The following is a 62494-nucleotide window of genomic DNA, read 5'->3' on the forward strand; positions in this document are numbered from 1 at the left end:
GAGTTAGAGAAGGTAGTGTGATACAAAGCAAAGAGATATTTGAAGATACTACTCTTCAGGCTCTGAAAATGGAGAAGGGGTCCACGGCCCAGAAATGAAGGCAAGCTCGAGAAGTTGGACAAGGCAAGAGCACAGATTCTCCCCTAGAGCTGCACTTAGGAACCCAACCGTACCAAAATCTTGACTGTAGACTAGTGAGACTGATTGTGGACTTGAGACTTCTAGAATGTTAGATCATAAATTTGGGTTAAGTCACTAAGTTTGTGGTAATTTGTCACAGCAACAATAGGAAATCAATACACAAGGATTATCCACTCCCCTAATTTGTATAATCATTTCTCACCATTTTATCAACCTCTTGTAATACATATGACACAAACATTCATTGGAGAATGTAAAAACTGAACTGACCATATAGAAAGTTTTTCTGATTGTCTCATCTAAAATACCAGAAAGCTAAATATATCATTTAAATTTGGCAAGTTAAGTAATATAAGTTTATGTATATTTAACAGTATGAAGATAAAGAGTAGAAAAGATAATCAAACGTTGGAAGAGAGAGAAAAATGTACTGATTTATTATCATGGGGATGCCTGGATGGCTCAGTTGGTTTAGCATCTGCCCTCAGCTCAGGTCATGATCCCAGAGTCCTGGGATCTGGCACCACATCAGGCTCCCTGCTCTCCCTCTGCCCCTCCCCCTCGGCTCATGCTCTGTCTCTCTTTCTTTCTCCTAAATAAATAAATGAAACCCTTAAAAATTTAAAAACATAATAATAATTTTATTACTATAGGAAGCTACTGGACACTGTCTAAATCAATAAAAAGGGTCTCAAAATTACAATTATAGCAATAGGAATAAACTCTAAATATTCCTAAACATTAAATATATGTGCAAGCACACACCATTTACATACACATCCCATCAATATACCAAAATGAAAGAGACCACGTGGTGAAAATATACTTTCAGAAGAGAAGAGAAAAGAATAGAAACACAGCAAGATAATAAGAAAATTTCAAGATGTCCAAGATTGTAGCATGCAAATGCCAATCAAAAGAAGCAGACTTTATTATAAAAGCAGACTTTATTATAAAGAGGCATGACTTTATTATCAACTACGATGGAACTCATAGTGAAAACATGAAGTGATACAAAAGGGGGAACTTTACAATCATGTAAGGTACAGTTCACAATGAAGGTGTAATAGATATGAATATCCATACCCTAACTAGCATAACGTCATTATTCAGAGGGCAGAAATCATAGAATATTCAAGCATAAATGTACTAAACACACTAGCAGTTAGGCACACAGTTATTCACAATTTAATTCAATCCAGCAAATTTTTTTTTTTTTCAGCAAATTTTGATTGAACCCCTACCAAGCACTGAGGATATAGTAGTTAAAGAAATAGACAAAGACTCCTTCTTCTGTGTGTCTCGTTTTCTAGCATAGAGAGATAAACAAAGTGGAAGAAGGAAAATATATAATATGGTGGAAAATGATTGGCTATGGAGATATTTGAGAAGAGTGCTGGGGTATGGCCTCCTCCTGTAAGCAGAGGAGATAAGAGAAACCTCAATGAGAAGGTGATTTTGAGCATTGTTTTGAAGGAGGTCACCGGGTTAAGGTAGTGTTCAGAGAGGGGTTGATGGGAAGCTGGTAAAATAGTCAAGGAGTGAAAAATATACTTCTCATTCTGCCTTTTATAAGTTTTGAACAATGCAGGTTTAGTACCTTTTCAAAAAATGAAGACATAACAGAGAACTAGAATAATTTGGAAAAACAAAACAAACTAGGGGATAGAAGATACGGGTTTTTGTTCAGGTTCAGTTCCTAACTTGTCTTTGGCTGTGGATGAGCCACTTAATCCTCCGGGCTTTCTTTCCACATGTGGAAAAAAAGGTGGCCCTAGATCAGGTGATCTTCAAATTCCTCCCTCCTCTAATATTCTGTGGATCTATGATTTAATACAGTATTTATCAAACTGTGGCTTGGGAAAATAGTTTTGGAGTCTAGCCATTAGTCAACCTGTTTATCAGTACCCTGTCTTCAGCTTCCCTGCAACACGCAAATAACGAATAGCTGTTTCTCCAATTCTAGAATTACGTAATTCAATTCATGTAAAGAATAAATATTAGAAAACTCAAGAAATACCACTTTTTCAAAGGGATTCAAAACTCAATGACAATAGGATAGCTCCCTAAACATAGACACACACAGACACACACACACACGGGACTATCCTTTTAGGCTTCATGATGATAACAAAATCATGACTATATTTTAATATATATATATTTAAATTTACAAAAAGTACCTTTTACTCTTCTGCAGATTGTGATGTGGTCTTTGGTAAGCCCCAGGAAATGTTCTGTTCATTGTAAAGTTTAGCGCAATTAAAACTGTAAGTGAAGTATTTCTTCCTTTAAGTGGTTTGGCAATTCACAATGTAGCATGATTTATGTTAGTCTTATAGCTATGTACCTAAGTTCTGTCTCCTGTCTCTGTAGTCTATGGAATTAACTCCTTAGAGTAAGATCTTACTTCCTTGATGATTTCCAGAACACATACTACAGCCCTCTATACAAAAATGAGCTCAGATATCGTTCTATCTTGACTCCCCATGATATGAGAAAAGATATGAGGTGGAAGGTCAGGGGCAGCCATCTCAGCGAGTGATCCCTTCTAAATTCTCCTGCCTTGATATAAGTGAGCAATTGAGAAAAACGGGCAAAGGATACAAAATCTCTATCTACAAGGTCAATAGCTCTTCCCAAAGAGAATAAATGCCCTATGCATAAGATCATACCACTTATACAAGAAAATATTTCATGGCCAAAAAATATAATAATAGCATTTTTTTTCTGTCTAAGCAAGATTTGATACCTGGGTATTTTTCCCTTAATAGCAAGAGAAGGATGACTGTGATTTTTATAGATAGCTTTTGTCTCAAAATGTAGATTGAATGAGGTTTCTTGAGAATTAGACTACAACCTCAAATACAATCTCTGTATGTCCTCTGGAAACATGGACTATGGCTACTGTGCCATTTTGGTAATGCCTTACTGTGTTTCTTTTATCCATTAAACTAAATGCTTTGTTTTCCATGGGGACCCTCCTGAAACTGTGGTTTTCTTGTCTAGGAAATGAAAAACCAGTTTCAAATCTTGCTCTGAAGTTAATATCTGCATTTCCTAAAGAGGAAAAATGTACTGATTTTCATATTCAATTACAATTACAATATTACAATTACTAGTTGGTATGCTAGTTTTATCCCCATACAGGAAAATATGTTTTTGGTGAATATTTTTCATCAGTATCTCTTATAGAACTGCATAACTTCCTAAAATCTGAGCGGCAGAATTGAACATTTTTTAGCCTGGGAAGGATCAGTCTTAATCAAAACAAGATTAAAAACAAGGGCAATAAAACTGCATCTCACTTCTTTGTAGATCTGACACAGCTGCTTTAATAGGTGAGCCAACAGAAATTTGGGCTACGCTCCGTGGAGGAATTCTGTCCTAATTATCCGCAATTATCATGGATATCACCTGTTTTGAATTTCCTAGTCTTATTCCTTGACTAGCTTTCTATTATAAAACTTACTTGTGTATGTATCATGTAAAAGATACATAAAATGTATCTAAATATTCTCTTTATATTCTCCCCCCCCCCGTTCTTTTTTATTGTGTTGAATTACCATATTGTTCATGTGTAAAAATCTATGACAATTGTATTCCAATAGAATAATGTATCATGTTATTAAAAACATGTCTAAAAAGTAAATACTGCAACAATTATTTGGCAAATTATTTGTCCTTTCAAGTTTGTATAAGATTTTCAGGAAAACAAAAAAGAAAAAAAAGCCACAATTTGTTCAATTACATTTTTCTTTTTCCTGTTCCCAGTATTCAGAGAGGTCAGAAAATTGAACTAGAAAATATCTTTATTTGGATTAATAGCTTTGTAGGAAAAAAAAATGTTTTAAAGATCTTAACTTGAAAAAGTTGTTCTTGGGAAATAGAAATCCCACCAATTCAAAAACACTAGTGTTTTCATTCCTGAGAAATAAGTAAAACTAAAATGTTATTTTACAATGTGGGTAAAACTAGACAGAAGTTGCTATAAGAAACAAAATCAGTCATTTTCCCAAAAAAAGACCAGAAGCAAACACAAGAAAAGTTGATTTGTGTTTTAAATATTGCACATTATATTAGATTCATAAATGAATCATAATGTTAGTCTAAGATAGACACAAACTGAAAAACATATTGCCTTGGATATGTCCTTAATGCTTCCTTATTTTCCATCTCAATAAAAAATTTTCCTGGTTTCATTGATCAAAATATATTTATGCAGGAAATCATAATTTATGTTTTCAAGGAATATTTAGATTAAAGTTGGATACTCCAGTATAACCAGAAGTGATATAACCTTTGATACATTAGTACATCAATATTTTTTTATCACTTAAAACCACTCAGTACTTCCTGGGATCTGGGATTCAGAAATTGATGAGCTGGCTTAGCAAAATCATGGCTGATCCTCAACAAACAGTTCTTACTTCACAGGATGCATGAATTAGCAAAAGTCTTCCAGGGATTCCACACTGTCTGAAAGAGAACACATTTTGCTTGAAGAACTTTGTGCTCATCACTAAGTTCCTAGGGTAGAAGGGAATAAATGCTCGAAATTTCTTTGCCTTTGAATTTGCAGAAGTGATCTCCTGTGGAACCAAGGGGCCCTGACCGGCCAAACCAGAACTGCTTCTGAGACCTACAGAACCTTCTCAGGTCAACGCATTTCCAATTCAACTGTTAAATACAAGACTCTTGATAATGTACAGGAAAGGTATAGAAGGAAAAGCTATAGATCCTACACTGAAGGACCTAATAGTCTATGAACAGAGGTAATAATTCTACATCAAAATCTGGATAAATAGTGAAAACTAAACTCACTCAATCTGGAGCCATCATCTTCTAACTTGGGCCACATCTGTGACTTCTTGTGCATTTCCCATTTTAGTAATGAAACGTCTTAATACAGATTCATAGCAACCTTCCTAATCCCTTCTTCTATCTTTACCTCTCTATCCCTACAACCTATGTTTTAGTTCAAAAACTGATGGCATTTTCCCCTGTAAATAACTGTTTAAATGGTTCCCCTAATCCCATAGCTTCTTCAAAATGACATTTCTTAGAGGCACATCTGACTGTATTCCTCCTCATTCATCAACAAACTGAGCTCCAAACTCTCATGAATAGAAGGTAAGCTTTTTTCATCTCACACCTCACTTCCTGTCCCGTCTTTTCACCTCTTCCCTCCATGCAGCTAAAGTTCTGGTCATTCTGAATTATTTCATTATCCTCAAATATGTGATTAAACATGTGCCTTTGCATGTGTTCATCTGTCTGGACTGCCCTATGCCACCCCATTCTATGCCTGATGTGGATCACTGTGATCTTCTGCTCATCCTTCATTCTCAAACCAATGATTTTTTCATTTGTCATATATTTCATAATGCCTCAGATAATAATATGGCCATTTATTTATACAATAGCATCTCTTGTTCTACAGCTTCACAGTCTTTTCAACATGATATTGTATTTGTTCTCCTGTCTGTCTCACTACTAGATTGCAAATATCTTGAGGCGAGAGGCATTATGAGGGCTTTTTCCACCTTCATATCCCAAGTTCTTGCTGCAACACAATAAATTCTTGATAAATATTGAGTTAAAAACACAATTATAAAGTAGTAACTCAAAATAGCAGATGGAAAATACTATAATAGCTATACCTTAGTTTGGCAGAGGGTAGATCAAGCTGAGAAAATCAGGAAAAACTTCATGGTATAGGATGTAGTTGACACAAAGATTAAAGAATGCATAGAATTTATAAACATGGAAATGGAAGGGAGGAAATACTTAGGTTAGTGAACTTTGTGATCAATAACAAGAAGCTGAAAATCCATCTCCTTTGTGTGAGGATCTGATCTGCAGAGAAAACGGGTACGAGGTAAAGAACTGTAATAAGCTAGAAAAGTCAGCTTGGAGAATACATTGGTAAACATCATGAGTATCTGGCTAATGAGTATAAATTCAGATTTTTTCCCTAGGAAATAAAATATAGATATATTTAAGGATTGATGTCCTCACATCCACACACAAACACTCATATATTCTATCAGGAAAAGGAATTTTAACAAATTAAGTAGAAAAGTTAGTTCAGGGAAGATATTATGGAACTTCAGATACAATTGTTTTTCTCTTGAAAATAAATACATAAATATTTTAAAGGGCACTGCCATAGCCACAGCTCTAGATATAGATGCAGATACAGACATTCACATAGATGGACAAATTTAAAGCCAAGAAAAGAAATAGTGGGATGTTGACAAAATGTAGAAGGGTTTTGACAACCTGAATTTGGGTGACTATAATTCAGAGTATATAGGGGCGCCTGGGTGGCTCAGTGGGTTAAGCCGCTGCCTTCGGCTCGGGTCATGATCTCAGGGTCCTGGGATCGAGTCCCGCATCGGGCTCTCTGCTCGGCAGGGAGCCTGCTTCCCTCTCTCTCTCTCTTTCTCTGCCTGCCTCTCCATCTACTTGTGATTTCTCTCTGTCAAATAAATAAATAAAATCTTAAAAAAAAATTCAGAGTATATAAAATTCTAGGGGAAGCTATCTGCATAATTCAGTATTTGGAGAAAATGGAGGTAAGGGAAAGGGAAAATTCAGAGATCAGTCGAAATTCCCACTGAGTAGGCATTGTTTATTTCTTATCTAGTACAATTAATTTCCTTTCTTTGCATCAGCCAGACAAGCTTATTGGAGGTAGTGTCATTCATTATCTCTTTTGAAACCCACCACTCAACAGAGAGTGTGGTCAATTTTGGGTAATCAACAAAATTGAATTGATCTGACCACAGATGGAGACTTAATGCAACCTCTTCCCTACAGCTGCTGCCATCTATGACATTTGACTGTTTTCTTTGAAATTTGCTCGGCTGGGCCATGGAAGGGGCATGGCTCTGTTAGAGTTATCTGTCTGTGGTTTTCCTGGGAGTGCTGGTCATATATCCAATATCTACACTGTGCCTTCTGAAGACCTAAGACTGTAGCCCTTAGCTTCAATGTTCTTACATAGTTCAATGGCCCCCGCTGCTTAATCTTACTGCACATGAAAAAAAAAAAAAATTAAAAAACTGTGCCAGCTTGAGGAAGCACTGTCTTATTGTCACAGTAAATACACTGGTTTATACTAAACTTAGCGAGAGGTACCATGTTTGCCAACAAATTATTCTTAGCAAAAATAGTAACACTTGTGCAACCATCTAAAGCTCCAAGAAAGTACTGTATTTATCTTCCGAATAGTGAAATGTAAATTTAGAAAACCAAGGGGATTAAGACACTGAATCTTTGATGCCCCCTTTATTATGTTTTCTCTTTGTGGAAAACAAGCTGTGCGGTATAAAGTATCACCTCGAGAAAAAAGGGATGCCAAAAATATGTGTGGCTACCACTTTACAAAATGCAAGTTCGCTCCCTTTTCTTTCCAAACGATTTATATTATAATTTAGACATATAGAGAATTACCTCCCCGACTATTCCAGTCCTGAATACTGCCTGTTATACCTAGAATAGCTATTACAAATCTTTCTAAAAATCCTTGTAAGAATTTCTAAAAATCCTTGTAATGGAGATATGGGGGCTTGTCTTTTACACCAAGTTTTTTGGCTTTTCTCTCTCTCTTTCCTCTGCAAATTATAAAGCAACTGGAGAGCATTCGGCCAATACGGATCTAGCTTGATTTTAAAAAATCAAAATTGTTAGGCGATCGTCTTTCAGCGACGTAGACATTGAAAAGAAACTTGGGAATTAGTGCTGTTCTTTTCTGTGTCTGCACATGACAGATCTACTGTTCGTATGGTTAATTCGGTCAAAGAAACCATTTCATCCTAATTTTTGACTGAATGACCAGCGGCTTGACTGAGTTAGCAGCCACCGTGCCTGCTCTGGCCACGCATGTCCACCCGGGCTTTGTCTGCGAGCTGGCAGTCTCTGCACAGAGAACACACAGCATATGCCAGGTGGCCATGTGTCTGAGGCAGAGGGAATAGAGAACAAAGCAAAAAAAAAGCTTCCATTTGGACAGAGATACTTTAAGCCATCCGACTGCCAGTAACGTATTAAAGAGAGAAGAAAATACAGTGATGCCTGAATATGCTCAACAGTAAACAACTTCAAGCCTGAGATTCAGGTCACAAATCTTTCTCTGCTGCTGCTGACAAGCTCGGCTTGAGCATGGCTGCAGGAGACAAAGAAACCTGCTTCAAGGGGAAAAGGGGAGAAGAGACCCTCACACTCATTTGAATCTATCTCCAGTGCAGGTTTTAGGAACCCATTATATCATAATCATTGTATTCTCATGGCAGAAGCCTGTTCTGTTGAAGGTGGGAATCGGAGAAGAAGGTTCTAGAATGGCAAAACCAACAACTTCCTGTCCCTGTCTTTCCTCTTTAATTCTACCCTCTTCTTGTTAATTACCATACTGCTCACAACTGTCTTCCCCACAAACTGAGGAACTGAGTGGGCAGATGCTAATGCCATTTCAGAAGTGTTGGGGGCTACAGAATATTACTTTAGAAAAGAGGTAGGATGGCGTGGGTTCCCTAAAGGTCGGAACGGGTAATTTCTCATATAAACACTATATTGCCCTCATCCCCTGAATCATGTTTTAAGATAAATAAAATGTCTTGACTGCATCATTTTCCTATTACTCATTTCTTGAGCACCTGCTATGGGCTAGGCGGTAGGCTCGAAGCCTAACTTTTGGTTCAGTATTTCCCATCTTCCAACTGTAGCTACTAACTGTGCTCTGTTAGATTCACCTTACAAGTACGAATAGTGACATTCAGAGCAGTTCGTTGATGCGCCCAAGCTCACTCAGCTAATTAGTGTGATAGTGATTTAGATGAAAGCTTATCTGATTCTTTTTTTTTTTTTTTTTGAGAGAGAGAGAGTGTGTGTGCACTTGAGAAAGCAGGGGTGGGAAGGGCCAAGGGTAAGGGAGAAACAATCTTAAGCAGGCTCCACGCTCAGCGCAGAGCCCGACAAAAGGATCCGTGTCATGATCCTCAGATCATGACCTGAGCTGAAATCGAGCTGGACACTTAACCAACTGAGCCACCCAGGTGCCCAAGCTTATGTGATTCTAAAACCTCTATTAATCACACTACACCAACCAACAGCTACATAAAAAAGTCAGTTTTGCAAGGGTCTCCCAGATGCCCTGTCTTCTACAATCTGTGTAATTTAATCAAGTCCAGATGAGTCCTTTTTTTTTTTTTTTAGATTTTTATTTATTTATTTGACAGAGAGATCATGAGTAAACAAAGAGGCAGGCAGAGAGAGAGGGGAAAGCAGGCTCCACGCCAAGGAGAGAGCCCGATGTAGGGCTCGATTCCAGGACCCTGAGATCATGACCTGAGCCGAAGGCAGAGGCCTAACCCACTGAGCCACCCAGGTGCCCCCAGATGAGTCTTTAATAGAGTAGTATCCTATTTCAGATATTCGAATACTAAAACAGCCAGTCAAAATTCAAATGTAGATCTACCCCAGTATACATACATCAATGCTAGTCTGAGAGCTCCATTGACCTGAACTCAAGTGAGTGTAAAGGGTTTGTTCCACCTTCGAAGGCGTCATTGTCATCTTGAAATTAACAAAATGGGTGCAAATTGGAATGGATTTTAACACCACGGCGAGTATTTTGTTCCCTCTGCCAGGAATGCATTTCTCTCTACTCCATCTGACAAATTCCTTCCATTTGAGCTCTCCTAATCTAGTTCTGATGTATGTTTTTAGACACACTCTAATTCCGAAAGGGAGAACTCGTTGCGGCCTTGCTGGTGCTCCAAGAAGAACTGCATCTGCACCTGTATTCGAGCATTTTGTCAGGTCACACTGGATTGTCATGTGTCTCTGTGTCTATGTCTCCTCTAGGCAACTCGGGATCTCCCGGAGGATCTGTTCCCTATCCTTGCTGACCTTTAAGCTTCCAATATCCTGCTCAGTGTCCTATCAGGTCTGTGTTCAAAAACGCTTGCTAAGAGTGTCTAATCAAGTGATATTAGAGTGTAAGGCATTAGAAGAAATGCAGGTGTGTATGTGTTTGTGTGTTTAAAAAGCAGTGTGGAAAAGGAAGAAATGCCATTTGGGTTGTAGGGAGAGAGTTTCATGCCATCTTATCTGGCTGTTAAGGGGATTTTGCTGAGCAAAAAATCCTCTATTTGTAGAAAAGCCTTACCTGAGCCACCAATACCATCTAAGATTAGTAAAAGAAGGATTTTAAAGATTTAATTTACTTTTTGTCATGCACTGCTTGCCATTTGCATTCCCCTCTGCTTGAACATTGAAATGAGACGAGCCTTTATCACCTTTGTGTCTGGTCACGTCTGCTTGCTAGTCTCCCTTGCTAGCACAGCGCCGCAGTATCACGCTGTAAACACAGCAGCAAAACGGTTCAAGGAAAGAAAAAGGAAAAGAAAAAGGAAAGCCTGCTTTGGTGCAGAATTGGATGGAAATACAGTTAATGAAAACGTTTCTATTGGTAGCAGGCTTTTTATAAATTCTTTTCCTTATAATTAAATTTTCTAAAATGTAGATGGTTGGCCTTAAGTATCTCCTGGCTATAATACTGGCATGGGATCAGTACAGCTCACTTGCCAAGATTAGCAGGGGAAAATATAATGGGAAAATACCGTAATTTTATAGTTCTTGTAAAAATGAGGAAATCACCACCCACACAAAAACCCCAAATAGTATGTCCTTAAATCTGCCCACAGAGGGACCAAGATACACGTTTTCAGTTTTGAGGATGACCCTAGAAACCTATTTGGGGTTTATTTTCGTTTACCCTAACATAACTGTAGATCCATCTCAGCAAACAGATGTGCCGAACATGAACTTTATGTTCATTGGCTCAGGAAATGGAGCTGAGAATTTAAACTAATTTCCATTTTTATTATGTAGTATGACTTTTGCTTCTTTGTTCTCTCATAATCAACTTCAGTCCCCCTGAAAATACCTTAACTGATAGCTTCTAACAGGGTTAGATTGTGTGAGCTGAATGTAGACTTGTTTATGATGGCCTTACCCACATATGCACCTGACATACTTTCTCTCAGTGGAACAACAAATTGGATTTTTTCAAGAGCAGGAGAAAGGTACAAGCTCCTTCTAATAAAGTAAATATGATACCACTTGTGTGTGGCAGAATCTTTTGAACTGAGTTGAAAGTGCATTTCTGGGTGCCTGGGTGGCTCAGTGGGTTAAGCCGCTGCCTTCAGCTCAGGTCATGATCTCAGGGTCCTGGGATCGAGTCCCGCATCGGGCTCTCTCCTCAGCAGGGAGCCTGCTTCCTCCTCTCTCTCTCTCTGCCTGCCTCTCCGCCTACTTGTGATCTCTCTCTGTCAAATAAATAAATAAAATCTTTAAAAAAAAAAAAAAAAAAAGAAAGTGCATTTCTGAGGCATCAAGCATAGGAAACTCAGCACCTACAAACTTGCTACAGAATAAATGGCGTTGAGCTCCCAGGCGGTGATGAGGAAGACCGCGTCTGAGCACACACACAGATTCTTCTTTTGCCCACAGAACACATTTCTCTCCCCTCTCTGACCTCATTGTGCTTATGTTGGTTAATTGTATGTGTCCACTTGACTGGGGTAAGGGATGTCCAGATAGCTGGTAAAACATTATTTCTGGGTGTATTTATTGGTGATGGTGTTTCCAGAAGAAATTGGCCTTTGGTTCAGTAGACTGAGTAAAGCAGACAAATGGCCCTCCCTAGTGCAGGAGGACATCATCCATCCACTGCATGCCCAAATAGAACAAAAAGGCAGAGGAAGGGTGAATTTACTCTCTCTCCACTTGAGCTGGAACATCTATCACCTCCTGCCCTTGGGCAGCTGTGCTCCTGGTCCGTGGGTATTTGGGCTCAGACTAGGTCATATACTGTTAGGCCTCCCACCCCATTCCAAACTCAAGCCTTCAGATGGGGACTAAATTATTATTCCACCAGCTTTCCTGGGTCTCTGGCTTGTAGATGATAGGTCATAAGACTTCTTAGCCTCCATAGCCATTAGTGCAAATTCCTATAATAAATCTCTCTCTCTCTCTCTCTCTCTCTCTCTCTCTATATATATATATATATATATCCTGTTGGTTCTGTTTTCTGGAGGACCCTTACTAATATAGTGCTCCTACAGATGATAACTATGAACTATATGTCCTCGGCTCTCCTCCAGGATGACCTTCAGTTAGGTTTGGCCACTGAGAGCACATGCAATAGAAGAGGGTAGGAGAAGTGAAAAAACTGCATTTACTTTCCCTCTCCTCCTTCTCTGATGCCTGCCCAAAGGGTGACAGTGGCTGTATCCCTCTACAACTAATGTTGTCATCAGAGTCTTCCTCCATGGTCTTCACCTCACTGGTCCACCATAACTGTGTCCTTCCAGTTCTGGCCTTGGAATGGCCAAGGCTCCCCCGACTATCACTAGTATTTGGGTACCTCACCAACTCTTTCTTGCTCTCTTATTCTTGCTACAGCTCTATGTGTTATTTATTTATTTAAAACTCTTCATATGAGCCATTTGAAGTGAATCCAGTGTACTGTTATGACCCTAAGTGACAAAGAATGCAATCATTCTTTTTTAAGTTAAATAGTCACTCGAATAAAATAACCCACTGAATAGCCATGGACTGATTAAGTGGCTTCCAGTAGGAAGGACGCTATAAACAAAGTCATCTAACTGCCTCCACCTTTGACATTCATAGCAAAAACTGATAGAACATAAAGCAACTAAATTTTGCACCTTCTAAGGAAATTGCAAAGGCTATCCAAACCTTCAAGATTCTTCAAGGGATCTGTTAGATTGAGTGTAAATTATTTCATATCACAAAAGGGGTTGACTCATGATTCTCTTGGCTGGGACGCAGCATCAAATAAAGGAGATAGGCAATAGGGAAGATCCGACAAAACGAAAATCCTTTAACTCAAAGTGGTAAGGACAGGCTGGCTTCCAGGACATCTTAGCAAAAGACAAAGTTTTCTAGGACATCTTTGTGGCCAGAAATATAAGGAAGTGCTCCAAAATGATCAAAAATATTAGAAATACAAAGGATTTAAGGAGCTCCCACTGGCCAAATATGGCCATTCTGAGCTCAAAATACATGATAATCAACATGCTGAATCAAATAATCCTTATTTTTCCTGAGAAGGAAAGAAGGAAAGAAGGAAGGGGAAAAGAAAAGAAAAGGAAAAGAAAAAGGAAAAGGAAAGCAAAGAAAGGAAGAAAAAGAAAAAGAGAGAGGGCAGGCGAGAAGAGAAGAAGTAGGAAGGAAAGATCTTCCTTATAGTAGAAAACAAATAAATATATGATGATGGGTAAATAATCAATAGGTGAACCTTTCAATAAAATGGATGAATCTTTTGCTTTGATGAAAAAGACATGTCCACTTATGGTTTGTCTCCCTCCCAATCCCATCTTCTTTCATTTATTCTTCTCGTACCCACTTAAGCCCTCATGTTGCAACACCACTTCCTCATATCAGGGAGATCATATGATAGTTGGGAGAAGGGGGTGGTATTATGGACATTGGGGAGGGTATGTGCTTTGGTGAGTGCTGTGAAGTGTGTAAACCTGGTGATTCACAGACCTGTACCCCTGGGGATAAAAATATATGTTTATAAAAAATAAAAAATTATAAAAAAAAAGACATGTCCAGCATCTCAAAGAACATCACCACAAATCACTTCCTAATTACTAAGCTATACCTTTCATAGGTTATGGACCTAGAGCCACCAAAATCACACATGATCATATCAATTATTTTTCATTTTCTGTTCTAATATCTTAGCCCACTCCAAGGATTTAGCTAAATATTGAATTTGTGAGTCATCTCTTCAGAGACTAAGGCTTCCATTTTAGAGAAGCTTGAACTTCCCACAAATAATCCAATGAACTGAGTATTTCATAATTCCACCAATTCTTAAGCCAGGATTTAGATGACCCATTTGAAAGAAAAGGTCTCTTTAATATTGGATTCCTTTTAATGACAGCTCTACCTACTCACTATATCCTCTTTTTAATCCCCACATCCTCTAACTGCTTCTTGTTGAGAGGATGGGTCCCTTTGTTTGATTTCCATTTTCCATAAGATACAATTTGAGGGACATTTTCCATCAGATAAAATTTGAGGGTCACCAGACTCTATGGTATTTAACAGCAAGTTAAACCTAAAAGACTTCAAATATTCCCCATAAGTAACTATACATACTATTTGAGCAGTGGACATCAGCTCGCAATTAGTGATTACCACCTCTCTGAGATGCCTCAGGCTAACAACTATATCCTGATAAACAATAGTATCTACATAGGAGACCTAGTGAAAGCTAAGATTCCCCCTCCAGAATGTAACAAAATGAACTTCTGTAAGAACTTTTCTTTCATGTTATAACATTATTTCATAATTTATTATTTTTTCCATTAATTTTCATTCATTTAAAAAAAATCACTCATTTGCAATACTTTAAACTTACTTCTTTTCAGATTGTAAAGGCAAGACAAGTTCACATAATTGTGTACTTTGTCTGCAGAATCCTCTTACCTCGTTCCCATTTCATGTTGCAAAGCCTCATGAAGTCTGTGTGCTTATTTTGCCAATGGTTTCCATCCAGAGCTAGTCAGACAGGGTCACTCAAATAATGGTCAAGACATTTCCCTAACCCTGATTACAGCAGAGTTTCCAGCTCTTCTTTAAACTGTGTATGTACTTCTTCCAAAATTCTGCTTGCTTAACAGGTTCGTGTTTATTCTGTATGGCGAACCTAAGGAAGTAGAAAAGCCAGAATTATATTTCAGACTTTTCCAACTGTCAGTTTTGTACTCAAACAAACTAGTCATTGCTGTCCCTCAGAAGGAAAGCTGCCTCTCACTTATAAAGAACCTTCCTCTTGGAAGATTCTGTATCTTAAAAGGTTGTTTTGAAATGTTGATATACATACAAGTAAAAAAATTCTTCAGGCAGATTAAATGCATATATAAATTTATAATAGCCCACTGACTCCAGTTGGCAGAGTTATAGCTTTAGGATAAGTGGCAAAACACTTTCCAAAGAAGTTTGGAGACTCTTTTTTGTCTTTCTGCCAAGTCTTCTCCACTGAATCTCACGCACTGACTAATGCATATGCTTGTTTGTTTAAGGTTCCAGGGAATGGTCTTTATTAAGCCTGGTAGGTGAGAATATGATCAGCAAAGGCCTATTGGAACTTCTCGACTTGGACAGGTTTTGGCTTCTGCTATATTTCTAGTGGCTGTCCTGCTGTACGCACACCAACATTAACAAAATCAGAGTCCTGCAGCTTTTAATTCATATTCAGTAAGCTCAAATATGAAATATGTTTTATAATTTTAAGTGTTCATTATGAAACAATACACACATACTTATTACTGACCCCCCCACTTCTCTCAGGCAATTTCTTTCTTCTCTAGTATCAACACTCTCTGTAAGAAATTATTATTCATTGCTCCTAAATATATCATTATATAAATATACTTTAATGTACTTATTTTTCTGTTTATGCATAAATGGCTTGTTCCCTGTTTGGGACAACTATAAATAAAGTTAGGGAATGTTACTGTACATGCTTTTTGTCATTCGTGCATTCGTGTCTATTGTGTATAAATTCAGAGAAGTGATAACGTGCATATTTAGCTCTGGTAAATACTACCAAACAACTTTTCAACAAAATGATTATCAACTCAGGCATTAATATGTATAATGTTTGAGGATTCTACTTGACTTATATCTTCTCTAACACTTGATATGTCTAGTCTTTAAAAATTTTAATCATTCTCCTTGGGATACAGTGTTATGTCATTGTGGTTATAACTGGTATTTAGTTGAGGCTCATTAAAAGAATTTTTCTCACTGAGTTGTTGGCATTCTTTAAATATCTTGCATAGAAGTCCTTTGATTTAACATATATGCTGATAAAATTATTTATATGAAGTCATACATTATAACTTATAAACTATAAACATGTATAGTTACAAAATTTCTATAAGTTACATATATAAAACAGATATAGTCATTCTGATTCAGTAATTTGACTTTTTATACTTTTACTACTACTCTCCTTTGTTGAACAGAGTTAACTTATTTAAGTGAATTCCAACTTATTAATCTTTTCTTTTATAGGTAATTATTTTTGTCCCAGTTACAAAATCCTCCTACCACAACATCATGAAGGCATATGATTTTTTTCTACATGTGTTCTTCTTTGGTCTATCACATTTATGTCTAAATTTCATTGCCAATTCAATTTTGTGAATGGTGTGAGGTACAGACTAACTTATTTTTCAGATGGGTTTTCAACTGATTCGGTAATTTCTTAAAACCACCATCATTTTTGCATTAAACTGCTGTGGCATCTTTGTGATAAATCAGGTGACGGTACATGTGAGTCAGGTTCTGGATATCTGATCCTCTTCTATTGGCCAATCTGTTTATTATTTTTACATCAGTGTTATTCAATACCACACTGTTTTGCTTACTGCACCTTTGTAATGAGACCTGACCTCTGTCAGCACCATTCTGCCAGGTTTGTTCTCCTTTAAAGATTGTCTTGCTATTCTAGGTCTTCCACATTTCCAATACACATTTATTTTTGTTTGTTTGTTTTATTTATTTATTTGACAGACAGAGATAACAAGTAGGCAGAGCAGCAGGCTCCCTGCTGAGCAGAGAGCCAGATGCGAGGCTTGATCCCAGGACCCTGGGATCATGACCTGAGCCAAAGGCAGAGGCTTAACCCACTGAGCCACCCAGGCGCCCCTTCCATACACATTTAGAATTAGCAGGCCAATTACCCCTCCTCCACAAAAAACAAACAAGCAAACAAACAAATACAAGAAAAAGAAAATATCCTTCTCTTATTTTGATTGAGAGCCTACTGAATATGTCAGTTTTGGAAGAACTTAAACTTTAATAATACTGAGCTCTACAGTGCAGGAACATGTTCTATCCATCTATTTATCTGGGTTAAAAAAATTTTTTTCTTGGCCCTCATTTTTTGTTGTTGGTCACAGTGCAGACGACTAAGATATTTTTCATGTGAACTATTTCTAAATATCTGAGGGTAATATGTGCTATTATAAATAATATTTACTAATTTCTTTCTTAATATTTGCTGCTAATTTATAGAAGTGCAAACATTTGTTGTGTATTGATTTTACATCCAATGAATTACTAAATTGACATTATTCTAATCATATTTTGTAGATTCTTTTAAATTTTCTAAGCACATACCCACATCATTTGCAAATAATGACAGTTTAAGCTTCTTCAGCTTTTCAATGCTTGTTTTAGAGAGTGTGGAGGGGCAGAGAGAGAGAGAAAATCTTAGGTAGGCTCCATGCCCAGCATGGCACCCAGAGCAGGGCTCCATCTACAACCCTGAAATCATGACCTGAGCCAAAACCAAGAGTTGAACCCTTAATCTACTGAGCCACCCAGGCATTCTACTTCTACTTCTTATTTTCTTAGTTTTTGTCATGACAGTATTGAATTTTATCAAATGGTTTTTTGTATATATATTAAGGTGATCACATTGTTTTTCTCCTTTATAGGGTTAATGTTGTAAATTACACTATTGCTTTTTGAATATTAAAAATAATATTCAATATGCAATCTTCTGGTTAGCCACACTACATTATTATTTACTATATTTTTAAATAGACCTACACAGATTCAATTTGCTAATATTTTGCTTAGAATTTTTTGCAAAGGTGTTCATGGGAGAATCTGGCTTTAATTTTCTTTCCTGGTAATGTCCTAATCAGGGTTTGCTATTAAAGATATGTTGGATTCAAGTAATTTTTGGAGCATTCTTCAAAGAGCATGGTGATTAATAGCACAGTCTCTGAAGTCAGATGGCTGGGTTCTAATTTCAGCTCCATGATTTACTAGTTGTATAATTCTGACCAAATAATTCTAGGAAATGGTATCAGAAGTCTCAGATCACATTAGCTCTGTAAGTCTAGAAAAATTATTCACTATATTAAAATTTTAATTCACTATATTAAAATTTATATTTATATGTTAAACAAACATACTAACAGTACTTACTTTATAGGGTAGATGTGAGAATTAAATGGGATGAACTATGTAATATATTCAATGTGGTGTCTGACATAGAAAGCACTCAAAAACTTAGCTGTGTGTAGATGATAGGTAGAGGATAAGAGATAACCCAGACACAGACACATACACAGTTAACTGTATTAGTTGGACTGTAAGCATATTTTTAATCTATCATTTTGATCACAAAATCTGGACTTTAGTGTCACTGCCCATTCTTATTCTCTACCTGCCAACCCAATACTTCAACACTTTCCAAACTTTAATGAAAAAAAACCAACTCTCACTTTCAATGTACTTGACACTGTGTGTGTTTAAAATAGCTGTTAACACTGCCTTGATTTGTCCATTGTATTAGCCAAGTTTCTCTGGTTTGACAGAACTAATAGTATGTGTATATATAGAGAGAAAGAGATTTATTATAAGAAGTTCATAATAACCAAGTGTGGAAGCTGGCAAATCCAAAATCTGCCCATTGGGCCTATAGGTGGAGATCCAGGAAAGCCAGTGTTCCAATATAAGTCGAAAGATCTTTTACTGTGAATTCTCTCTTGTGTGGGGGAGGCTGGTCTTTTTGTTCTATTTAGGCTTTTGACTGATGGGATGAAGCCCACCCACATTATGAAGGGCAATCTGCATTATTCAGAATATACCAATTTAAGCGCTAATCTCATCCAAAAACACAAACACTCAGAATAATGTTTACCAAGTATCTGGGCACCCTGTGGTCCAGCCAAGTTGACACACAAAATTCACTTTCATACTCATATTTTAAGACCACGCAATTCTGATTTCAGAAAGAATCTGGTACTGAGTTCTGATTTTTTATTTTCAGAAAATATACTTATGATTTTTTAATATTTATTTCTCATTTGGGGGGGTTTAGAAGTGTAAGGGAGTTAGATTTGTATACTGAGTCCACCATTTTGAACTGGAAGCTTCTGTTGTATAACCTTGATTAGGGAGGGATAAAACTGAAAGTATATCACCTAAATGATTATTACAAAGGTGAGAATGATTGATTGATGCCAAAGGGCAAAATTTATTGGGTATTTTTATTTAGGTAAAGGAAAAGAGGTCTTAACTGTGTGAAGCCAGTGGCATATAAGTCCAGCTGAAGTCTCCATGTTGGAAATGCAAGCTCCTTTCTCCTACAAGGTATCTTTCTGTGGATGATGGGTAATTGAGCAAGATGAGAAAACTGATGATCATTTTAGGTCACAGAATGGCCACCTGAGGTCCTGCTCAGGATGACAGTGGAGTGTTCTTTATTTCCTGTATATAGAATTAACTGCCATAAACTATAACTCTCTATCAGGGATCTAGTTTCTCTTATTCTTGTAACAATTGCCTTTATCTCTTTTAGCAAATTGTGGGCTAACATGGATCAGTTCAAGCATACTCATGAGTGAAGTATAAGATTTACATGAATCAAATGTCAATTCCAACCATCTCTGGAATCTCACCATCCCAAGTAAGATAGGAATTCAGGACTACCTAAAGTCCTATCTCTATAGCTTCTGATATTGCTAAGAGAATAAGCACAGATAAGAAAACTACGTTGAGGGCAAATGGGTGTCTCAGTCAGCTAAGTGTCTGACTTCAGCTCAAATCATGAACCCAGAGCACTGGGATCGAGTCCCACATCAGGTGCCCTGCCCAGTGGGGAGCCTGCCTGTGCTCTCTCTCTCTGCCTCCTGTTCCCATGCTTGTGCTCTCTCTCCCTCCCTATCAAATAAATAAATATAATCTTAAAAAAATACTATGTTGAGTTCTGCTTAAATTTATGTAAAAATTGGAGACAATAAATATATGCATATGCATATCAGTGATACCCTCTTGAGATAAGGGAAACATTTTTCTCTCACGAAATACCTCTTTACACATTTGACTTAAATTTTGTCATGTACCTATATTGTGTTTTTCAATTAAAAGTTCCAATGAACCTTAGCAAGTCGTCTCATTATAGAGTTATTTTTTTTTTTTTAAAGAAACTGAGGTGGTTGTTCCTTCGATGAATGAACAGCTGTGGCCTAAGGAGATTATCCCCTTATGTTTCTACCAAGAAAAGCAAGAATATCCTGACTTCAGATACCACTGATTTCCAGCTGGTAACTTTTTACTAAGTATGAAATAGCCATTAAATAATTTTCATGACTCCTGAATGAAATTGAAATTATAGAGTTTTTAATTCCTGAAAAAGTTTCAAAACATATATGCTTCTTTAATGCAACTGAGTTTCTGTGGTTTAAAAAAGGGAAAGTACCTATTGCAAGGTCTAAGTCACATCCCAAATAGATAATTTATTCATCTGGTTGGATCTGGCTTTAGTTATTGAGAAATTACCAAATTTTAGTACTTAATGCTTCCAAACAAGCAGAACTTTGCAAATGAATTCACTTCTAAGTTTTAGTAGATTTGTTTTGCTGGAAAAAATTGTTTTTATTTTTAAATTATTTTCTATGTCTTCTTTATTTTTTTCTGTCTAGCCTATTAGAGTCAATGCCTCTTAAGCGAACCAATGATTTTTCAAAGCAAGACCATTTGTCCTGGTGTTTGTAAGAATTTCACTGGACAAAATTGTCCCTAAAATTTTATTGAAATCTTACCAGAACCAATAGAAACAGAGACTCCTCCTTTTGCCTAGGCTTCCAGGATTCCGGTAGAAAACCGCTGCCATTTGCACTGTACGTTAATGACAAGCTGGATGTTGGCATGAAAGCCAATATGTTCTTACACTGCGTTCTGAGACAAGTAATAATCAGTCTGTCATCCATGTCATGCTGCAATCAGGCTTTGACAAGGTTTGCAAATAACTTGAAAGGAATTGCTTATCCCTGAACACTGCAGATCAAAACCAGACCTGAACAAAAACTAAGAGTCTGCTGTGCGTCAGCTGCATGGTCTCTGGGAACGTGCTGTGCATAAGCAGAGGGGAAAACCAACCCCTCAGCTCCCCCTTTCTCCTCCATTTTTAATTTTTTATTAAGAAGAACTTTCTCTGCTACCAGTCCTGGAAACTCACTCACTATTCAAAACTATGATGGAGCCACCTAGAAGGCCCGACCAGATTGGAAGTACCGGTTGTATAATTCCTGCAAATGTCTGGAAGAGCAAATAACACTCCCATTCTTCGGGTGGTGTGTTTTCTTAACTCATGAGCTGCAGGCCGGATTTCTGATCAAACTGAGTAATGCCATTAGGGAGGGGACTGTGTGCATGTGGGATTGAGGCACCAATTGCTTTCTTTCCCTCTCTTCCCCTGTTCAAACCTTTCTACCCCACAGAGGAAGTGACATATGTATTATTTATTCAACACTGTTCCTGACACTTGTTGATTGATAGATTTTGCAGTCCTAATAAATAAGTGTAATATGTACAACTTTGAGGATACTTATATAAGTTTAACTTTTCAAGATTTGGGGACAAAATCCTTTGGGAGCAAAAAAGATTTTTTGAGACATGTCAGCTGGTCACAGTTCTCCTCAGAACTTCGACATGTTTGTACTTCATGTGTGTATAAATAGCGGCACAGCCACATGACATGTAGACTTAGGCATTCATGAATCATGCCCAAAACATGAGCATAGGATTGAGATGTGAACTAATGTTTTATTTTATTTTAGCGTAAGAGAAGAGTTTAGTTCAGTTATCTTGTTGTTTATAAGGAACGCTGAAAATCAGGTGTTACTGAGGGGGCAAGACATTCAAAGCTAAGTGAAGATGGGAATGAAAAGAAAAAAGCAAATGCATCGTTAGTGAAAAGACAACATTGTAAAAAGAAAGGAGATGCAAAAGACCATAGACCCATATAGCCCTAAAAAACTGTTCACTAAAGTATCATTTAATAAATCTATGCTGAGCACCATAATATTGGCTCAGTATCATGTTAGATATTATGAAATAAGCATGATGTATAAGCATGAATCCCTGTTTTTTTTTCAAGGAGTTTATAATCTGGTTAGAGAAAAGATACCAGTGCACATGAACACGTGGCAGTAATTCAAAGTATGTAATAGAAGCCCTGAAACATGAGACAAGAACCACTCGTGAACTACGCTGAGGACTTATAACAATTATCCGTAAGTAATTTCTTTAAGCCACGTTTGTATACATCCCAATTTTCCCAGTCTTCGAAGCTTACTTGTCACTATTTAACTCTAATCCAAGACCCATCCTCAAGAATACAGGAAGTTCAGACCCCACCTCCGTTTTGTCTGAGGACCCCACAATGTGGGCTGCACTTATACATCTGGACTGTCACTTGTCCCCTCTTGATTCTTACCATAGAGCTGGGATTCCTCAACGATTGTCTCTGTCCATCATTGTATCTCTTTGCTGATCCTGTTCTGTCTTCCCAAGCTCACTCCAAGCCATGAATACAAATATACCCATAATTTGCCTTCCCTAGAGCAGTTTATCTGACACTATATTGGTTTAATGAATAGAACTCAAATTTTAAAGACTGCATCAAGGAACTGTAATTCCGGGGGCGGGGGGACCACTTAAAATTTGTTATGAAGTAGCATGTCTCTTGGACTATACCACCCATGCCCACTTTTTTGCTGACGTCTTGGTACAGTGCCCTTCGGTCTTCCCCTGGAATCAGAGACACTTCTCTCCCAGCTTCCTAGATCTCCAATCTCCCTCTTCTGGTTTTCTCACCACAAATCCCAAAATGGGTTAACATGACAACAGGCCAACACCAGAATGCGGTCAGACTTCTATATAATTGACAAAGCCCTTTAAACCGTTTCTAATGAGGGGCGCCTTGGTGGCTCAGTCAGTTAAGCTAACCAAGTCAGACTTGGTAGCTAAGTCAGCACTCAGCTCAGATCATGATCCTGGGGTCCTGCAGCTGAGCCTTGCATCAGGCTCTGTGCTCAGCAGGGAGTCTGCTTTTCCCTCTGTCTTTGCACCCCCCCACCCCCGCTTATGCTTTCCCTCCCTTTCTCTCAAATAAATAAATAAAATATTTAAAAACAAATAAACCCTTCTTACCAAGTAAGCTTTGGAACCCAGTATTTTAACTGACAATTTTTAAAATTACACATTCCTGAAAACTCTACCTTCTTATTCAGTTACAAAGGTCAATGTAGCAAATTTTGTGTACTATTTAACAGGAAAGTTTTTCAGTTCCCAATATGTAATATTGAGGTCTATAAATAAACACATTTATTCTTTCCTTATTTCCCAGATTCATCTTTGTTTCTCCTTCCATGATAGTAAGAAAAATTAAGTAAGCTAGAATTCTCCTGAGAGAACCTTTTCCCTTATGGAAAACTAAACTGTGATTTCAACTTAATTATTTTTGAAGAAGCCATAAGGAATTCATATTTTAAGATATTAAGTAGGAGTCTCTTTTAAGTATTGTGTTTCTTGTCTATTTCAAATGGTTCAGCATACTTCCAAACTAATCATAAAGGGCACCAATTGTTCTAGGAGACTCAGAGGTAACTAGACACAACATCAAGGTCAGAGATCAGTAGCAACTTACTAGAGACCTTCTGGTGGGCTCACATTCTCTATTAAATATTCACCTACCAAATATTTCCAGAATGTCCGCTAGGGAAGGTGCTGTGTTGTTGCTGATAAGTCAGTGACGAACAAGAAAGTGGAATACTTTCCTTCAAGAAACCTATACAATCATCAAAAAGACAAGTGATGACTAAGGACAGAAATATGAAAATAAAATATTTACACATTGCACTAAGTGCAAGGAAGGAGATAGTGTTAGGATAAACTGAAAATAAATTCTAATGTTCTTAAACATATGAAAACAGTCTAGCCTCCACAAAGAGAAAAAAATATAAATTAAACTATAGTGACTGCATTTTGTACCTACTTATTGACAAAGACTGGAAGTTTGATAGCACATTCTATAAGTAAGAATAAAGGAAGAGGGTGTTTTGATTGTGGATATAAATAAGTTCATCCTATATGGAAAGTAATCTGACAATATCTATTAATATATATAAAAACATAACTTTTGACCCTTACTTCAGGAATAGAAACAAAGTCTATAATTTTTTTTCTCATTTTTATAACATATGCTGCCTTGTACAAGGTTATTCCTTCCAATGCATTTTAATAAGCAATATTTGGAAAATATCAAAATATCCATCAACAAAAGACCAGTTAAAAAACTACACTACATCTATATAAATTAGATTTAATATAACCATAACATAGAATGAGAACACAGGTTTTTGTTTACAGATATGAGCCAATTTGCAAGAGTGTTTTTAAAAAAGCGTTAAGACTGTACAGTTTATATACTAAGCTAAAAGGAATGTACATATTTTTGTTTTATATACCTAAAATGCCTCAGAAAAAGGGAGTGCGAGGAAGCTTTTCCAAGGTACATATTTTCTTTTGTACCTTCTAAATTTTGAATTATGTGAATATATTTTGTCTTTAAAATACTTAGATTTTTTTTGTAAAGATAAAAGTTCATAGTATTGTTGACTATGGGATTTGCATTACCCGCTAGATAAGCTATAGGGTCTGAGAGCAAAGTTCTTGAAAAATTCATTATGTAAGATCCAAGTAAAGAAAATGTACATTAGAACCTATTAGGTTCAAGGTTCTGTGCTCTTAGGATATCAACTTAAAATACAGACCCTGTTCTTAGGAGAATATATTTCAGGGGAGGAACTGGATATTTCTATAAAAGGTGATAAATGTAATTAGTAGGAGTATAAAGGCTTTCCAGTTTTATTAAAATCTTTCAAAATTCTTCAGAGTTACCAGTAAGTATTGGGTTCAAATAAATAATAAAAATTTCTAGCATATGATTTATAAAACACTGTTCATTTGATATAAACCTCCAAGGTATTATAGGGCATACCCTTCAAATATTATTGGCATATATATGATGAAAACCATTCCCTCAAAGAATATAGAAAAGGAATTCTGAAGAACCCTGAGTTAAACACCTATTTAATTATACTTATTGTAAGATCACCCAAAACCTTCCAGTTTTCTGATGAAATCAGAAATCTTTGTTTCTGGTCAGAAGTCTGATGTTTCCCACAGAAATTACATAGAATAAACTCGAAATAGCATGGTTAGGAGATAAATTAACTATTTAAAAATTACTCAATCTGTTTTCTGTTAAGGAGCATTTCATTTTCTACTCATAATTTCTATTAAATGGTTTTGAAAGTACAACAAAGTATGCAAACTACATGTTCTTTGTTATTTTTGTTTAAAAATGTGCAACCTCGAGATTAATGGACGATCTATAATATCCCCCAAAACAAAAAGAAAGTAAAAATAGACAGGAGGATCCAAAACAAAACTATAAGGTTATAAACCTGAAAATCATAAAAAGTTATAAAATAGCAATGATATGTGATCAAATAAATCACCTCAGTTTGCCCTTGTTTTGATAGATGGATCCAGATTCATTGAGGGAGTGGGGAATAATAGTGATATTTTTACACTATATATATATTATATATTATATATTATAATAATATATTATTATAATAATATATTATTATAATATATAATAAAATATATTATATTTTATTTTTTTGGTGGGGAATAATAGTGATATTTTTACAAACCCATATTTAGAGACAGGGTCTTGGAAGGGTCATTGCAAGTGAGAGGCCCTAAGGCCTAAGCTTTTTTTTTTTTTTTTTTGCTTCACAGAAATCCACTCTGCTTCTCTAACCAAAAAGCATTTTTCCTTAAATTTTATTCTTTATATTTAATCTGAATATTTACTTGGGGGGAAGAATATAAATATCAATAAAGTCACTGGTAATTAAAAGTTTTCTATCTCTCTATCTAGATGACACTCCCAATTGTTTTAGGTTTTCTTCATTTAAGAAAGTAAAGTGAAATCTGCCATATCAGAATTCAGAAAAGACGAGAAATTTCCACTTGCAGAACATAGCATCTTGCAATCCAATTTACATACTGTTCTTTTAGCCCACGTGTGGAAATTCAACATTTTTTTTTTATTCCTTACAAGTGATCTGCAGTAGCAGCTCTGACAAATTTTTCACTATCGAGCCTTTATTAGAGTGTGAGAGCACACAGTTCTTTTCCTTCTAAAAGCATGCTTCCTTTCAGTCTTGACTGCAGGAGTATGCTGAATTTCTCCTGATAGTAAGAAAAAGGCAGACATTTCTAAGTTTTCTCTCTTTCATTATGCTGGGCGCGGGGGCTGAGGGAGAGAACCAGCTTCCACTAATTCTGGTAACCACATTATCTAACTCTCAAAACAGGGAGAATGACTGGGAAGAGAGGAGGCAGAAGTTCTGAGAAGCATCCCCTGGTTATTGTTGCTAGGGCAACTGCTACTTGGCATCCTCCAGATAGTCATCGTCTGTCACACTTGGGGTATAATTCACAGACATACAACATATCTGAGTGGATTGTGGGGGGGCGGTGGAGGGGACAAAGATTCATGTAAATAAATGAGAGAATTTTAAATAGGCACATAAACAAAAGTGCATGCCTAATATTTAGAAAGAAGAAAGGCGTAAGAGGAATCCAGTTAAATATTAGTGTTTCTTATTGCACAAATTAGTTAGCCTCTACCCATTTCCCAATAATTGTCTACCCGTCTGCCTCCTTTTATAAAAATCCCTTCTTCCTCCAAATACTAGTCTTCTGTAGAATGACATCAAACCAAATACGTGCAAAGATGTCGAAGTCATTTTCCTGCTCACAACCCTTAAGAGAGCAAAGAAGATTTAAAAATGCTTCTTCCTTGTTTAGTAGAATGTCTGCCTCAGAAGCAGGTCTGGCTTTGTTAGAAGGTAATGCATTTATTACCCAAATAATCATTCACAAAAACAGACCTGAGCCTTGAAACACACCTGCTTAAGTCTAAGCTGTACCTTTCATTTTTCTTAGGTCTTCCTTTCTTAGAGCGAGGGTGTCTTCTTAGTCTTTCAAATCAGTTTCTTCTTCATAACATTATAGGAACATTATCCTACACATTGTAGAAAAAAGAGATGCCAAATTATAAAGCAGAAAAGAAAGTCCGATGATATCTGTCATCAAAGTCACATAAAACCCCAACAGTTTCAACCTCCTATTAGCATTCTCTGGTGTCAGCATCATAAAGATGTGCAGGAAGCTCATAGCAATGTATCACATTTACAAATGAGTGTTTCTTTTTAAGATTTTATTTATTTATTTGACAGAGAGAGAGAGAGAGAGCACAAGCAGGCAGAACAGCAGGCAGAGGGAGAGGAAGAGGGAGGAGCAGACTCTCCGCTGAGCAAGGAGCCCCACATGGGACTTGAACCCAGGACCCTGAGATCATAACCTGAGCCAAAGGCAAGCACTTAAGCGACTGAGCCACCCAGGCACCCCACAAAATGATTTTTGGAAGTAAGTGGGAAGAAGGAGAAAGATTTTAACCAAATACACTGAATGAATTTTTTTAAATGACAGATTAGAGGATGAAATAAAATCAGAAAAAGCAACTGCTGTAACAGCTTCATCAAAAGCTTTTTTTTTTTTTTTTTCCCTTTAGAGAGAACTGCTAAAATTCTCCTATGGAAGCCAAATATATACTTTCATTTAACCAAAATAATAAAATGAGACCCTAAGCAAATAAAGAAAAACAATTAATTAACTATGCTTAACATTGTGCATTGGTTCCACGAAATCAGTCAGGCTTCAGGATTATTTTACATGTTTCATTTAAATGGAGTCACCCAAATTTTGTGAACCGATACACTCACCACTTGGAAGTCTAGGGAAAGGATAATCACATAATGCTAGCCATAATAAAAATGATAGTTTACTTTTGCTAAGCATTTATTATCTGCCAGACATCATCATATAAAGTTTATGAGGATTACTTCATTTAATGCTCACATTACAATTATGAGGTAGACACAGAATTAAATTATTCTTATTGTACAGATTAAGGAATTAAAGCACATAGAAACTATGTAACAGGCTCAAATTTAAATAGTAGGAAATGGTAGTACCAAGATAGAACCTATTTTTTACATTCGTGTCACATCCTGTAGGAACTTGGTTGGATGCCCACCTCTACTTGGGCTCGTGATCTCTTGTCATCTGGAGTATTTCTGTGCATTTGGGCTACAGCTTCCCTATCTAATCCCCACCTTGTATGTGGCAGATGCTCCTGACTGTCCTTCTTTCTGGATCTCTGGCTCCCACCTCAGATCTCTCATGACTTTTACATTTGCCCTGAACATTAATATTGCAGGTTGAGGCAACTAATTCTTCCCCTTCACTGTTGGCATCATTTCACCTAGGTAGATATCTAATCCATGGTAATATCTTCTACCGATGTCTGCCTTGTTTCTTTGGTTTAAACACCTGGGATATTTTATCATTTGAATTTGCATTTCCTCTGCTCTGCACTTAGGGAGTTGCTTGTTGCACCTCCCCAACTCCACCACACACACACACGCACACACACACACACCATGCTACCCCATGAATTCTTATGCTTATTCTCCATCATGCAGAATAGAACTGCCCAGCAGAACATAACCTGTACCCAGATATTAAGGATAAAACTCTCCTTAAAATAAAGTCTGAGCATCTTGAGAGCAATGACTTGAGTTTTACTGATTTCTGTATCTGCATCTCAAATAAATACCTAGTGCTGTTCCTTATGCACAGAAGCTTTCGATAAGTGATTGTAAATTAAATGGGATCATATGCCAAGAAACTAGCTTTTTAATTTACATTAATGAGTATACTAATCAGGATAAGCTAGGCTGTGCACTAACAAGCATACCCAAATCTCAGTGGCTTTTCATAAGAAAAGCTTGCTTTTTACCCACCTAGTCTATGCCTGGCAGGGTAGCATGGAGACTCTGCTCATCATAATCATTCATGTTCCAGGTTGATAGATCATCCCTCTCAACACATGATCCCACGTGGCTGAGACAGGGAAAACAGTAATATAGCAAAACACATAGATTCTTCAAATTTCTACCCATAAATGACATGAAGAATCTCTCCTCTCACGTATTATTCACCAAAGTAAAACAATATGGCCACCCCAACATTCCAAGAGTGTAGGGAAATGGAACCTCTCAACACCACCACATTGAGGATTAGGTTTCAAAATATGCATTTTGGAGAGACACAGACATTCAGATCATAACACTTGGATGTTTCTCATATTTCACATCATAAGACATGGAAAGGGACCATCAGTGAATCAGGAAGCAATGTGCCCTAACTGATATGTCCCTTAGTGAAATAAGAGTATGATATTATCTAAATTTGTTTCTTCTCTGAACACTTAAATTTGTGAACTTTATGAAGTTAAGTGTCCTCTTTGTGCCTAGCCTAAAACCTCTTGATGTGTTTCTATCCATAATGGCCAACAGTATATCTTAGAAAAAAATCCTGTGTACGGATTATGTATATAATGTGTGTATGTGTATGTGCATGTATAAAAGGATACACACATACACAGAGAGAGAGAGAGAATGCATGAACAAGGGCCGGATAAATCCAAACTATAAGGCCATTCATAAAAATATCCCAATAATGAATACAAATTTCACTTACTTAAAAAAAGGTGTTATCAAGATGCAGTATGTTCACATTTTACAGCAAGAAAACCGCTTAATGTAAGACCAGATTCCTATCTAGTGCCATGATTCACACATGGTATAAGGAGTCAGTAGCTCCAAGATTATCTTCCCAAAAAGTGAGCATATACATGGGTAGGAGACAGGGTAAAAGACATCTCCTTCTTTCACCCAATCAGTACTAGCTTTTTTAGAAAGTAGTAAGAAAGTACTGCAGATATTCTACACAGAAGAAAAAACTAAGGTCAGCCTGTGGTTATTTTTATGTGGTCAATCATGGTGATTTGATTTTTTCATGGCATGCAATCTCTTTCCTTTGAGCTTCATGTATGCTTTATAGATTATTTCTGATATGTACACCAAGAAATTCAAGTACTCTAGTAATGATTTCCAAGTATCAGAGATTCTCCCGGAAATGTTACTATATCCTGTGTCCTGCCTTCCAGTGTATATCTATACTGTGCTTACTCCTGCACATCCAGACATAACTGGGGGATTTTGAATGGGAGAAAATTGAGAAGCATCTGGCTGCATGGAGAATAAGAATTCTTCTAGGGGAAAAATAGACTCTTACGGTAATATGGATCATGCAATTTTGAGTTTGACTTAGTTATAAGACCCTAATAATTAAAAGGGAATAGAGATTCTGAGTACAGCCTGATAGTTGTTGTAAAAATCTGATGCTGGTCCAGGCCCTTGAATGCATATCCATATCTTGGGGAGGGAGAAACCTTAAGTTACACTAAAGGGTGGATTTGCTGAACCCCGTCACATACCTGGGCCCAAGAAACACTGTGTTTGAACCTCACATACAGGAGGGAACTTTTCCCTATAATCCTCTCCCATAGTCTCCACACAGTTTTGGAGTCCCCTAAGGCTGAAGGAACTACTAAAAGATAATATCTCTTCCCAGAAAAGCAACAAGAGAGATGACCACACTCTGAAGTGGAAAACAAGTCATGCCAGTAACCGTGACACCAAGGAGAGCAATGAGAGTGGCCACTTTGCTGACAGAATGGCAGCAGCCTTTAGAAAGGAGATGCTGGGATCTGAGTTGTAAAGAGCAATAAAGGTGTTCATCACCCCCACAGAATAGCAAGTACACCCACAGTGGAGGAATCGGAGCTGCTGTCAGAGGGTAAACTCCTCAGTCTAAAACAGAGGCAAGGAGAAGTGGCAGAACATTCCAGATCTGAGGACCCTGAGCTTTGGACAGTGGCCATAGCAGCAAGGAATGGCTATGCCACCCAGAGCAGGCTTTGGCATTGTCCAGTTGTATCTCTAGACATGTATTTACTTTTAAACATTTGACAGATCCTTGGAGACCAACATGTAGAAGTCCACAGTCTTTGCAAGAAGCTAATGTCTCTGTCTCGTTAGTACATGAAGGCAACATCTTTCTTATTAATTTAAATATGTATATGACTTCATGTATACCCATAAACTGTTGAGGTTGGGAAAGTTCAGATTTCTTAGTGTCATCATTTTCAAACTTGGAGGTAATTTTGTATTAAATTATGCTGCATGTTTGTTAATGGCAGTTCAAGAGGCAATGTGGCTCCCCCATACATTTTTCCAAAGCAAACCAGAAGATGGAAAACTTTCAGAAAGGGTACATTTTGAAAACTGCTCTTAAACAGGTGATGTGGATTGTTCTTAGATTAAGTCACAGGGAACAATCCTTCCTCATCTAAGTGTGTCATGCTTTCTATGACTCTGTTTCGATGATCTTTTGTCCTAATAATTTATTTTCTGAAACCTTGACAATGCGTTGAAAATACAATTACTCTAAATTTCTGCAAAGAACAAACCAAGTCAACAGTTATTCTTGAGCTTTCTTTGTTCTTTTCTTTTCTCTGTGTGTGTATGTGTGTGCACATGTGTACATGTGACAGTATGCATCAGACACCTCTCGTAGTAACATTTCTCAAAGGAAGCCACAGCTACAAATAAGGGGATGGGAAAAGAATTTCTGAATCTTCTCTGAAGGGAAAGTTTGAAAGTAAGCCCTCACTTCATATAAAATTTTTTCTTAGAGGGTTTGCACATACTGAGAGCTCAATAAACATTTGTTGAGTGATGAAATCACACTTTTATACATTTAATTAAGGATTAAATGTAAAGCTCACTGATCTGTTATCCAAGATAATAAAAAAAAATTTGTTCCTATGATCCCTAATAGACAAATCCAGTGCCTAGAATCAAGAAAAGTGATAGATCTCACTATATCCTTGAGGTCTTTTATTCAAATTGTATATCTTTATCTGGAGAGTTCTTACTTATATTGAGTTGAGAATTTGACTCTCTAAAACATCGCCCATTAGGCCTAATGATTTTTCTATGATGCTTCACAGAAGAAGTCTACCATACCATCCAAGCTGTATAAGATAATGTCAAATATTTTAAAGCAGTCATATATATGCATTATATATTTATACATCTAAAACAAGCATTATATGCACAAATATTTTAAATTAGTCATTATATGCACATTAATATATTATATAATGCAATATATAATAAATTAGTATTATATGAAGTTTATTTATAAACTTTCAGTTGAATATCTCCAATTTCAACCATTCTTTCATTTCCCTTCACCACCTAGGTCATTCTTCCCTCTATTTCATCCAATTTGTCATGACCTTGTTAAACTGTGATCTTTAGAACTGAATGCAAAGTTCCACATATGAACTAATCAGTATTCATGGTTCACTCTTTCAATAAATACTTAATGAACACCTATTATAAGCCAGTTATTATAGCAAGGACTAGTGGTTAAACAAGACACATAGTCTTTACCTGCCTTTAGAGACTTAAAGTCAAAGAAAGATAGGGGTGGGATTGTGGTAAAGATAATCATATTATTATTAAATTACAACTGTAGTAACTTTACATTAAGAATAGGGTTGATAAAATGTTTTTCTTTGGACATTATAATTATATTAAAAAAATATAAAATTATGTCAGTATTTTTAGAATCCACATAAAAAGTTTAATTGAAACAAAGTCAGTGGTCATTCATTTTTTTCATATAATTTGCTAATAAGGTCAGTCATACAGATAGACACATTCAACATTGAATTTCTTAGAATGTGTGAAAGAAGCAAAACCAGAAAAGAAAGAGCCTAAGGAAAAAAATAATAAAACTTCTCCAGATTTCTGATAAATTACAACTTGTAGAAAGAAAGCATATGCTTAAACAACCAAATAAACATAAAACACAAATAAAGACTCAAAAGTCATTATACTTAAAAAGTAAAGAATTTTAGTTTCCCTTGAGACATCACTGCACAGTGGACAAAGTACCAAAATAAAAATTAGGAAAATGGATACTAATCCAGATGGTTTAGGCTAAAAACACTTATTCTCATTGAGGCTAGTATTCTTATAAGAAATATGAAATTTAAAATTTCCCTTCTTCCCTAATTATCACCTAAATGCTAATTCATTTGATAATTTGAGAATAATATTAGATAATGCATAAAAGTGCTTTAAAAAAGAATAAGCCACAATGCCAAGGTAACTATTTGTTTTTACAGAGGAAGGAGAGAAATGTGATTATAGCCAATAGGGAATAACAGGTATTGACTGACTCTCCAACCATAAACAGCTGTAAAATGGTTTTGTCATGCACAGACAGTGCAGAGAGCTATGATCCTTAAAAAAAAAGAACTCATGTTTAAGTAAACTCCACATTTACCTCAGCTTCCTCTCTGGGGACACTTTCTAAGCTGGGATGTAGGGAAGTAAAGACAAACAATATTGCTGGGCAGACAAAACTTTTTGTGATGATTTGGGGCTGCTGAGGAAGTTGAAAGTTATGAGACACAGTACTGGGGAGGAGAGATATACACAGATAAAGAAATCAAAAATCTGCTGGGGGTCTCTTTTGATTCTTTTATGAAATACTAAGTTGCATTTGCTCAAGGTGACATCTTGGTGTCTGAAAGTGATCTGAATGGGAGCTGAACGAAAATTCTAGTGTCTTGAGTGCTGAGAATACTAAGTAGTCAGAGTAGATAAACCTCCCTGAAAACTAGGGACTTTTATTTCAGACTACAGAAAGAACAAGTTTTAAGAATAGGGCTATTCCAGACATGTCCAAGCCTTGAATTGATCAAGCTGATCTGTGAGCAGATTAATCACTTGCCAAAACTTAATATTCTTTAAAAGAAGCTACATCTTTTGAATTTCAACAATGTAACATCCACTGTACCCAGTATAAAAGCAAAAATACCAGAACAGTATATAAACACAGATACAGAGATGACACAGATGATACAATTATGGAGTCAAAGACGCTGACAGAGCTATGATAAACATGTTCAGATATGTAAAGGAAAAAGTGAACATAATAAACATATGGGAAAATCCTAGGGGAGAAAAGACATCCATAAAAAAAGATGTTCTAAAACTGAAAAATACAGTATCTGAATTTTTTTTAAAAAGCACTGTTGAGCACTGCTGAAGAAAATATCAGGCAATTAAAGAGAGACCACAGAAACTATGCAAACTGAAGCACAAACTGTAAAAGAATAAAAACAAAAAAAGGTCTCAGTTATCTATAGGTCAACATCAAGCAGAGGTAAAAAGGTCTAAAATTTTTTTTTTAAATATCATACTACCATATCAGCAACATGAAAGAAGCACAATTCATATAAACACAAAGAAAGCACACTTATGTACACTATTGTCTAATTGTTAAAACTCAATGACAAAACGAAAATCTTAAAAGCTGCCAAATAAAAAAGACACATTATATGACAGGAAAACTAACAAGAGAAACCACTGACTTTTTAAATAAGAAAGTATACATTTCAGAATACAGTGAAACAACATTTTAAAATGTTGAGATTAAAAAAAATCAGTCTAGGATTCAATATAATGCAAAAAAAATTGAAAATAAAGAGAAAATAGAGACATTTTTGTTAAACAAATGCTGGGAGAATTAGTCACCAACAGACTTAACATTCAATCAATGTTAGAGAAAGTTCTTTTGAAAGAATAGATATCATATAGAAACTCAAATTTATGTGAAGGAATAAAGATTAGGAATGATTAATATATGGTTAATATGAAATATGTTTTTATACCTTCTTAATTTTTAAAAGACCATTGACTGTTTAAATAGTAATAACAATGTATTTTGAAGCTGATAATATATTTAGAAGTAAATGGTATAAAACAATAGGATAAAAATAGAAGCAGGTAAGGAGAAGTATATTGTCAATATATTTTATATTAAATAAGAGGGGATAGAATAGTACTTTGAGGGAGAGGGTGATAAATTAAAAAGATTTACCTTATTTTTAAAATAAAGAATGAGGGAAGTGTACATAGTTATATAATACAGGAGATAAAGTGTATTTCTAAAGGTAGTTAAATAATCCAACAGAAGGCAATTTGCTTAATTTACTTTTTACTTAATTTACTTAATGAAGCAAAATTCTGATACCCCTGATACCACACAATGGGGGAAAAAGAAAGAACAAATTGTACCAAGTAAATCAACAACAAGATGAAAACTTACACCCAATCATAATCATAATTATATTATTGGGTGAGATCTGAATACATATTTATGCCATAAAAGAATTTCAATGTTCTGTTTTCACAAAGGAAAAAGTCTTTGTGATTGAGTTTCACATTAACTGGTACTTTATTTGTTTAAAACTTAAGCATTATTGGCTAAGAAGAGATTTACTCTGGTGTATAGATCTTGACATTTAAATTCTATGTTTTGGGGGTTTTTTGATCCTTGATAAAATTTAATCCAAGAAACAGAATAGATACATATATAGCCAAAAACAGGAACCATTAGAGAATGAAATAGGAAATCAAGAGTGATTTTCTTTTGGGGGCTCCTGGGTGGCTTAGTGGATTGAGCTTCTGACTGGTGGTTTCAGCTAGGTCATGATCTCAGGATTGTGAGATCTAGCCCTGATTTTGGCTCCTTACTCATTGTGGGGGAGGGGGATCTACTTGAGATTTTCTCTCTCTCTCTCCCTCTGCTCCTCCCCCCAGTCACATGTGCATGCTCTCTCTCTCTCTAAAACAAATAAATCCTTTTAAAAAAGAGAGTGACTTAAGTTTTGGTGGCCCTCACTTTTTTTTTTTTTCTTTTTTTAAAAGTTCCTTGTAATGACCTTCACAAAATCACAGAGACGGGAACTACAAAGGTGGTGGCCAAGGGTTGGAGGGGAAGGGAACAGGGAGATTGGGGAGAAGGGAACTGTTCAATGGGAAGAGTTTCCGGCTGGGATGATGAGAAAGTTCAGAAGATAGACAGTTGTGATGGCTGCACAATAATGTGAATGTACTTAATGCCATTGAACTGTGCATTTCAAAATGGTTAAAATGGTGAATTTATCATATGTATATTTTGCCGCCATAAAAAATAAAGCATTCAACATCATAAAAAAAAAACAACTTCCTTAAAGTCCGTAGCAGGATAAAAGGATATGACTCTTTGAGAAAACACACACACACTGAAACAAGGTCAGATAACACCATCCCCTACCCTGCCCCCAAGGTAAAAAATATGAATACTTTTAGTAATAATTTGGAATTCATCTTTATCTCCTACTTTATCTCCTACCTATCTCTCCTACCTTCATCTCCACCCCATCATTGAAAGTTTAATATCATGATTTTTTTTTTACACATCTACACTTGTGTAAGTAGATATATGAACTTGGATTAGATGACAACCGATTTTTTTTTAAGTCCATGTAGAGAAAGAAGCAATCATTTTTAACTAAAATCCTTCTATGTTTTTTTATTGCTGTTCAACTTGTTACCACTTAGAAAAAAGCAAAATTTCCATACTGTTCAACTCAAATCTTACTGTTCTATGACTGTGGTATACCTTCCATTAAAAAGATGAAGCAGTCAATCGAGTGATTATTTTGACATGGCTTTCATTGGGAAGGAGGGGCGGTGAGTGGCAAAGAGAAGACTACAGACAAAAAGATAATTAAACATGCAGTTTTTCTTAAAAAAGAGAGAGATAGAGGGAGGGAGATGTTATTTCCAAGAAAAGGAAAAAAGCATCGAAAGCCCATGAGTCAAGCCATAGCCAAAATCATATTCTATCTTAACAAGTAGATTCTACCCCCCCCCTTTTTTTCTTCTTCTTTTTTTAAATAAAATCTCTCTCTAATCATTTGAATGTCCCAATCTTGGTTTCAGCTCAGGCCATGATCTCAGGGTCGTGAGTTGGAGTGGGCTCCACACTCTACCCATGAGGATGCTTGAGAATTTCTCTCCCTCTCCCTTGGCTCCTCCCACTCGTGCTCTCTCTCTCCCTCTAAAATAAATAAACAAACCTTTAAAAATAAATTTTAAAAAATAAATAAATAAATAAACAGAATAAAATTTCTTCCCAAACCATCATCACTTTTTTAATCCTCCCCAGACTGGGCTTTATCTTCAGACACTACATCCTCTGATTTCTGAGGTGGATGGCTTGCAGAGATTTTCTTTTCTGGGGGGCTAGCTGATTCCTCCTCTTCTTTGAGATGAATCTTATCCTTTGATGTCTCTGAATTTTTGGGGTGACCCTATTTTCTTTTTGTCTTTCATAGGGCTTGGCATCACTGCAGCTTTTAGCCTGCTTTTGGGCATTTTCTTTTCTCTCAGGTTTGGACTTTCTTATTTCATTTATAGGTTATTTTACTCTTACTTTTAAATTTTTGTGTGTGTTATGTTAGTCACCATACCAGAATGTCATTAATTTTTGATGTAGTGTTCCAAGATTCATTGTTTATGTGTAAAACCCAGTGCTCCATGCAATACGTGCCCTCCTTAATAACCATCACCAGGCCAACTTGTCCCCCCCATCCACTCTCCTCTAAAACCCGCAGTTTGGTGAGCCTCTCATGGTTCATCTCCCCCTCCAACTCCCCCGCCTTCATTCTTCTCTTCCTTCTCCTTATGTCATCCATCTTATTCCTTATGTTCCACAAGTAAGTGAAGCCATATGACAATTGACATTCTCTGCTTGACTTATTTCACTCAGCATAATCTCCTCCAGTCCTATCCATGTTGATGCAAAAGTTGGGTATTCATTCTTTCTGATGGCTGAATAATGTTCCATTATATATATGGACCACATCTTCTTTATCCATTCATCTGTTGAAGGGCATCTCTGTTTTTTCCATAGTTCGGTGATTGTGGACATTGCTAATATGAACAATGGGGTGCATGTGGCCCTTCTTTTCACTGCATCTGTATCTTTGGCTAAATACCCAGTAATACAATTACCGGATCATAGGGAAGCTCTATTTTTAATTTTTTGAGGAACATTCACACAGTTTTCCAAAGTGGTTGCACCATTTGCATTTCTACCACTATTGTAAGAGAGTTCCCCTTTCTCCACATCCTCTCCAAACTTGTTTCTTGTCTTGTTAATTTTTGCCATTTTAAATGGCACAAGTTGGTATCTCAATGTGGTTTTGATTTGATTCTCCCTGAAGGCTAATGGTGATGAACATTTTTTTCATGTGTCTGTTGGCCATTTGTATGTCTTCACTGAAGAAGTGTTTGTTCATGTCTTCTGCCCATTTTTTGACTTGATTATTTATTTCTGGGGTGTTGAGTTTGAGAAGTTCTTTATAGATTTTGGATATCAAAAATGGATGAAAGACTTCAATGTGAGAAAGGAATCCATTAAAATCCTAGAGGAGAACATAGGCAATAACCTCTTTGATATCAGCCACAGCAAGACTTCTTTCAAGACACATCTCCAAGGAAAAGGAAACAAAAGCAAAAATGAACTTTTGGAACTTCATCAAGTTAAAAAGCTTCTGCACAGGTTTGGGCTTCTTAACCATCTTTTTTTTTTTTTTCTTTTTTGAGCTGTCACAGTCATTTCCATCATTATCTTCCACTAAGAAATCACCCTTGCTGCCAGAATCTTCCCCCTGGAATGATGTCCCATCCTCCTCTTCTTGTTCTTCTCCACTGCCCACATCTTCCATGAGCATCTCTCAAAAGCTGATTTTGAGGCTGCCTGCCTTGCTGGAGCACATTTTTATGGGCTTCTTTCTCATCTTTGCTCTCTTCTACTGAGTGAGAATCACCCTTGGTTTTCATATATTTTTCTTCTGAGTCCTCACCATCTTCCTGTGAACTCTTTTCCAGATCATCTCTTATTTTTAGCTTCTCTGGGAGATGATTGAATTTTCTTAGCTGGAAGGCCTCAAAATCTGCAATAATTTTCTTGGCATCATTAAATTCCTGACTCCAAATAATCAATGACCTTTTTATTTCTGATAGGCTGAGACACAGTCACTGTTGAAACAGGATTGAATCAAGAAATCAAAGACCAGAAACCACCTCACTCTAACCTCCATACACTCAGTGTACTCTCCTCAACTTTGGCCCGTGGGGTTGCTGCTGAATCTTGACCTGCTGGCTTCTCAAAATCCACATCTTCTTGGTTCAGGGCCCCTTAATCAGATGAGCCCCCTCACAACCCACCCCCATACCCTATTCTCTCATGTCTTCAAAATGGATGACTCAAACTAGCCCTCATAATTATATTAAATGCTAGTGGACTAGACATTCCAATTAATAGATAGATATATCCAATCTACCAGGAACAGAGAAAAATGTTCAATCCCTAAAATGGCACCATTGAAAGAAGAGACCAAACAGCCACTTACTGTCAATTTCACATTAGATTGCCCCCCCTTCACCCTGACAGTGATTCATCGTGACTAGTGTTGACATATATTTGGATTATTTTCTGCTTCATAGGACTTTAACCAGCTCCAATATCCAAGTATTTAGAGAGCATTACATTTTCAAACATAAACAGTGCCCAAAACCAAAGGACTAAATTTATAGCATGGTATGGGTACACAGCAATGGAATCCACTGGTCTTAATGCATGCACAACCCCCAGAAGCTGCCAAACTGATCTTTCAATATAGTGGCTTATTGAGGTTGCAACCTGAGGCACAAGTTCAGCTATGTCACTATGTGCAGATGAGTACCACCCTCAAGGATATAATATACACTCTTTTTTTTTTAAAGATTTTATTTATTTATTTGACAGAAAGAGATCACAAGTAGGCAGAGAGGCAGGCAGAGTGAGAGGGGAGAAGCAGGCTCGCCGCTGAGCAGAGAGCCGGATATGGGACTCCATCCCAGGACCTTGGGATCATGACCCAAGCTGAAGGCAGAGGCTTTAATCCACTGAGCCACCCAGGCGCCCCTAATATACACTTTTTTTTTTCCTAATATACACTTTTAATTGGCACCGAATGTATGTGCTATGTCTTCAGTTAATAGAAATTATGGGTCTAGAAATCAAGATGCAAAAGTGAGAGTGTCTACCTGTTTACCATCACTTTTCTTAACCCATGTTTCTAGTCCTTGCAATACTAACCTCAGTAAAGGTCTTCGGAAATCCTGGTTTTCCAAGTAGTTAACTCTTCTAATTGGTGCCAGCAAGGGTCTTGAAAGGGTTCTATTCAAAGCCCCCTCTCCAGCCAAACTTATAGATAAAACTTTTAGGTGTTTGTACTTGACCCTAACTCTGTTCTTCTAGGTTATGGTGCCCACGTTCTCGGAAAATAGACCACGGCTACAGAATGTACTTTCCTCCAGTTGGACCACAAACCACATTGAGGACAAGCCCTTGACAGAGCACCTCGAGAAACGGGTCACCTCCTTCTCTACCTGGCCAAGAGTTGGCCCCCTACCCCAAGGGTGTAGCTATAACCCTCTCATATCTTTAAAACCCCTTAAAAGGCCCAGCATAACAGAAACTCAGAGCCAACATCTCTCTTGATGTCCAGTCCCTCTCCTCTTTCAGAGAATGAATAAACTCCATCCTGCTTGTTGCTCCAGTCTTGGTGCAATTCTTTACCATCCCTGTCACCCTAACAAGTCTCAATAGATTGTATTCTCTGGCTGTTGCCTGAGAACTTTGAACTCAAGCACCCAAGAGAAGCAGAAACATGGAGGAGTCACAGACCTGAGGGATAGTGTCCCTGATTATCGCAAGAAGCTAGAACTACTGTTACATAATGGAGGAACAAATTTAGCACTCAGATGGCACACCTCAGCATTTTTTGGTGCCCCATTTGTGCAAATAAATAAGCATAGCAGCCACATCCAAAGAATGGAATCGTGATCAGGCTCTCAGTACCCTCAGATATGAATGAGGTTCTTCATCGTGCCACTAAGTAAACTTTCTAAATGAGTTTAATTTCTAGCCAAAGGTGAGGGGAATCTTGAATGGCTAAAAGAGGATGGAGATGATGAGTATCAGTTGTGGCCAAGAGACTGGCTTCAGTGGGAGAGACAATAGCTTATCTCAATAAACTTCCTATGACACATTTGCTCTGGGAAATAAGGTCCAACAGAGTTCTAATGAATCTGTTTCTAGAAACTTTATGAAGTTAAGTGGATTCAAAGGATGAACTACAGTGGATGCAGTCCTGTACAACCCAGAACACCAGCCTTTGGTACTGAAACTCTCCTAGCATTGTTAGGAGATAGCTGTCAACTAGAGAGGGCAAACGTACTCAAGGCTACATGTCCCCCTAGTACAACCTCAAACCAACTGATTGATAATGGCCTTAAAAGTTCAGTCACTTTGCTCCAGTTCAGAACAACTTTGAAGGTCTATCCCAGACTTTGACATTCCCATCAGATGAACAGGTACCTTTGTGGTAACTGCATTTTAACCCAACTGCTCCTTCTAACTAATCCCTATTCCACTGCTTTTACCATAGGTAGGTATTTATCCCAAGAGAATGCTCTTCAATAAACATTCTGCAAGTTAATCTGTCTCAGAGTTTGGATCTGTAACTCCTACATACAGAAAAATACAAAAGTTTTGAAGAAAATAAAATAAAGAATACATAAGTAAGTGAAAATATATATTAAATTGACAGATTGTGAGGATCTATATTGCTAAGGTGTTCCATAGTATCCTTTGGATCAAGTGATTCCATTAAATTTTTCTTGCAGTTTTTCTATAGAACTTGGTAAAAAGATTCTAAATTATATATGTAAATAATAAGTATATAGATGGTCTAAAATGATCCTGACAAAGACGAGTTTGGAGGATTTATATTATATGACTTCAAGACTTAGAATAAGATGCATCAATCAAGACAATTTAGGTTTGTATAAGGATGAACAAATAAATTAAATGAAACTAAAGATACTTAGACCTATTACATATACTCAATTAATTTTCAACAAAGACATTAAATGCAATACAGTGGATAATAAAAATCTTCTTGCCTAAAGATGCTAAAATAGGCAATATTCATAAGGAAAAAAGAGAACATTGATCCCTAACCACTACTTTTAAAAGGATCACTTGAGATGGATTGTAGATCTAAAAATACTCACCCAAATCATAAAGCTTAAGGAAGAAATTGTTGGAGAATTTCCCCAACCCCTTTAACTTTCTTAGAACACAAAATGCATGAACCACCAAAAGAAAAAAAAAAAAAAAGATAAATTGAATTCCATCAAAATTAAAACAGTTGCTCATCCAAAAACACCTGTTTAAAAAAAAAAAAAAAAAAAAGCTAAAAGGTGAGCCACAGCTTAGGGAAGATATTCAGAACACTTTGTATCTGGCAAAAGAATTATATCCAGAATATATAAAGATCTCCTACAATTAATTAACAACAATAAAAGAACCACAAATTTTTAAATGAATATAAGACTTGAATAAACACCATACAAAGGAAAATAGAGAAGATATACAAAAGGCAAATAAGCATTTATAAAGTTCTCTGTATCATTAGCCATCAAAGAAGTGCAATTTCAAAACACAGTGAGTCATCGCCTCACTAACTAGAATGGTTATAATTAGAATGTTTGACAATCTGAAATACTGGTGTTTTGGAAGAACCAACATTCTCATACATTGCTGGTAGAAAACTGGCTATGTCTTAAAAAGTTAAACATAGATCTAGCCTTTAATTTAGCAGTCCCATTCCTTGGTATTTGCTCAAATAAATATATGTCAAACAAAAGATTTATTTAAAAATATTCCCGGGACCTTTATTCATAATGGCTCAAAGCTAGAAACAATACAGATATTCATCAAAAGTAAAATAGATAACCAAATGGTGTATTTGTACAATGGAATACTATTCAGTAATAAAAAGAACAATCGAAGAACTTGAATGATTCCACTTAAGAACTTGGATGATTCCAAAAAATATTCTCCATTTATGTGAATTTTTGTAACAGACAAAACTGATGTCATGATAGCAATTAGACAATACTTGCCTCTGAGTATTTAATTGACTCAGGAAGGAAGGGAAGAAACTTCCTGGAGTGTCGAAAATATTCTATCTTCATAGGGGCATAGGTAGCACAGGCACATGCATTTGTCACATACTCTACACTTAAGATGGGTTTATTTCCTTGCATAAAAATTATACCTCATAAAAATTTAATAGGAGATAGAATTAAATGTCAGGAAGCCACATTGGAATATTTCTGGGAAGGTCAAAGCCAAATTATAAATGGGTTGTTTTTAATGACCTATAACTTAGTGTGGTCTTCTTTTCCTCCTTATAAAATGTTTCATTTCTTCTTGTCAGCCAGTAGATAACTGGTGAGCATCCACTATATACGAAACACCGTAATCTCAGGTTTCCTATGTCTGATAGCTCCTCGCAGATAGCTAGTTAATTAAGTTACATATGGCTTGAACTTAATATGCTTCATTTTCTTTATCATTTGTAAGAACATTATGAAAATTAACATGGAAGAAAAAAATCAACTGTTGAACATAATTCCATCAGTGATACAACAAACAGCTGGGGAGATGTTTTTTGTTTGGGAAATTCCTAGCCCCTCGTGAAATAAGTGAAGTCATATTCTTCAAATTGAATCTTCTTCAATTCTCAAAGAGTTTAATGAAAGCACAAAAACAAAATAAGAGTTGTCGAGGGTAGAGTTTTACTTCGCTATCATGGTGAGTATGCCTTGCTGGAAGTTTAAGCATCGTGGGAAGAGCTTGAAAAATATGTAGATTTTGAGTCCCTAGCTTGAAAACTACTTTAGTATGACTATGCCACCAGGTTCTTAAAATAGGATTACAAAAAACCTAGGTGTTAGACATAAATACAGAAAAAAAAAATGTGGAAAAAAAATGGACTATTTGGAAGATTGTTACAGATTGTGTCCCTGCAAACTTCGTATGTTTAAACTTAACACCAAATGTGGAAGTATTTGGAGGTGAGGCTTCTGGAAGGTGGTTAGGGCTTTAAGGTAGAGTCCTGGTGAACACAATTAATCCTTATAAAAGAGACCATAGTAAGATCCGTTTCCCCCTTCCTACCACACAGGGACACAGATATTGAAAAGACAGCCATAGATGCACCGGGAAGCAGAACCTCACCAGCGAATCTGCCGGTGCCTTGATCTTGGACTTCCCAGCCTCTGGAACTGGGAGAAATAAGTTTCTGTTCTGTTACAGCAGCACGAGTAGGTTAAGAGAGAGATAATCACAGACAAAAACCATGGCTGTGTGAATTTTTCTCCTCCCAGGATTTACACCTCCCTCTTGGTTCTCGTTTGTCTCTATGTCAGTCTCCAGGGACACCATATTGTCTCCTTGCTGCAAGACCCAGAAATGTACAAAAACTCCTTTTCTGTTTTGCTCTTTGGTTAACAAAGAAAAGCTAAAATTTTAAATAACCTTACCAAGAACTAAGGAGAAAGTAAAGGAAACTAAAGAAAGTGCAAAATCAGAAAAGGCTCATTCTAATAAAATACAGATTTCTGACTCAAACATAGTTAAATTGAAGCCACAAGTTAACTGGTCCAATTTACCAACATTCAGAGCAGGGTTTTGTTCACTTCCTCCAACACATTCTACTGATTAGAGATTCATCTAGGTTTGGGGGAAAAAAAAAAAAGAACTCCTTTTAAATTTATGAATTATTACTTATGGAAGTTAAGTCTATTATAGATTTTAATTGGACATTCTTTTTTTGTTGTTATGTACAGTTGTTTTTTTGTTTTTGTTTTCTCTAATACAAAGCTGAGCTAACTGGCGAGGAACAGGGTTAAACAGACAATTTTGCAGCAAAAAAAACACAGTAGGGAAACAGGTCAGAGTCTAAGCTTTTGGCAACTCCTTGCATGCCTATGCTGTAGGCCTGAAGTGCCCTATAAAAAGCAACTCGTCCTTTTTTCACTCAGAGTCTTTCTTTAGTCCCCTGTTTAAAGACTCTCCCTCTCTTCTCCTGGCTTTTAATTCTCTTTGTATGGCTTCTTCGGAACAGTGACTGAGTTGGTCAGTCTGTGACTTGGCTGTAAATTACTCCCCTGTAAGTTTCCTCTCATTTGATTGGCTTCAATCTCTCTAGTCTGGCCTCTTCCCTGATCTTGGCCTAGACTCCAAAAACACTGCACTATAGCTTACTCTGTGCTGAGGGGCTCCTCCTTGTCTGAAAATTGACTCAGATGCATGAGGAGATGAAATACAGAACTCTGTATGAGCAAATCGCTATCAGGGCACAGAGTATGAGGAAGGGTTGTGTGGGGGTGATTCAAAGTTGAAAAGGAATAAAGAAAGGGAAGTGAGAGACTGTTAGAATTTTGTCTGACCCTGGGAGTTACATCAGCTCATGACACACATCAAATCATTTTGGTTTCTCTGATGACGTGAACCGGAAGTTTCTGACCTCGGGGATGTCTGAGTTATCTTGGTTCCCCACACACCTCCCTGCATTTCGTCTATCAACTCTCTCCCCTTCCTGGGATTTAATCCTTGGCTTTCTGCTCTTTTCTCCGAGCTCTATTTAAATCACCCTCCGTGTATACATTTTCAAATTCTGTCCCTATGTTTTCAATTTCTAACACTGTAGTGTATGCTCAGCACACTTCCTCCCACTCTCTATTTTCCTTGAAAACAAATGTCACTTGACCTATGGTTCCCAATAGCTACCTTCCTCCTGCTGATAGAATTATTTGCTGACAAATTTATTGGAAAGACAAGAATTATTTGCTGACAAAATTATTTGAAAGATTTTACATCCAAAGCATATGTTTTCTTTCTGTAGTTTTTTACATACCGCCATCTGGTTTCTATTCCTGCTTTATCTCCCTCTACATTCTCTCTTAGACCTCTTTGCTGCATTAAAAACAAGAAAAGACTGACTGAAGACCATGAAAATCTTTGAGTAAATTTCCTTAAACCAAGTGGAGCTGGGATATATTAGAAAAAACGTAGTACTAATAAAGCTAGGTTTGAACTGGAAAGCTGTCCCCCTCCCAATCCAAGTTAGCATGACTTCACTGAAGTCTTTCCACATCCCAGATGCTTTATTTAAATGCTAGAGAAGTAAAGGTGAGGGGGAAAATGTTTGTTTAATTCTTAGATGATAATTGAATTCTTGAAAAGAATTCAAGAAATTATTATGTGTATTTTATCTGGTTGAACTTGAGCTCTAAAACTCCATTTGCAAGGACCTAATAGAAATATCTTTGCCACAATCTCAGTATGTACAAAACTGAACTCATTAGCCCCCCTTCAACTGTTCCTGAAAATTGCATTTTATGCTTTACTAATGCAACTCCTTATCACATTTTTATCTCTTTCTTACATCCTTTCAAGTATAAGCAGTCACCAGCTACATTTTCTGAGATCTGAGTACTACACTGGTAATGTTTCTCCTGGAATTGATTTATTAAGATTTGCTTTTTAAGCCTACATAAGAATAATGTAGCATCATTAATGTTGGAAAGTTGAAATTTAAGGTTGAGATCCTTGGGAAATACAAAGTGGAATATTTCATGTTAAAAGAGAAATGATCCACCCATGAAAAAGATTTAAAAATTGTGAAACTTCCTGAACCTAACAAAAGAGGAAATTAACATTTTGACAATCATCATGGGAACTATAGCACACTTTTCCAGAAACCAGCATATAAAATAAACCAAAATTTATAAGACAAGGGAGAATTTAAGTAACATAAAAAATAAACACTACTTCATTCAAAAGGCAATACATGTTCAGTTGAAATGCACATACAATATTTACCAAAAAATGACCACATATAAAATCATGAAAGAAGGCTCCAAATGTAAAAATTAAGAAAATTATTTTATGCATGCAAGTTATATTCACTACTAAAGCAAAAAAATAGTTAAAATTCAACAAACTTTCAATAAAAGAAACAAAAAACCAAAAATCTTCTGGCAAACTAGGAAGATAATAGAATTTTTTTCTTTCTGATAATGATTATTTACTGGAAGTCCAAGATGCACATCGTGCCAGAAACAGCTAATGGAAGTTATTTTACACCTTCCTACTAAAATCAGAAACAGGATTATAACTTCAACCACTACTACTCTCTACCATTATATTAAAGGTCTTAGCCAATGCAATAAAATAAGAAAAGAAATGAAATTGAAAAGATAAGTTTTATATATTATTAATATATATGAGAGGGGAAAACTAATATCCTTATAATAGTTAGAACCAATAACTGAGTTTAGTAATAAAGGAGGATTAGAATATAACATATAAATAACAATAGCTTTTCTAAATCCTGCCAATATGATATAAAAATAATCATGTTCACAGTAATAATAAACAGTATAAAGTGCTTAAGAGCATACTTCTTAAAAAAGATTAGTATTCAACTATGACAGCAGAAAAATTTCAGAGTAAATTTTCAGAAAACAAAATTTAAAAAATATTAAAATTTCTGAAATTAAAAATTCAAACATGACCAACAAAAGTAAAACTGGATTAAATTAAAAGATTTCACTTAACAACAAAAATATTAGATAAGAACAGACTCAGGGAAAATAAGAAAAGACTTAGGTAAAATATAAAAAATGAAAAAGAAGTATATTTAGGGATAGAAGAGAGATTGAAAAATTGAAGGAAGATATTTTGACTTCTAAAGAGAAAATTATGAAAGTATACAAAATGGAATAATTACTCCTGAAAAAATAAAGAGCTATAACATCTTCATTGATGGCAAATCTCAACATAGTTTTTTTTTACTAATATAAAAATGTCTTCAAAATACAAATTAATAAAATGAATATCCAACATGATTTAATAGAATTTTGCAGGCTTATTCTAAATTTCATATAAAAAATTAATTTTTAGAAACCTGAAGATGAATAAAAAGGATAATCTATCCTACCATAGTCAAATATACTTTTAAAATAACTGTGGTATTTGTGCACGGATAGTAAAATCTTAAACTAAATAAAACATGCAGTGAGACTCACAATGAAGTATTTTAAAAAGATGGTATTTCATATCAGTGAAGAAACATTGTTCCATAAATGTTCTTGAAAATTAGCTGAATATTTGGGCAAATAAGTTAGCTCTCAACTCAGACTCATCACAAATTTAAATTTTAGGTGGATTCAAGGAAAACATAAAACAAGTTATTATAAAATAGAAGATAATGCTTTCTTGAGTGTTGGCTAGGGTATATAAGACAAAAAAGGAAAAGTTATAAATAAAAATATTGACACATAGAGTAAACCAGAATTAATAGCATGAATTCCACCAATATAGCATTAATAAAGTTAAATAATAAGTAGAGACGAAGGAAGAATATTTGTAATATTTACCATGCTAAAATTTCAAAAATGGCAGCCCTCAAACTATCTGTAACAAAGAGCCTTTTTTCCTATTTTTAATCTTTAAAAAACAATACATTATCGAATACAATACAAATGAATTATCAGGAAAATAAAATTTTAAAAATATATAAAGTGTAAGTCTTTTTCTTAAATGATATTGAGTAGTCATAAAATTACTCAGCCCAATGTCTCAACCTACCAGTTCGTAGACCAGAAATAAATCACTAGTAGAATAGCACAGGTCTAGAGATGGCACTCTAAACTGAGCAGACCTTGTGATGTCCTACTGATTAGAATGAAAATGGAAAAAGACCAACTCAAAAATGATTCAAGAGTATTAACATGGAAGTCACAGAAAACATAAGTATACATAAAAATATACAAATAGTTCTGGTAATCAGGACCTTGAAAATTAAATCAATAAGACCTTTTAAAGTTTTGATAATATCAAGTGTTGAAATCAGGAACTATTTGATACTATCTCTTAAAATTAACCAGATAGTACCAAACCAAAACACAGTAACACACTTAATATTTAATTTATATTATAGTTTGATGGAAAACTTCCATATTTCCTCCAGGAAACATACAAAGATGCCGTTTTGTGATTGTTTATAAAAGCAATAAATTGAAGGGGAAAAAAACACAAAAGTTCTTAATAGGGGACTATGAAATATTTATACATATTTACTATGTATAACAGGTTACATATTAAATATGTAATATTTAATTATATATTAAGTATTAATTCATGGAAAATGGAGTAAAACTTGTTAGATTACATTGACACTTTTATCTTTGAGAATAAAAACAAAATCTCCATATTCTATAGTAAATAGTAGGTATAAATAGAAAAAATACTAGTGGCATACATTTCAAACTCATGAAGGTAGTGATGTCAGGTGGAGATGTGAACTGAGGGGAAAAAAAATCAAGCTTGAGAAGGTAATGATCAAGGGGCAATTCATTTTTATAATAATGTTTTTCTATTCAAAAGAAGAATATTCTTGTGTAGTATTTGTATGGCTGGGTAACTGTACCTTTTAACAAGCTTTCCAGGTATGAAAACCCGTGGTTATTCCAAAGGAACACTGACAAATATTTTAAATACTTTGTTCATCCTGTTCACTGTTCCTCCTCAGGTCAAGGAAGGTTCTTCAGAGAGGTAGCAAACTGGAATTTCTAACTCTTGACCTTATTCTGATACTTGCTGATGGCTTATCTGTCTTTTAAAAATGGACATGCAGGGGCGCCTGGGTGGCTCAGTGGATTAAGCCGCTGCCTTCGGCTCAGGTCATGATCTCGGGGTCTTGGGATCGAGTCCCGCATCGGGCTCTCTGCTCAGCAGGGAGCCTGCTTCCCTCTCTCTCTCTCTCTCTCTCTGGCTTCCTCTCTGTCTACTTGTGATTTAAAAAAAAAAAAAAAAAATGGACATGAGCACCTGATCGTAGAGCATACCACAGGTACAAATTTCTAGCTAAATAATAAATTGATAAGCAAATAATTCCACCAAATATTTTAAATGGGCATATTGAAAAGTGCACAAAATCCATTTCATGGTTTCTGGCAAACTAAGTACACATTATCATACTTGTAGAATGATTTCACAGGTAAGATGGGTAAATCTTCTTACACAAGCAATTTATTATTGTTTAAAAGTAAGAGCACAGTTTCATCTCAGAATGACAATTGCCAAATTAGTAAACTTACAAAGCGACTAACCCAGGATTTCTTTCTTTCTTTTATTTTTAGCTTCATTGAGGTACAATTGAAAAGTAAAAGTTGTATATGCTTATGGTGTAAAACATGATGTTTTCATATATGTATATGTTCTGAAATGATCATCACAATCAAGCTAATTAACATGTCCATCCTATCTATTGATATTTTAACTCCCTGTGTTCTTTGGAGGATTCCTTTACATAACATTCCATAGCTGTCTTTAAAACTGATTGTCATGAAATATGTTATTTTTATCATTAACATGTATTGACTAAGTGCTATGGGAGAGAAAAAAAATTGACAATGTAGAGAAATAATAAAATAGATAAGATAAATTCATGAGCAAATGCTGTAATACTTCACAGAGTAAAGAAAGAAATCAATTCATATGTAAGCAGCAGAGAAGATTTTATGTTGTTTTGAAAGGGAAAAATAAAAACATAAACAAGATAAATGTAATTCTAATAATATAATAAACAAAAAACATGGATTGCAACAAAGGATAGGGAAAATGTAATATTAAATTTGTGGGCAACTTATAATGTGAGGAAATGGGCAGCACAGTAAATAATAAATAATAAATAAATTGTAAGATATAGTATATAATAAAGAAAAGATATAAAAACTTCTTAAAGGAATCATTGTGAAATGAGACCAACTCACTGAGGTACACAGAAATTCATTCAGGTACAGTCACCACCCAGACATTCTTGACAAACATGTAATTGGACCAACTGTAAAGCTGGAGGATTATATTGAAGATGTCATCCTAACTTAAACTAACACTAGAGACATTATACATATTTATTAGTGCTATCACAGCCCTTCACTATTACACTACTAGTTATTTCAATTCCATTCAACAAATAGAAATATTAACAATATTAATAAAAAGCACCATCTATTTTATTTTTTGTATATACCTGACACTGTAATAAATAGTTCAAATGCTCATTTAATTCTCATAAAAAATAAAGGTAGAAATTAATATCCTGAAATCATATGGCTAGTAAGCAATAGAGATATGAATCATTCAGGGTTTTTTTTATCCAAAGCTTATTTTTAATTACATTTGGATACCTCCTAGTTTTATGAATGTTTATACAACACTATATACAGCATTACTGTCTTTAAAGTAATTAGTTATATGGTATGTTCCCAGTCCTGAGTGTACTTACGAATTTTGAGAATTAATAGCCCTACCTTCAATGGTATACACACACTGATACTTCAAATTTATGATTAAAAGAACTTGAAGACAAAAATGCTGGTCTTTGTCTTCTCCCCAATCTCTATCATAAGATGGGATGATAATAATTTTTCATCAATTCAAAGGAGTGCCAGAAAGAGCAGGAAAAATCCTAGGGACTAGAGGAATTCAGAAAGGGAAAAGTTAAAATAATCTTAAATGTTTTGTGAAGGCTATACACAAATGGGAAACCTACAGAAACTATTCACTACCAGCAGTTAGTTGTATTTTGAGAATTCATAACGCTTCTTTCTTCTTTGCTGCATTAGTTTCCTAAAACTTCTATAACAAAGAATCACAAGCTGGTGGCAGGGTTGGGGGTGCTGCTTAAACAACATAAGTTTATTCTTTGGCAGTGCTGGGGGTCAAAATCTAAAATCAAGATGTCAGCAGGGTTGGTTCTTTTTAAAACCTGTAGGAGAGAATCCTTCCTTGTTTCTTCTAGCTTCTGGTGTTTGCCATTCATCCTTGATGTTCCTTACCTTGTACCCATCTCTGCTTCCATCTTCATGTGGTCTTCTCCTCTGTGTTTGTAGCTCTGTCCAAATTTCCCTCTTCTTGTAAGGACACCAGCTGTATTGGATTCAGGGTCCACCCTAATGAATTCATTTTAATGAGGTCACATCAGCAAACACCACATTTCCAAATAAGGTCATATTATGAGGTAGTGGGAGTTGGGGCTTTAACATATTTTTTTGGCGGGACACAATTCAACCCACAATATTCACCCCTTTATATTTAATCTTTATCCTAACCCTATTGATTCTGGCTTTGAAGAGTTCTTTGACCCTTCTTCCCAACTTCAACTCTACCGCATTCTCCTGGTCCACTTAAGCCACTGGAATAACCCCTGACCAGGTCTGCCTCCTTCCACCTCCTTCCACCATCCAGTCCATTCTGATATATTAACCCATCATCTTTCAACATGTCAATATGATGTCTCACCACCATCACCATCATCCCCCAAAACCCCTTCATTGGTTTTCTTTTACACTTAAGCTAAAATCCAAACTCTTTATTGGATCTACAACTCTTTGCATCTCCTGGCCTCCAGCTGCCTCTTTCACATGATCTTTAACCCATTCTTTTCCTTGATTTTAAAAAAATTGACAAGTATAATTTTCCCAAATGTCCCTTTATTACTTTTAGTTTTTAAAATTCAACACAATTTCTCTTTCTTTTCTTCTTTCTTTATTCTTTCCTTCCTTCATAGTCATTTTTTTTCAAAAATCTACTGATTTTTTTGTATTGCTCTGAAATCCAGTTTCTTGAATTTTAACCAGGATAATTCCATTTCATGCTTGAGTCCTTAACTCAAATGTCACTTTCTCAGACTGCTCTCCACTGACTCAGTCTAAATTAGCCTGCTATCCTTCCATTTAAATCCAATTCTTTTCCCACACAGTTTTCATCATAAATAGCACAATATATATTTGCACATTTGTTTTGGTGCTTACTTTTCTTTTAACACCTGTACCCACTCTCCTGAGAGCTATAGAGATATAGAGAGTTACTTTTTTATTTCCAGAACTTAGCACAGTACTCACCAGGAAGCAGGTGTTCAGTAAACATGTATTGACTAATTAGATACTGAATAAAATAAGGATGGAAAATAAGAGAGGACCCCAAAGCAAAAAATGACTATGAAGGAAGGAAAGAATAAAGAAAGAAGGAAAGAAAAATTGTGTTGAATTTTAAAAAATAAAAGTAATAAAGGGACATTTGGAAAAATTATACTTGTCAATTTTTTTTTAAATCAAGGAAAATATTTTGTAGGTACACATGCCAGGTCATCATTCTATAATTACCTTTTTACAGAATTATGAGAACAGATTAGCATTTTAGAATCTTTTTTCTAAGCACATAACTGTCACTATTATATCATATATTAATGCAATTTAATATTCAAATTAAAAAACATGGGTTGCCTTATTTGCATTATACTCTCTCACAATATAACAAATGGTATTTTCTATTCTCCACAAACCTTTCTTGAACCACTGAAAGAATTTCACTTCTCTTGGATGTGAGGTGAGGCCAGTGGTTTCTAGAAAGATTTAAAAAAAACAACAATGACAACAAAAATAAAAGTGAAAATGAACTTTTGAGACTTCATCAAGATCAAAATCTTCTGCTCATCAAAGGAAACAGTTAACAGAACAAAGAGGCAACTCACGGAATGGGAGAAGATGACACTACAGACAAAGGGCTGATGTCCAAGATCCATAAAGAACTCCTCAAACTCAACACCGAAAAAACACATAATCATGTCAAAAAATGGACAGAAGACAGGAACAGACAATTCTCCAAAGAAGACATACAAATGGCTAACCGACACATAAAAAAATGTTCATCATCATGAGCCATCAGGGATATTCAAATCAAAACCACATTGAGATATCACCTTACACCAGTTAGAATGGCCAAAATCAACAAGACAGTAAACAACAATGTTGGAGAGGATGTGGAGAAAGGGGAACCCTCTTACACTGTTGGTGGGAATGCAAGTTGTGCAGCCACTTTGGAAAACAGTGTGGTCATTCCTCAAAAAATTAAATTAGAACTACCCTATGACCCTGCAATTGCACTACTGGGTATTTACCCCAAAGACACAGATGTAGTGAAAAGAAGGGCCATCTGTACCCCAATGTTCATAGCAGCAATGGCCACAATTCCCAAACTGTTCAAAGAGTCAAGATACCCTTCAACAGATGAATGGATAAAGAAGGTATGAGAAGGTATGGTCCATATACATAATGGAATATTATTCAGCCATCAGAAAGGAAGAATACCCAACTTTTGTATCAACATGGACAGGACTAGACGAGATTATGCTGAGTGAAATAAGTCAAGCAGAGAAATTCAATTATCATATGGTTTCACTTACTTGTGAAACAGAAGGAATAAGATGGAGGACATTAGGAGAAGGAAAGGAAAAGTGAATTGGAGGAAATTGGAGGGGGAGACAATCCATGAGAGACTATGGACTCTGAGAAACAAACTGAGGGTTTTAGAGGGGAGAGTCTTGGAGGATGGGTGAGTCTGGTAGTGGGTACTAAGGAGAGCATGTATTGCATGGAGCGCTGGGTGTGGTGCATAATCAATGAACCCAGGAACACTGAAAAAATAAAATAAAATTAAAACAAAACAAAAAACCCCTAGAGAGTAAAAACAGAAAGGAAAGTAGCAACTTGTGTTTGTAATTTCCATGAGATAATATAAATAATGTTAATGTGCTATGTTCTTCCCACAGGCATCATTTCAAGGCTGCGAATGAGGTTCCAAGGTTGAAGAGTCAAATATTGGTTCTCTGTAGGCACATCAAGTGAGTTTTTCTTCCTCACGCTGTCTTTTTGTTATGTCTGTATCAATGTTTAGTTGCAGAGAAAAGAATCTACTCTAGCCAGTGTAACCAGAAGGGATTTACTTGAGAACATTAACTGCCACACAGGTTCATTAGAAGAGCTGGAGACCCAACTCTGGATGGAATCTTCAGGAATCACTCAGAAAGCTACATTGTGACATCAGGTTTTTAAGGGAGCTGCTGTCCCTGCCACCATCCAGAGGTGGTAAGAGCAGGAAACTGCACATGAAATCAGGAGGATGTTGCTACAGTATCTGCCAGCTCCAGGACCACACTGCATCTGCCAATATCTGCACCAGTAAAATGGGTTTCTGATACCCTGACTCCCTAGCAACATGACTTAGTTTGAAATAAAACTTTTTTATTAATTATTTTTATTAACACATAATGTATTATTTGCCCCAGGGTTACAAGTCTGTGAATCATCAGGCTTACACACTTCACAGCACTCACCATTTCACATACCCTCCCCAATGTCCATAACCCAACCACCCTCTCCATCACCCCCTCCCCCCAGTAGCCCTCAGTCTGTTTTGTAAGATTAAGAGTCTCATAGGGCTTATCTCTCTCCCGATCCCATCTTGTTTCATTTTTTCCTTCCCTACCCCCCAAACCCCTCACTCTGCCTCTCAAATTCCTCATATCAGGGAGATCATATGATTGTCTTTCTCTGGTTGACTTATGAAATAAAACTTTCATGCTAGTTCATCTAATCAAAGGACTATACATTACATATAGAAATATACATGCATATATATAACTATACATATATAAATTACTTCTTGAAATATATATACACATACACACACACATGTATGTGTGTATATATATATACACATACACTCACATGCACATATATATATATCTACATATGAAATCACATCTGAAACTACAAGACCATAAATCCTGTTTAGGTCTGTAGCTTGTTGTTTATTTTTGTTTGCTTCATATGCTAAAAGGGGTGGGAATGGAATGCCTGTTGAGCAAACTCATTCACAGCGGTCATCATACAGTATATGCACCTGCTCTTGTCTACCAATGAAGAGGGATTACATAGGTGACTTATGACAAGAACAAATAAGATATGGACATTGTAGGAGATATTTGATATATTTCTGTTTTACTTTCCACAAAGTATAGGCTTTATTTTAGATATTCAAGTTGATACTTTGATATTTATAAACAGCCATTAAATTACATTATTGATTGAAATAGCAATAATTTATTGGCCTTTTAAAGAAAATATGAAGCTTTTAACGAGTTGATTTATTTTTTTTCCAAGATTTCAATTATTTATTTGACAGAGAGAGAGAGAAAGAACAAGCAGGGGGAGCAGCAGAGGGAGAGGGACGAGCAGGGTCCCCACTGAGCAGGGAGCCCGATGCTGGACTCAATGCAGGACTTGATTCCAGGACCCTGAGATCATGACCTGAGCTGAAGGCAGCTGCTTAATGACTAGGCCATGCAGGTGTCCCCGTCAGTTTAAGACAACGACACCTCAGGGGGCGCCTGGGTGGCTCAGTGGATTAAACCGCTGCCTTTGGCTCCTTCGGCTCCGGTCATGATCTCAGGGTCTTGGGATGGAGCCCAGCATGGGGTTCTCTGCTCATCAGGGAGCCTGTCGCCCCTCTCTCTCTGCCTGACTCTCTGCCTACTTGTAATCTCTCTCTCTGTCAAATAGATAAATGGAATCTTAAAAAAAAAAAAAAAAAAAAAAAAAAAAGACAACGAAGCCTCAGTGATCACTTTGGCCAGATCACTGTCTCTTTGGAAAGCTGCCCACACTAGGGGATATTTAGCAGCCCGTGTGGCTTCTACCTACAAAATGCCGGTAGCTCCATGTTCCCTCAGGTGTTATTTAGCAGCCCGTGTGGCTTCTACCTACAAAATGCCGGTAGCTCCATGTTCCCTCAGGTGTGACAATAAAAACTGTCCCTAGGTATTTCCAAATGTCTGCTGGGGAGAGCACAAAATTGTCCCCAGTTTTGAATCTCTGGTATAGAAGGGATCACAGAAGAGAGAGAATGCCAAATCCTGCTGTAAAAAATAGAAGCATAAAGAACATCCAGAATACAGAATTTTTATTTCTTGATCATTTTCTATTTTAAATTTTAGAAATATATTTTTCAATTTAATGTTTTTAGAAAATATTTATAGGGATGGGGCACCTGGGTGGTTTAGCTCAGGTCGTGATCTCAGGGTCCTGGGATTGAGCTCCGAATTGGGCTCTCTGATCAGCAGAACCCTGCTTCCCTCTCTCTCTCTCTGCCTGCCTCTCTGCCTACTTGTAATCTCTCCCTGTGTGTCAAATAAATAAAGAAAGAAAGAACAAACATTTAAAAAAAGAAGAAAATATTTATAGGGATGAACCTTATCTAAGCAATTTACATCAACAGTTATTAGCATCTGTTTGTACATTTGCTTCCTTATGTAAAGCAATTTCTCTCCATTATGAGGTGCTTTAACATAATATAAAGAGGTAAATTTTAAATAATCTTATTTTTATATGCAATATAATTTTGAACTGTGTGGCTCTCCCATTTTGTATAAATTTAAAAATAGTCTAGGTTCCCTGTTCCTTTAAATTTATTGCAATGTTTCACTTGTATTACTTAATATCAATAGTGATGATGACCTCAAGAAACTAAAATTTTCACATATAAAGATACTACTTTCTCACAAAAATAAATATAGCTATTAAAATAAAATGGCAAATACTTCTCTTATTTCTGATAAATGTGAGAGAAATACTTATTCATTAATATTGTTTTGCAATAATAGTGATAACTAGGCAAATTATATTTTTAATTCCATTTCCTGGTCATCATTGTGTTGGCCCTAAGTTAGGCTCTTGCTCCATCCTTAATGAAACAGAGAGAGTGATGGTTCTTAGATTTTCTTCTGCTTGAACTTTCTTCAGTTGGTAATCATGGCTCAAAATGGCTGGGATTTTCATGGGAGAACAGGGGCCCTAGACACACGTTGCTCCAGGAAGGGGTTCTCGAGTTCTCGACTCCCTTTACACAAGAATCTCTTTGATATTAAATACTGATGTCTAGATCTCATCCAGTGGGTATCTAATTTAATTTGTCTGGGGTGGGGCCTGGCCAGAGATGGTCTTTTAGAACTCTCTGGATTATATAATATACAGCCAGGGTTGAGAAACATTATTGGAGGAAATAGACCTCAATTCTGAGCAAATTATATGTAGTTTGGAAAAGTCCTTTGGATGATTTTCACATAACTTCTCTATGGGAATATCCTGGGAATGAGCTACCCATGAACCAAGGGTCTTTTTCTCCTCTTCTCTCTTTCTCTCTTGGCACTCCCACCCCGAAGATGGAACCCTGAATAAAAACAAGCACTTTCCAATGCAGAGTTAGAAAATTTTTGTTTGGTATAGCATGCTTTCTTTAACATCAGGATTAAATTTGGGAAGATGAGGCCTAGTGTCATTATTGACAATAAATTTCCAGAAAAGGTGTTCACAGAAAGTCTGTGGCCCTAAAGATGGACTGAGAAGGATCTTCTGACCTATATATATCCACCCAGGACTCTGGACTGCCTCTGTCTCAGTGGCCTGTGTATCTTAGACACTAAAGGTCACTCTGAGAGCCTGACCTTACCACTGCTAAACCAGCTTTCAATCCTATTTTATGTCTGCTCCAGATTACAATATGTCTTCCTTGTAGGACTGTATGGCCATAAGAAATATGATTAATATTGCTACATCTCTTTTTTCATATATGAAGCAAATAGATTAGTTACCAAAATCAGTTCCAGATTCAATAATTTACAATCCTCCTTTGCAAGATGTATTGCAAAGTGATTAATTATTATTATGATAGTTGAAACCCCAAAGACATATACAAAGCTAAACTCAGAGGTTTGAGATATATCTCTGCTTTCAAAATCAAATACTCCTTCTTCTCTTCTTCTAGCTCTGTTTTGCCCTGGCATTTCCATTTCTGAGATAAGGTGATAGAGTATTATCTTTCTGTAGAGGGAAATTAATGGGCTTATTGTGAAAAGTAGAAGACAGGGAATAACAATTTAAGTAACAGAGAAAAGACAGAGGAGGAAGTGAGATCATAGGGGCCAAATGCACATCATTTTTTTAAAGATTTTATTTATTATTTATTTGACAGACAGAGATCACAAGTAGGCTGGGAGGCAGGCAGAGAGAGAGGGGGAAGCAGGCTCCCTGCTGAGCAGAGAGCCCAATATGGGGCTTGATCCCAGGACCCTGGGATCGATCATGACCCGAGCCGAAAGCAGAGGCTTTAACCCACTGAGCCACCCAGGTGCCCCTGCACATCATTTTTAAGATGGGAACCTGCAATAATGAGGTGTCAGCAAGGTCAAGTAGATAAGCACTAAACTTAGAGGGTCTGACTTTGGTCCGTAAATGGATTGCATACTCTTGGCCAGCCCCCAACCACAGAAAGCTGCCACACGTTCTCCTGCTGCTTTGACAATTCCCCTCCGCCTTTCTCCTCCTGCAGAGAGTCTTGAGTAATAACCCCAGAGCCCCTGCAAAGACGTCCCTCACCCCCACTGTGGGTAGGTGCAGTCATTCAAACTCTACACAAATTCCATGGAGAAAAAGACATGATGACGGCATTGCATTCGATCTCCTTGCTGCTAAAGAAGTTAAATCCACATAACCTATATTCATGTTCAGATTAGCTCAGATGGAAAAATGAAGACCAGTTACAGTGAATCATGCAGTAAATACACAGAAGCGCATAAATAAATAAATTCCCCGTGGGCAGAAAACTCAGAGTGGAAATAAGAATGTCTGACAAAAGTGAAAAAAAAAATTAAAATCAAAAGTTCAAACTTTGGGGGAATTGTTATGAAAGTTTTTCTGTATCTGAAGTATATCCTTGCCCCGGATAAACTAAGTGAGGGGAGGGTGCACCAGCAGCCAAGTGACAGATACAATCTAAATTTAGGGAGTTGAACACTTGTTTTGACTGACTCTTTAAAAAAAATAGACTATTTTTAAAGTTCAAAGATAAATAAGTTTAAAAAAAATCCTTTATTTTATCCCTCCAGTCTTGGTCTCTAATAGTAATCACTACTACAAACTGAAGTTCCAAAAATTTATATATTCCAAATATATATTTTTCTGCTAAAGGTCCCTTTTCTGGCTGTAAAGTCCACTCAGTACCAGCAAGGTTTTCTGTCACCCTGTAAATGGGTTGAAACAGTACTCCAAATTGTTAAATTTGCTGCCTTCGGAATCCAAAGCGGTCTGTCAATTACTGTGTTACTTCTGAGTGGCAGGGGGTTTGAGAAGCAATCTTTTATCTTTTACCTTAGGGAAAATGTCTCTAAGTTCTTTGAAACCGAAAAGAAACTTGCTGACTACCCTGAAAGGGAACAAAAAATTATTTTGCCTTGTATTGATAAATATTACTTGTATATATATTTCCTTTTCCCTAAGAAAGTCTCAGTTAACATTATTGGCAAGGACTTGGAGCATATTGGAGCCACCACCATGAGATCTTATATAATATGGTTTCAGAATAAAGAAAGTACTTTAAATGAAAAGTGGCCTGTAAATGGACACACCTTTGAAGTCCACTTATGATTTCATGCATTTCACACCCAGAATCTCTCAGCCTGATATCTCAGCATGTTGTCTTCTCAAAAACACAGGTTAGCATTATTCACAATAGCCAAGATATAGAAACAATTTAAGTGTCCACTGACAAATACATCAGTAAATAAAAGGTGGCATATAGAGGTACACAAACATGTAGATCTTCCTTTTCATGGGGTTGTAGCCCAATCAACCCATCATAAATGGAGAAGATTGTAAGTTGAAAATGCATTGAATACACCTAAACTACCAAACAAATACCTTAGCTCAACCTATCTTAAATATCCTTAGAACACTTATATTTGCCTACAGTTGGGCAAAATCATGGAATACAAAGCCCATTTTGTAATGAACTATTCGATATCTATGTCATTTATTGAATGCTGTACTGAAAGTGAAAAGCAGAATGGTTGTGTAGGTACAGAAGAGTTGCAAGTGTATGGGCTGTTCACTCTCACTGTCACGTGGCTCTCTGGGAGTGGTGGTACGCTCCCACCAGCCAGCATCATGAGATAGGATCCTTTCACATATCGCCAGCCCAAAAGATCAAAATCCAAAACTGAAGTACGGTTTCTACTAAATGTGTTTTGCTCTTACACCATCATAAAGCTGAAAAATATTAAGTCAGGGACCGTAGAATATTATTCATCTGTAAAAAGGAAGAAAATCCTGCCATGTGTGACAACATGGATGAAAATTATGGCATTATGCTAAGTAAAATCAGTCAGACAGAAAAAGACAAATATATATCACTTATATGAGGAATCTAAAAACATTGAACTCACAGAAACAGAGAGAGGAACGTGGGTGTCAGGAGCTAAGGGGGAGAGATTAGTCGAAAGGTACAAACTTTCAGTTACAAGATAATTGATTTCTGGGGATCTAATGCACAGTGTGGTAACTATAGCTAGCAATCCTATATTGCATATTTGAAATTTGCTGTGAGTATGGAGCTATAATGTTCTCACCATAACAACGGCAACAAAATAGTAATACTGTGATGTGAAGACTATGTTAAGTAACTTTACTGTGATAAGCATTTTGCAACATATATGTGTATCAAATTATCACACAATATACCTTAAATTTACATGTTAATATGTTAACTATATCTCAATAAAGCTGGGAAACACACACACACACACACGTAAGGCTCTGGCATAGAGATAATAACCCGAGAAGAAAAGAAGATAAAATGACATCTTCCAAGTTGTGAAATATAACTTAAATCAGTGATCACAATATGGTGCTGTGTCTCTAGTAGGTAAAATATGTAAGTGTAGACGCCAAGTAGAAGCAGAAGTAGTACTATTTAACATCATTTCCACTGAACCTTTGGGAAAAATTTCCTCCCGTCTTTGTAAATGTAAACTCTGCACATCCAGAGATCCTCATACCTGGGACACAATAAGAGTATTAACAAACCTTATGCTATGGCTGCCACAAAGTTAGTTTGTGCTCCTTGCTCTAAGAGACCAGCAGACAGAAAGAGGAGTCACCATCCTAGTGGGAAGAACTAATGCTAACAGTCAAGAGGAGTTAGGTCTTCCGGGTGCTTCCAGGTCACTTTTAATGCTAATGGCACAAAAAAAGAATCACAGTATAAAAAGCATTTGGTAACCAGTGGCTCGGATGGCTCCCGATGACAGGTCTGGGCCACCCCTCCAGGTAAGACACTTCTATAGCAGACATGTTAGCCAAGAGTGAGAGCAATACAGAATCAATCCTTGAAGTGGGTATGATGATCATCACTTATGGACTCTAGATCAACAGCTTCATTTACGGTTGTGACTCATCCAACTAACTTTTCTTTTTTAACTTTTCCTAGGAAATTTGACCAACCATGGTCTTCAAGAAGCATATCCCAAATGGGGTGCATTTGCTCTAAAAACTAAGCTGATTCGGGATGCCTGGGTGGCTCAGTCAGTTAAGCCTCTGCCTTTGGCTCAGGTCATCTTCCCAGGGTCCTGGGATCGAGTTCCACATTGGCGCCTTGCTCAGCCGGCTCTCCCTCTGCCTGCCACTCCCTCTGCTTATGCATGCTCTCTCTCTTTTTCTTAAACCTTAATAAAAGAAAGAAAGAGAGAAAGCAAGAAAAAAAGGAAGAAAGAGAAAGAAAGAAAGAAAGAAAGAAAGAAAGAAAGAAAGAAAGAAAGAAAGAA

General features: G+C 36.3%; 1 pseudogene; it reads right to left on the reverse strand.

Annotated features, from left to right (window-relative positions):
* Window positions 1–37177: 37177 nt before the first annotated feature.
* On the reverse strand, window positions 37178–52314 carry LOC132010619 (nuclear ubiquitous casein and cyclin-dependent kinase substrate 1-like; annotated as a pseudogene).
* Between the last annotated feature and the right edge of the window lie 10180 nt (window positions 52315–62494).

This window comes from Mustela nigripes, chromosome 2, assembly GCF_022355385.1.
Source record: "Mustela nigripes isolate SB6536 chromosome 2, MUSNIG.SB6536, whole genome shotgun sequence".
Classification (NCBI taxonomy): domain Eukaryota; kingdom Metazoa; phylum Chordata; class Mammalia; order Carnivora; family Mustelidae; genus Mustela; species Mustela nigripes.